Source organism: Ixodes scapularis, unplaced genomic scaffold (genome assembly GCF_016920785.2).
Source record: "Ixodes scapularis isolate PalLabHiFi unplaced genomic scaffold, ASM1692078v2 PGA_scaffold9__187_contigs__length_104089568, whole genome shotgun sequence".
Lineage (NCBI taxonomy): Eukaryota > Metazoa > Arthropoda > Arachnida > Ixodida > Ixodidae > Ixodes > Ixodes scapularis.
The window spans coordinates 83702394-83774154 of record NW_024609884.1 but is presented as its reverse complement, the minus strand read 5'-3'; the positions used below and the strand labels follow the sequence as shown (position 1 = coordinate 83774154).

Sequence of the window (71761 nt, the reverse complement as noted above, 5' to 3'; positions counted from 1 at the left end):
CATGTAAGAGTGAGAATAACACATGCTGAAATGCGCAGTAATTATTTGAAAATACGCACCATAACGAAAGATCAAGTGCCTAGACGTTCCTCCGCACTAGCGCTAACAAAGTTCCGCAAGTAATGATTCCTTACAGAATTATTAGAGCAAGGAACACCATCATCTCTTCGCGGTCCACCGGTTTCCATCAAGAACCCCGCGCTGGGAAATGCGGAACCGCATAGCGATTTGTCTCTGCCACAATGAAGTTGGGAAGGTCCCAATAATAAATAAATAAAAAAAAAACCTTGAACCAGCCGAGAATGTCTTTTTCGTCAGTGGGTTGCCGCAGAATCTCAGGCACTGCACAAAACGGAAACCTCGGAGGCGCGGCTGAAGGGTTTTCAGCGTTTACGCATTGCCACACTCGAACACTAACCCAGCGCATCGTCTAATTCGTCACTGAGGTCATCGTCATGTCCGACTCACTTTCAGAGACAAATTCGATGTCTTCATCGTCACTACTGTTCGAGCTGCCGCAAGAGAGGGCCCGTTTCCGAAGGCCGTCACCGGCATTACTCAAGCGCGCTGCCATCTCTGATCACTGTTGCAAGGCTAGATAAGTACCAAAGGCCAAAACACGCTATATTTGCGCGACCTCACCGATGGACGAACCTGTCCCGTGTTTGGTGTTTGGCAGTGAAAGCAAACCATCATTTTGGCTGGACGAGTGTGACTCGTCATCGGCGATATTGGTACAACCTTCCATGACGAGTACAGCTCGGGTTGAGTGGTTAAAGGGGCACTGACACATCAAAATCATACTTTTTTTTATTATCCGAAACGATTGAAAACGATGTCGGGACATTGCCCTCAAATTTCGAAACTTGGGAATTCAGTATTTCTTTATTAAAAAGCAATTTCCAAATGCCGAATTTGAAGTTCCCGCGTGATCTGCGCCAGTGCAGTGAGTCAAATTTTGCGGTCTCCTCCGACTCGACTTTCTTTGGGACCTCCGCCGTTGCCACAGCAACCCGAGGCGAGGAGGAGGTGAGCAGGCGGGATAGAAACCGGCGCGGGAAATAAAACGGTTTCTTCCCCGTCCAGAGCCGTACTGTCCCCGTCTCGCCGTTAGCGCCGCCAAGTTTTCCGAGAAGGGATACAAATCCAGGAAGCGACATCACACCGAAATCGGATTTTTGGTATTTCAAAAAGAGGGGCCGTAGTGCGTTCGCAATTGGGTTAAAAAACATTTTTTACTATTGCCGTTATTAAATGTTATAGCAATGTCTCCTACAAAGCTTCTTAATTTCCTGATTTTTGACGTCAGCGATCAAAAGAAGCAAGGAGGTGAGCGCGGGAAATATAAACGCCAAAAATAAAAAGGCGCGCGCGCGCTCGAAGAAATTTTTTTTCGCGATGCGGTTTTTTTTTTTTTTTTTTTTTTTTGCGTGTATATGACTACAACTTGCATCGTTTTAGACAATAAAAAATAATACGACCTTTGGGGTGTCAGTGCCCCTTAAGAGAGAATAATTTGTTTTTAACTGTAATCTTCGTTAAGAGCCCATTTTCGACTTGGAAATACTCAGTTAATTTTAAACCTAAAACTAAAAAAAAAAAAAAAAAAAAAAAAAAAAAATTCAAATTGATTTTAGAGTTTTTTTGTTTTTTTTTAAAAGGGGCTATGGATTTTGAGTTCAAAGCGAATTCGAAGCGAGCAGTGGTTTGGGCCAAATATTTTCAAATCAATAAAAAAAAAAAAAAAAAAAAAAAAGACGCAAATTGGGGGTTTTACGTGCCAAACCAACGAACGCGCATCTGGCTTGTCTCAGGGGAGGATTAAGGAATAATTTAAACCATTTGGGGATCTTTTGACGTGCAACCGAAAGCTTGGTTGCACGGTTCCATCTCTGCAATAAGTAGGGTGACCACCTTCCTGCTAGCGAAATGCGGGACACGCGGGGGAGGCGAGGGTGGAGAGGAAATTCATGAAAACGCACACCACGAACCGAGGCTCTGTTAACATATTTAATATCCTGTGCTGTATATGCACCTCCAAATTGTATTGCAGCACTTAGGCTAAAAGAATGTTCACTCCCAGTGATATATTTTGCATACCAAATATGTTAATAATAAATCTGTCGAAGTTTAAAACATAAAATCAACTGCAGCAGAACTCAATTCATCAAATGAGATTAAGAAACAATAAATCTCTTGGGGGTTATTGTTTCCTGTCAACGCTCACTTTTATCGACATGGTCCTACATAAATTTTTAACATTACGTTTTTGTTGCTGTTTTTTTACCGTTGTGAGTTGCAGGTTTTTCCCTTGTGTAACTGTCTTCACAAAAAAAAAAAAAAAAGGTTACAGCAGCTTTTCGCATTCATACAGTGATTTGAAAATAAATACAATATTTTATATTTAAACTTATGGCGAGCAATTTTCTTACAATAATTTGCCACCAAAAGGGGAAGCACAACGGAGCATGGACGTCGGGTCTCGTGCAAGAACGACGGTCGCTTCCCGCAGTTCTTATGGCGAGTTCGTTTCACGGCACTCGTGCCCACGCGTGCCCACTCGCAGCGTGGATCGGGTTCGTTTCGGCCGGCACTCCACGAGTGGTTGCACTCTTCGAGTTCGTTCCAGCGCTGACACCCCACGCGTGCATGCACTCGCTGCACCGAGAAAATCGGGAGTGCGCCAAAATGCAATCCCGTCATGCCTCGCTCCGGCGGGGCCGGCGAGGAGCGGGAGCAGACGACGAGGGTTCGTCTGCTACGATGTGTCGCGGAACCGAACGGAAACAGAAAAAAGTAGATTTTCTGATAGAAATCGCGTCCCGCGGGCAACGAAATCAAACGCGAGCTTGAATTGTGAGCGTCTGTTATTTCACGAAGGAAGCAATTGGCAATCCGTGATTTATTTGCAGGTTTTAAATCGCTCTGTTGCCGTACAAACGCTGAAATATACCACTGTGTAAATAAATGCTCAGAACAAACGCAACCGCGGCCCCCGAGATGTCTATCACCATCCGCGTGCGGGTGAAAAATTTAATATTTGTCGACAGAACTCCCCCAGCAGAAACCTCTGACTGCTTAATAAGCATCAGAGAAAGCTAAAGATGTTGACTTTACCCGAGGATTGGGCAACATCATCATGTTTAACATTTACCTACATCAGCCAACTTGCCCCGTCATATTTTGTTTGAGAAAGCTCTCGTTCTCGACGCCCTCACTAAGGCTGATATCTAATCCACCTGTAATGGCAATCCAAATCGAAAGTCCCAGTGCTGGATATTCAAACAGGCTAGTTCTAAGCCGTACCCTTTGAGTGGTTCACGCATAATACCATGCTCAAACGGATCAAGCTCCTGCTCGGACAGCATCATCAGTTTTCTTCAGTGTAAACGGTTATAAGAATTGAAAGATAGCAACCAGCTGTTTTGTAGACAGCTGGTTGCGGAAATTTACGCCGTCTGTAACTATCTGTACGGCAGCCGAGCTGCTTGAAGTTATCGCAACTATAAACTACAGGTTTCAGCGACCAACGTTTGTAGATAAACGTTGGTAGCGACTACATTCTCACTTTCCCACGCATCACTCCGAACAGAAAGGCGCTAGTTTCGGTTTGAAATCGGTACCTTTTCTACAACATAGATGGCGGCAGCATCAGCCTTCTGCACTCGGTGCATTTGGCGAGTTCGTTTGAGTCCAGTTTTCCATGCAACACTCTGTGAGTGCGATGCATTCTGGGAGAGAACTCGAACGGTGCCAGTGCGAGTGAAACGAACTCGCTATTAGATAGAGAATGCCGTACCATTTGCGATTCACACAATGACCAGCGACCTCCGCGCTTCCCCGTGCCCCATTGTTCGACAGCACCATGAGTTGCAGAGCGAATTTTACGGCACCGTGAAATGCGGGACATTTTTAAGATTTGGGAATTTCTTGCGGGACGCGGAACACGAGCCCTCAATGCGGGACAGTCCCGCGAGTTGCGGGACGGGTGGTCACCCTAGCAATAAGCCTCCGTCAGATGGCGGGCACCTCGGCCAATATTTGAACCCGCCACCTGGGGATCTGCTGACGCTTTGCCTCGGAGCCACCGAGGCGGCTAAATCGAACATCCAAGAGGTTCTCTGAGCCTTACACTACTGCAAAACCCCGCGGAACTAGTGAAAGTTGTTTCCGAGCTTCCACTTGTCCATTTCTAAGCTAAGTTCATTTTAATCTAACTATATTTATCAACTGTGGCCTTAAAAGTCAGAGTGCTTACTTTGGGATGGCAAGTAACGACGGATTTGACATAAAATTAAGGTTATAGAGATGCCTGGGAATACCTAATCGAAGGGAATTGTAAATATTCTTGCTCTACGCAAATATCGTTGCTTCCATCTCGAATTTGAAGGAAAATAATCCGGAATGATTAACGAAGGTTGTCAGGGCATCTCTACTCTTGCATAACAGCCACAGTTTAATTTTTAAAATTTTACTGCAATATAAATATCAACAGTCACAAAGTTTGTTTCTTTATAAATACACCAGGCGCACGCATGTACCATCCCGCTTTGAATGCGTGCTTTTCTCTTATGCACGCTCATGTTCATGTTTTCATGTTTTCCAAGTGTTCATCGCGGCGGGTTCGGAGCACGCTTCTCACCGCGAGCATCGGTGCACTGCGGAGAAGCAACACCTGTGGAAGCGAGCTCCGCGTCTGTTCCTTCTCTGCGGTGCGTCCGTAAGAAGCACGCTCTACGGAGCTAACCAACCGCGATCAACACTTCGAAAAATATGAATGTGTCGCAGTTTATCTTGAAGCGAATAAAAAATAACCTATTATTCCAAACTACTATTAGAAGATTTTAATATTATTCGCACAATACTAGAAGAATCCACAGCACAAGTTATTTGCAAACCTTAAAATTTTGGCTGCGACAAGTACCAGGGGCACTGCAGACGATACTGGCAAGTCCCAATCCACACAGACAGTTTCTGAGGACAAATCTAGATTTTCCTCTCGTATAAGCAGTGTTTTTGCTTTTTATGGGGACTCAAAATACCGCCCGAAAGTCTTAAGAACTTTGAGATGAACCTTCGCAAAATAGACCACGCGGAAACAAGCGCCAACTGCCAAAGCCAGAACGTCTCCCGAAAATCGACTCGACGACCTAACCGAGCTTGGGGATTCGATATGTCACTCCTGCTCTCTTTTCAAAGCAGGCATTTCGTGCCACAATGCGCAGCGTTTGGTAGAACGATGACAAAACCGGTCGTTGACAGTGACAGCTCGAGGCTAGGCTGGGCGTGAATTTCTATTCTTTCCCACACGCTACGAGGTTGTAAGGAGGACAAAGGGGGGAGGGGGACAAATCAATCACACCTCTGGTATGATTGATTTGTGTTTTAAATAATCACGATCTACTGGGGAATGAAAGTATACCTGCATACATGAGGGATTCGTCAGTATTATCTAAATGCTCCAAGCATAAAATGAAAGATTAGAATGCTACTACTCTGTTCATGTTTTGACACAATGTTGGAAGCAACAAAATATCGTAAACGAAAAGACAGCTGCCGACAAGTTGGTGGAAGTTGCTCATGCCGTAAAACTACCCGAGACTAGGCTAAAAATTGGGAAAACTTCAAAGTCAAAGGGAGAAGACAGTCTTTTTTCCTTCAACTTCAAAGTTTTTCCAGTTTTCTTTACCTGTCTTGGGTAGTTTTACGACAGAATATAACGGTGTCGCAACTCTACAGTTTTTTTTTTTCGCTTATTTTAATTCAAGCGGCGGCCAATTTAGTCCAAGTGCAATCCAAGCACCACATAATTTAATCCTTGCGCTACCCAATTTAATCCCGGGGTCAGTCAATTTAATCCACAATATATATATATATATATATATATATATGCACTTATTGTTCTTCGGTGGTCGTGTTTGCTTACACATTTGGTAACTTAAGAATAATTGTTTATACAATTAAACTTTTTGGCGGACAACTGATCATTTGATCCCTACTGTGATTACTTGGAGTTACTAGTCCCTCTATTGACGAGGCTTAGTTGATATGTTGATTACTCTTTTTGTAATATTGAGTTATTGTGGCGCGCTCAAATTTAGATTAGCATGAATGGGCGTTTTGTTTAACCTTTCTTATTACTCGACTTAAAATTGCTGCAGTTCAGGTGATACAAGAACAACTGCAATTTATGATTACTCTCGATTACTTTATTTATTATTATTACTTGACATTATTATTCCTCTTTTGATTACTTCGGGTTACTTTTGACCCATTGGCCGTAAATTCGGATTAAATGTCATTGTAATGACTCATTACTTTTAGCTAATATTCAACGAACTGAATGTTTATGTGATGATTACCGACATTATGATTACTCTTGATTACATTGAGTTACCCTCAATTCAATCGACATTAATTCGGCATAAGTGACATTTGGCAACTCTTGTTTACAATTTGTGTAATTATAGTGCCACTTTATCGGTTCTGAGCTCAATATACATTATTATTAGTCTTGATTACTTCCCATGTAGCACCCAATGTCGTGCGAACATTCCCTGGGTGTTCTGAATGTTGAAGGAGCGTTAAAACACCATTCAGAACGTTCTAGGAACGTTCGTATGCGAACATTACACAAAGTAAGCTGCTCAACATTCTAGGAACGTTCGTTGGCGAACATTCGTATGCCTAATGTTCTCGGAACATTCGCCTTCGAATATTCATATGTGCAACATTCTTTGAACGTTCGCTTGCGAACATTCCTAAAATTTTTGCAGGTGAAGCAAACTTTACGGAGCTCTCACGCAACCTGTGGTTCGAAACACCATCCACTATATGCCACTTTGTGCCAAAAATATGCAAATTAAGTGGAGTTTCTGGAAACTTAGCATAAGGGATCAGTTTTATCTTATATGAATCTACCGAGGAGAAAAACAATGGTTTTCAAAACTTCATAATAAACTTAGCACTCACTGCGTATGTAGAGGTGCAGTTTTGAATAGACCCGATTTTTCGCATGTGGGGTAGAATACTTTGAAAAGGGTATATTCTGCAGTTGAGTGTGGGATGCCATGTGTATCTGTTCTAAGCTCGGAGTGAGTAATCGGTCATTTACGCAGCACATTTTGAATGAAAGAAGTTGACAAGTGACAGGTAGGAGTAAACTCTCGTTAGTACATGCTCGGGCTGGTGAGCTGGGAAAGCGGTAATCTTGTGCCTCTGCTTTCTAAAAATATCTTTCGATTAAAAAATATCCATCGCCCTGTGAGCAGCTTTACCATCATCCATATATGTAGTACGGCTGATTGGTGCTGTTTCCTATTGAAACCGTAATTGCAAAAACCTTAGTACATAAGCCTCAGAAAATGCTCCCTGAATGTAGGCATGTACCCACGCACGTTCCGGGGAGATTGAAAGGATGGATCCCTGCATAAATTTTTAACATTTTAAGAAAGTTGCAGAAGTTCTTTGGATGTTCTGAAACGCGTTCTTAGAACCTTGTTAGGATATTTGAATGTTGATTGAATATCCTGGTAATGTTCTATGTCGTTCTCAGAACGTGGATTATCCACGACTCGTACAAAGATGCCTTCTTTCCTTTCCTATTGACCAGCTCAAAGAGAGAGAGAGAGAAATCAAAACACACTCAAACCTTTACATTAACAGGGAGCAGCATTAATTTTGAAAATATAGTAGAGTGAAGCTTCCAAATGACTACAATAAGCACTCCTGAGATCCTAGACGTTTGCTACAGAGTAGCAAAATTCTTCGAGGGGTGTGGTCTCCATCAATATAAAAAAAAAAACCATATGATGAGGCCAGTTGAGGTGGCTGTTGTGGATCCACTTTGGTCAGGCCCGCACACCTCGGGGTGGGGAAATAAATGAGGCCTTGTTCTATTCTCTCTCTTAAAATAAGTGTGACCAAAGAGGGCCTAGCACCGCCACATAAACCGCCTCGGCAAACGGGTCTTTTATTGTGGGAGCCTGCACACATTAGAATTGACCTGAATGCTTGTCCGATACCCATGCCAAGTTCATAATAATGATTTCAAACGGGAAAACAAAGGTGCAAAAATGACGTACAGGCTGTATAGGAGAACAGCAAACTGCTTTCGCACCTCATGCAAATCGTGGAGAGTTTAGGCCCTGTTAGAAGTTGGGATATGAGTCTTAAAATTACAGAATCTAATTTCATTTAATTCAAAAAAAGTATTGTAAAACAAATAGTGTCATTATTGGCAGAAAGCACAGCTCGTCTTTTGTGGGCTTTGCTGGACGCGTTTTTTGTTTAATTATTTTCAAGATTCTAGTCTTTAAAAGAATATTCTACCAGAAGAAACAAAAGTTAAAAGAGTGGGAAACAGCATTAAGGCTCATTCACACAGTTGCGTCAACTGCGTTGCTCCGTGTTGTGCTGCACATTGCTTCTCCATTGGCTCGTCATAGGTGTCCCCATAGCAACAGCTCAATGCCAGTCTTAAAGGGAAGATGGGGCACTTCTACATTTGAGAAAAAACGCTTGAATTGCGTTCATTTGGCCTTTAGAATAACATATATCAAAATTATATTTCAATGCGACGCGCCGGAGAGCCACAAGAGCAATTTCAAAATAGGGCTGAAGCCCCGCCCCCCTAGCCTTGGGCAGCCAAAAGAGCCGTCGATGACGTCACGGACAGCGACTGTCTTTTGCGTTTTTCTCGCGTTTAACAATACTTACGCAGCAAATGGTTTGGGTATTCGGGTTCACGGGGTAAAAATACACTAGAATTCACTTCTAACTCATTTTTTCCAAGAAGCTCCGTAGCTTCCCTTTAAAGGGATACTACAACAAAATTTCGGCGCTCATTTTTTGGTCTATATGTGTTCAAAAGAGCAGTATCACATGGAACATACCAATATCTTGTTAAAAAAGTCTCGAAAAGGAATTTTAAAACGAATTAAACGATTAGCAAAGAGCACCTGGTGGATGTCGCTAACGCCTCGTTTGTAATGCTCGTCTAGGAACCTTGACAGCTAGTGACGGAGGTTGTCTCGTCTCCGGCCACGACGAGAGAAGGGGGGAAGGAGGAACTCCCCTCTTCCCGAGAATCCCTTTTGTGTGTCGCAGAAGTCACTATTGTCCCTCTAGAAGATTATAGAAGATTAACCCGTCACTCAAAATTCGTACAAAAGCAGCCGCTTCGGTGGCTGGAGCAACTAGGCCATCCTCTCGACGTCAGCCTCGCCGTAGCTTTGCTCGTCTTGAGACGACCTACGTCACGATTGCGTTGGATGTCACGTGCTCTAAGCTGGGCCTTCTCCGAGCACTTGCCAGAGTGGGCCGTTTATAACGAAAAATACAGCCACCAGGCTCAAAATACAAACGTGCGATTGTCATTTACGGATATTGTGGATCATATTCAACCTATTTTTGAACACGACGAGAATATTTCATATTTCGTTGAAGTATCCCTTTAAAGAGGCCCTGCAAAGACTTCTTTACTGGTTTTTAATTTGCACCGAACCTGAGCGCACTGAACGTAGTAACTTAATGAAACTTTTCTTTTCTCGAATTTCGCTTTATTTTAAATGTTATAGGCAAAGTAAAATTACAAAAACAAGCAAAAAATAACCTCCTTCATGACGTTCTTGGTTGCTTGAGTGGCCATGAACTATACTTCGTTTCATCTTAGGTCCGAGCGCGGCCGATGTTATGAGCCGAAGAACCAATGAAACAGCGCAAAAAGCGCAATTGTCATGGCGTGCTCTTTGCGCGTGGTAGGACTAACCGGCGGAGGAGCGCGCACAGAGACGGCGAATACCGGCTGGTCCTATCAACTGCAGAGACCATGTCATGACGTTTTGCCTCTTCCACTGTTTGATTGGCCCTTCGGCTCATAACATCGGCTGCGCTCGGACCTAAATTGAAACGAAGTATAGAGGGGGGGTAATGAGCTCAGCGAGCTTTCACGGCTGCCGCACTCCGTGTCGATGGCACGAGAGGGCGCCACCAAAGCATGTTCTAGATAGGCTGTACGCAGCGGGCAGCCAGAGCGGCTCTCATTGCATTTACTGCTCGATTAAATACTAATTCGGCATGACACTTCATTGGCCACAAACGACAGCAAACACGGGGTAAAGACAGTTCAGAATGGGAGCCACTTTGCACTGCCATACCACGAAACGGTCAAACCGCAAGACAAAGCTGCTCGGCGAAGGCCTTCGGAACGCTCGGAGCAGGTCGGATCCTCCAGTCTATACGACCGCAGCGCAGCCGCATACATCCGGGACCTTTCCGTGTCAGTGCCTGATCCCATTACTCCTTTTTAGTATGTGCCGCTTTTTCCACCGCATGGTGCTGGGTATGTGGACGGGTCATTTCTTGTTTCCGTACTTTATAAACTGCATTTGTTTCATACTGAACAAAAACTACTTTCATAAATAATTGAAACGGTTCGCACCACTTATATTTTGTATTTCGACTAAAAAGAAGCTTTTAGCGGCTCTGACCAGTAGTAAGCTTAGGACCAAAGACTTCACATATCGCGCGCTTTCGGTACCGCGGGTCGCCCCCGTCGGTGGAGGAAGTTTCCGCATCGTCCGGTTAAAATATGATGCACTGATATTTAGTTACTCTCTCCGTGCCCGCTGGCTTGCCCAAACGCCAAGGGACGTGGAAACCGCAAAAAAGGTAGACGCTTAAATATGATTGCAGGGCCCCTTTAACAAAGTGCAAAAGGTTGCAGTCGCACTCGAATGCAACTGTGTGAACGAGCCTTTAATGTTCGACAGAACAGACGGCAGATCAACAAGGTGGCCAGATGCAAGGACCGGCTAAGTAAAGGATGACCTTGACTAACAGCAAAAGCCACGGTGCCAACAAGACAATCGGGGTGTTGGAGCGAGACAGGAGACAATGTACCATCGCCTATACTCCTTCCGTAGAGAGCAGTCATGCGCTTCACTCCGTCGCTCTAATAGACCATTTGCAAAACGAGCAGTGCCCCCCCCCCCGTGGTGCCGGAAAAAATTGAGACTGGTTGTATGGACAGGTTGTAGCAGATGACGGAGGCAATATCAGCCAAGCAACAATGCTGTCCCTGCCCTGCCTGCCCCGCCCGCCCGCCGCCCGCCGCCCCCCCCTCTCCCCCTTTGTGGTAGATGCTGCAGGAGCTGCACGACATTCTCATAATTCATTGCATGCTTCATGCGTGGACCTTTGACATTTTTCGCAAATGGTCCACTGGCTCGTGTGGGTCGTAGCTTTCACACTTTACCAGGTTATGCTGAAACAGAGTTTCCGTATGGGAAGACCAATGTGATGACAACAGGTAGAACTACGGGATGCAGCTAAATGCGTCGCAGTAAGAGACGGGCAAGTGCAGATGTCTGGGTCTTGCATGTATCCCCTCGGCTAGCCTCATCAGCCCGCTGCGCTAGCCCCGCACTTTCAGGCAAGTGGCATCGAACGCCCACAGGTAGAGCCACTAGACAGGACAGCGTTCTTGGACAGTTTTAATGGTGTGAAAGAAGGCCCTAGCACGAGGCTCCCAACGCGCGGCTATAACTTAGATTTGGCTCCAGACGACGGTGGCTGGACATTGATGCACGCCTTCGCCAGAGGGTAAAGGCCCAGGCTCCTCTTGAACTCCGTGATGTTTTCTATCCTGATGGGTCCCTGAAAAAGAAACGACCGGTTACCCAGTGCTGCTTTGTGCAGTCCCGGAATCTCACATTAGTGACGGCATGGCCAGAGTCTGCAGCTTCGTCGCCCTGACAGCCGCACTTGATGTGCACCGAGAGTTTCTTCCGCAGCGGGGCTCCCATTGCAATGTGCTCCTGCATAGTCATAAGCATTAAGAGTGCTCGCTCTTGGATGGGTCGACCTTTTGGCGTGCCCCATATCCGCCTTTCCACAAAGCAAACAGGGAGCCAATCAATGCGTGGAAGAATTCCAGCAAATGGCGACGCCTGCAAGGCATTCAGACTTAAAAACATACCTTACATCGGGAGGCTACACGTGTGAAACATAGTGCGCAGTGCCTCAGCACAGGTTGCATTTCCAAGGCCATGCATTATCTTTGCCTCATCAATTGCTAGGCTTCTTCTGTAGGCCGCAACGACTGTTTTTTTCTTTTTCTCACTTTGCGGAAAAAAAACAAATACACAAGCTTGCTTCTTAAAAAAGTCTAGATTTTAGTAGATAGGGTGGTTACCTTGAAGAAGGCAATCACGTCGTCCTTTGTCAGGCTCTCCAGACACGCTACCTCCAGCCTGTCTGAAAGCAAGCCCCAAGGTCAGTGTGGGTAGGGACTCACTAGAACCACAAAGTAAACTACACTTCACAATAATGGCAATAAAGTGCACGCTACTAACAGCTGCAAGTTAGCTCGCAACTGGGTCAGCTGCACTGCTCTTACGTGAATGTTTTTGCTTCATTTCGTATATCGAATTTTCGCTATATCAAACTATTTTACGATCTTCACGCTGTTCGATATGAGTGGGCTTGATTGTAGACAACAAAAAGGCGGCGCCTATGAGACATTCGAGGAAGAGAGTGTCCATACTCAAAGCGTGGCACATTTAGTGGCTTGGGCCTCACTTTGCAGCTTACCTCTGTCAAAGTTGTACTGTTGCGTAAGGATTTCCATCCAAAACTTGGCAGCCAGTTGGGGCAGCTTCTTGGGTTTCTCGAGACGTCGGGCTGACAGGGCTTGTTTGTTGGACTGGAATTCTTCTGGGCTCATGTCCTGAATGTACTTCTGCAAAAAGCAGTGTCGTACAATAAAATGCCTTATACTAAACTCTACAAAATTGTTGAAAATTTTTTTTTTTTTTTAGAAGTCATTTTGTTCTACGAGTTTAGTGCAAAATATTGAGCATTCAAAACCGAAACGGGCCCACTGTGTAATGGTGCATCTGCATGACATAGATATTGTTCTAGGAAATTATAGTGCAAAATCTGGTAGAGTAACACCCCATTAACTCCAAGGGGAATATTTTGCAACACTGGTTTTCATATCATGAAATACACCTTTGTAGAAGCCATATATTTGTTTACCGCCTATAAAACGGTGCAAGGTACTCATTAGGTGAAGACACACAGTACGGTGAACACTGCGGCACAAAAGACCAGAAAAAGTCCTATTGGCGTGCGTCCGAGTAGCCTATGCTAACGGCGTCCCCGCCAACCAAATGGCACAACTAAAAAAAAGAAAAAGTGTCTTATTTTTAACAGAACGGATAGTTGGGCCATACTTTGTCTCACCTTAGCATGGACTAACTTCGAAGGCTGTGCAAGCGCCAGCAGCTAGCTTCGACTGCCTTGACTCGAGCACTCGCTGGACAAGCACTCATGTAGCCGCCGAGGCTTCATCAAAAGCAACTACCTCGCGCTTTTAGCACGCGCGGCTAACAATAGTCTATGCTAAGGTGAGACAAAGTATAGTTGGTACATATTCATAATATAAACAACGTGACTGACAAGGACGAAGAAAGGCTGGACGACATGAGCGCTGGCTAACAACTGACGGTTTTATTTTCATGAAACCAAGAAGAAACAAACACAAAAATGACCCTCCAATCAAAAGGTAATTGCGACCGCACATGACAACAGCTTTTGGTGCCTTCACAACACTTTGTCTAACCATTGACGCAGTGCACACCCATCACCCCATCTAAAAATTCTGCCTCGCTGTCTAACAGTGCCAAGGATGCTTGACTCACGCAGGTTGGGTCTGCCTTTCTTATATTGAGTGCCTTGACAATCTCCCGTGCCTTTTGGTCGCCATGTCTAAACAACACGACGGCCTTCTCCAGTATCGGGTGGCAGGAGCAGTCCCTGCAATACAATGCCAAGTGGGAGCATGCTGTCCCTGGCAAAGAGCTACGATGCTCACGCAGGCGAACGTTAAGGCACCGCCCCGTCTGCCTGATATAAACCTTTCCACAAGAGAAAGGTATTTGGTAAACTACCCCCTTGTTGCAAGAGACGAAATCAATGCGGTGCCTTACCCCACAACCGCCCTTCTCCGGTTTTTTCCCCACTCTCACGCGCTTTTCACTGCGGAGCAAATCCCACTCAACTTCTTTTGTGCCGAGAACAGCACGTCCACCCTGTATCTCGAGGCGGCCCTTTTGAACCTGTGTGACACGCAATGTACATGGGGGATGACTTTGGAAAAGGCAGACTTCATTCGGACTCTCGAAGTCGTGCTGGAGTCGTTCACGGAGCAGGGCCTGGACCTAAAGTTTTTGTTTGAGACTCCTAAGGAACAGTCAATTCAGTTTTTGGATCTTTGTATGGATGTCAGCAATAGGCACGTTTGTTGGTGGCACCGTCCTAAATCCACTAGGAACCTCCTAGACTTTATATCGGAGAATTCAAAGCTCGTTAAAAAAGGCACTGCAGAGTCCTGCATTCGGTCAACGGTGACTAAGTCCTGCTTTTACAGAGCAGAAGAAAGCCTTCTTGCCCAGGTCGGGAGACTAAAAGACGAGGGACCTACAGAGTTGGTAATCGCCTACGCCGCGGAAAAACTAGTAAAATGCATACGAGGGGAGACCCGGGGGAAAATAACCAATAGGGTCAGGAAAAAAAGTTGCAGTCACCCCCTATGTACATCGCGTGTCGCACGGGTTCAAAAGGGCCGCCTCAAGGTATGGGGTGGACGTGGTGTTCTCGGCACGAAACAAGTTGAGTGGGATTTTCTCCGCAGTGGAAAAGCGCATGAGAGGGGCGAAGAAACTAGAGAAGGGCGGTTATGGCATAAGGCACCACATTGATGTCGTGTCTAGCACCAAGGGGGTAGTTTATCAGCTACCTTTCTCTTGGGAATTGGGAATTGGGAGGACGGCGCTGTTCCTTAACGTTTGCCTGCGTGAGCATCGTAGCTCTTTAGCAGGGACAGTGTGCTCCCACTTGGCATTGCATTGCAGGGACCGCTCCTGCCACCCGATACTGGAGAAGGCCGCCGTGTTGTTTAGACACGCCGACCGAAAGGCACGGGAGATTGTCGAGGCACTCAAGGTAAGAAAGACAGGCCCAACCTGCGCGAGTCAAGCATCCTTGGCGCTGTTAGACAGCGAGGCAGACTTTTTAGATAGGAGTGATGGTTGTGCACTGCGTCAATGATCATACAAAATGTTAAGGAGGTGTCAAAAGCCGTTGTCATGCGCATTCGTGATCGCCTTCTGATTAGAGGGTCATTTTTGTGTTCGTTTCTTCTTGGTTTCATGAAAATAAAACCGTCAGTCAGCACTTGTGTCGTCCAGTCTTTCTTCATCCTTGTCGGTCGCATTGTTTATATTATGAGTGTCTTAATGTCATAGCACACTGGTGCATGTGCTTTCCGCTCAGCACGTCTGCTCTATCCTCGACGAATGCTGGCTTGAACACTGCGCCAGAAATCTCTCCGCTTCAACACACTCATAAAACTGTTTTTGTTGGCGTTGAGGCATAAAACTAGGGTCAATGACAAAGCTGTGTCTAAGCAACACACAGAGTGCAAATGCCAAGTTCTACACGATGCGACACGCCCCAAAAACGCCTTTGAAAACAAGCACGTCTCCCATAGAGAAGCATGGGGAACCAGGCTGGTGACAGGCTATAACTAGCCACTTATCAGAAAGTCATCTGGTGGCGCCGCTTGTAACCAAGGCGAGGAGAGGACTTTATTTGGCAGCTGCAAAGCACGTGGTGTCCATACCTATATATGCAGAGTGTTCTTTCTAAGATGGCAGATAATTAAAAAAAAAAGACACTGGAGATAGAGAACTGATTCCTTCGAGATAATGTTATGCACTGCGGTGGACATCACATAGAGTGAGTAAAGTGATAAATAGAAAATTAACTACTAAATGTGCACATTAACTTTTTAAGTATTCACTTCAGCTGGCACATTATAATATTAACTTTTTGATCATTCACTTCAGCTGGCACATACTAATAAGAAATTTCTTGCCCATTGTCAAAATATGCCATATCACTTGTTAGAATCCAGACAACAAAATCCTGCTCCACACTATTCTCTGGCAAATTCAAGCCATGATCAGAGGAGATACTGAAACAAGATGCAAAAACAGCGGTGGAAGCAGTCTTGGGCAGTAACTAGTTACTAGTAACACATGACCAGTAACTAGTTTCTTTTTTCAGTAACTTGTAACTGTAACAGGGTTACTATTTTTCGAAAGTAACTGTGAAGATGTAACGTCGTTACAGTTACTTCTCAGATTTACGTTCAAAAATATTGCAAACACGACCTCCAAATCGTCTCGCAACTCGTGAGAGAGCCCCAAGTCCTGATACGGGAAGGGAACAGCAAAAACTGCTGCAAAAACTGTCTGGAGCACAAGGGAAAAAAAAAAACCAAAAGAAACTAAATTTTGGGTGACCCTGGTTGGCCAAGCTGCTCCTACCAACAGGGAGGATGGGTATGTTTGCTTTGTGTCGATACCTGCTGTCCTCATACGGGAAGGGCACAGCAAAAACTGCTGCAAAAACTGTCTAGAGGACAAGGGGAAAAAAAAAAAATCAAAAGAAACTAAATTTTGGGTGGATCCTGCTTGGCCAAGCTGGTCCTACCAGCAGGGAGGATGGGGATGTTTGTGTCCATACCTGCTGTGTATGATACATCGCCCACAGCACACGCAGATGTAACAAAGCATGGCATCTCTTATGCGTTTCTCTTTTCTTCGTTCAACGGAGGGAGCTGGAGGGAGTGCGTGCTTTTCGCGGAGGACAGTTTTTGGTGATTGTCGCCCCAAACGCTCGCAAGCTTATGGCACGACCGATTTTCTGAACCTCATCTTCTTGCCGCCAAGCATATGTTTCCTTCCCCTCTAATTTGAATCGTCCAAATCCCAGATGCACTCTTGCAGGGTCTCGACTCTAGGACCATTTGCTCTCCCTTCCCTTTTTTTTAACCCAATTACCGGCCTTGCCTCCCGTAAGCCAGTTGCTGTCACCCATTTGTCTCCTTCTCGGGTCCCGTCGTTTGAGAAAAGATATTTGCTCGAAACGTCCGTGTCGTTCTGCTTGTTTGTGCGTTTTTTTACTTTGCATCATTTGATTTATGAATAACACGTTGTGGGCCTTCCGGGTGGTCTCTTCTAGTTGGGCTGGTGAAATGGAGGAGCGCAAACGTGTACGATCTGGTTAGGAGATGGTGGATAAAAGATTGCAACAGCCGTCTGGAATTCTACACGCAGTGGTCGTTTGTACCTCGATCAGTGCTTAGTTTGCGCCGCTGCTGTGTTCGGCGGCTTTGACGGAGGAATGTTGCCATAACATTGTTCTCCAATGTTTCGAGAGAAGCTCAATGTTTCATGAAATATTGCGTGCACGCAGTAGAAAATGATTCGAGCGACGAGTGGATTGGAGTGGCATAAGAAAACACCTAAAAAGCTGATTGCAAGGTATGACAAATTATTATTGACTTTACATTAACATGATTTTTATTGCTTCCGTCCCATTTTGCCTCGCCAAAGAAATCCACAATTAGAATTGACCAATTGTAAACTCGCCACCATGATTGGATATATACCTGAGATCTAGACGCGTGCTGTTGTATATATTCATGTATACCCTATGGTGGTCACACTTATTTTGATCTTGACCGCACTCATGGATCATTAGCAGGTATCTGCTAGCTTAGCAATTTGAAAAACTAAAGTCGCCAGCAATTTTGCCCAAGAAGAAACTAAATGGCCAAAGAAGAAACTAGTGGATTTACCCCAATACTGTCTTAAATTATGATCTTGCTCAGGGAGCTATTCATGGTAGAAATTGGAATAGGAAGAACCAAACACGTTAATACTGATTATTGGGAAAATCTTAGTTTCTAAACTAATCAGATACACTACCATGAATAACACAATGTCTTATGAAAAATCTATACTAATTTAAAGGCGTATTGAAGAAGGTTCCTTTAAAATGTTTTCTAATATTTTTTGTAAAATAACAACAAATAACAGCATTACTTTAGCAAAATAACTATAACAGGTGAATGAATTTGGAGTTTTTTTGGCGCAGCAGCAACTCAGGCCATAGTGCGCCAAACTATAACAGGTTACTCTTTCAATTTTGTAACTGTAAATGTAGCAGGGTCACTTCTTTTCCCACCGAGTAGTAACTGTAACTGTAATGCTGTTCCATTGTAGGAGTAACGTGCCCCATGACTGGGTGGAAGTCCCTCCCCGGAAGCAACGTCAGCCTCCGCAATGGATGAGGGCAGCGAATTACCGCGAGCCTATAAGGGTCAAGGGATCGTCGGAAAGGCACACCCTACTTTGTTGTCTCCTCGAGCGCTCAGCTTTCCGCTCTCTTTCCAAGTTAGTTGCGGTACAGCGAAAACATGACAGCCTAACTTTGACAGAGGATAGCACAGAGCAGAATCTAGTCTGAACTTTAACAACCCCTATGGCATACTTGGACGACGGGCAACAAATTTCTAATCAAAATGTGACAGCTGAAACAAATATTTCAAAAGGAAATTAGTAGATTTTAGGCAATTAATTTACTAAAGACGAAGGTGATACCTATGCTCCAGGTGGATTTTGTATGCCTGGGACCCATAGTAAATAAAGAAACCTAAAACTGAAACTTCAAATGCATTTTTCTAGGTTCAGATTTTGGTGGGAAACGCTGTACGAGGAAAACTACCATCTGACATTCTGAAAATTAAGACTTTGTTCACGAATGTCCTGGAGTGAAATTTTCTAGGGAGCAAGTTAAGGCACTTATAATCTGAAAAAAAGAAAGAAGAAAGAAAAAAGAAAAAAAAAAACTCATTATAAAAAGCTGAATATTTTAAAATGTTAACATTTTTTTCCCCTAGAATTGCATTTGCTGCAATTGCTTTTTGCCCTTTTTTACCTTAAATTGCACTATGTGTATTCTACCTCACATTAAAACAAAAAGTTTGAGGATTGCAATTTTGTTTTAATACTTTTCTTAGTGAAGTTACTTTCCTCGAGCATAAGTGCAGGATGTTGTAGACTAGACCTGTTGCAATGCGTGCGGCGCCACGACGGCAGGGCATTTTGGGAACCCAAGGTAGAGATCACGCGCTTTCTCGTTACGGGTGCTGGCGGTAGCTGCCGCGAGTCGCGGCAGCTACCGCCAGCACCCGTCCGCCGGATCGTCGTACGTTGTTTGCGGCGTACCGTATCCGTGCTGCCTACCTCCACGTCTTGCAGTGTCAACGAATCCACTTCGTGTAATATGAGGTAGAGACCCTGCTTGTTCTGTAGTTATTTTACACCACAAACATGGCACGGTTCGAAAAAGCGTTGATGTAGCAGGCGACAGTGCAAAAGGGAGGGCTGAGAAAGGGCCAGCCTTGCCAGCCAGCCAAAGCGACACCCCCTCACCCGTTTGCATACACTCGCCTGGCTCGGCTGCTTGAACACCATTGCCTCGGTTAATTGCGCCAGCTCGGCTATGTCATGTGGTAGCGGGAGGAAAGACCATGGGAAGAGTGTACTGAGAACTTCTATAATTCATCGCGTGGCGTGCGCAGGCTTTTTGCAAGAGGTCTATTGGCCTATGGACGAAACTTTGGTTGTCACGGTTCCTAGTAGCATTCAATTCACCCTGCAAATGTGAATCAATTTAAGTGAAGTATTCAAAAGTTCACCCTTCCAGGCCACACCCCATTTTAAGAACGACACTGCTTTTAGGTAAAAGAAAGTACTAAGAGACACATTTCTTAAATTTCATTTTCATACATTAACAGGCACTTCTACATTTTGTCCTGATATATTTTTGTGAAACAAAACCTGCCTATTCTGAAATATTGATTGCAGTGTCTAGTGTTACGTCCGACGGAACCCGAAATAAAAATTAAGTTACGTCCGACGTAACTTTACCCCAAGGTTTCGAGTTACGTCCGACAGAACCCCATATAAAAATTAAGATGACGTCCGGCGGAACTCGAAATAAAAATTTAAGTTACGTCCGACCAAACTCGAAATAAAGAGCAAACCTACGTCCGACAGAACTTGAAAGAAAAGTTAGTTGTCATTTTTGCCGCATTTGTTACACCTGTTCGTTACACCTTGCTGGCTGGGGCTGAGAGCAAAGTTGATATGGCTAAAGGCTGAGGGTCTATTGTCATTCTCACACCCGGGCGGCCCCTCGGCCCCTTGAAACAGCTCTTTCTTTAAGACAATCCGGAAAAAACAAAAAAAAAACACTGCCAAAGTTAGTGCACGTGGCGACTTGAATGGTACGTGAAGATTGTGCCAGTTGTCAAAAAGTCTGCGGAAAGCCTGCTGCTTTAAACAGCATGTTCATTTCACATTACCATTCTATCTCTATTAAGAATTGCTTCGAATGTCTGTGATTCTCAGAAAGCGTCGCAAGAAATCGTCTTCAAGGAGAAAAAAATTGCCTTAAAGAAAGGGGAAACACTAGAAAGAAAAAAAAAATAATGTGACGGGCATCTGTACCTGGAGGTACAGATGGAGTCGCGATTTTAACCAATTAACGAATGCTGCATCAGACGGAACGTAGTAATAATTTACGATATGTTAGTGTTTACATCATGTACCGGCCGTAAAGCGTAACATTCAATAAGGTTGCGTAGGTTGCACAGGACACAGCTTTAACTTTTATTTCCATCGGACGCAACTTTCATTTTCATTTCGGGTTCCGTCCGACGTAACTCCAAACCTTGGGGTAAAGTTACATCGGACATAACTTTAGTTTTTTATTTCGAGTTCCGTCGGACGTAACTTTAATTTTCACATTAGGTTACGTTGGACGTAACTCGAAACCTTTGGGTAAAATTACGTCGGACGTAACTCTAATTTTTATTTTGGGTTCCGTCGGACGTAACTCTAATTTTTATTTTGGGTTCCGTCGGACATAACGCTAGACACAGCGAATATTGATTTGAAAATGAAGCAAAATGGAAAATGAAAGCAAACATTTTCTCCTGTTTTACATATAGCATAGGAACATTTTAAATAATTCCGATATGTCCTAAAAAAGATATTTTCAAAATTGAAAAATTTATATGTCATACAACTTGAAAATTATCCTAGAGCTTTCATCTATACCTTATTGCACTCTGTAGACCCTCTAGTCAGCAGAGATATGTATGTTTATTTTATCTTTGAATCTGCTACAGTCCTGACCATAACCTTTGCAAATTAAACTTCTAGTATTAGCAAAACGAACCAAACTATACTCAACTAAGTGCCCCGTGCAACACTGTTAGCGCAAACATGACATTGGCGCTTTTCTTGCAGTTCACATCCGAAGGGTATTGGAACGCACCAGATTTTACCGCTTATACTAGTGCCCCAAATGAGCACTTTTCTTCGCACTAGTAGTTCTGATGACAGCTTATCAATTCTAAAAAAAGAAAGAAAACATTGACGATCGCTCATTTGTGCTAACGGTGTCACGCAGCGTACATATTTTTGATCAGATTGTAAAGGTGTATATGCTACGCAAATTTAATTTGAATTAGATCGCAAATAAAAAAAATCCCTCGAAGCAGCGTCAGTGAGCGAGGACAGTTCCACAAAGGCTGGGAGTGGCCCACAAGACTAACCTCAATGTAGATGAGGAAAGCTTCGATGCGGCTGTCTAGGAACACGGGTGGCCGATCTGACTGCACTATGATGCGGATGCCCTGGACACCGTTGGACCGCCGAGGCCCACTGGCCACCAGGTAACCTGCAAAAGAGCCGTCCATCCAGCACGCCACCGAGCATGCACCCAAAGCGGCTCACCCAGCTGCTCCTGGGTGCGTAGGACGTTGTAGCACGGCTCCGTGAGGAGCTGGCAGAGCAGCTCGACGAGCACGTTGGCCCGCGTTTCCTGCGGTCCACACTGGAAGTAGGTCTGAATGGACGACGTGTGGTGCACCTGGTTGAACCGCTCGAAGACGTATTCACCACCTGCAGAAGGCACGCTTGAGTCTGCTCGAGCAGACCGACAGCGCCGCAGCACTCACGTTCAAGCAGCTGGTGTTCCCGATGGCTCACCAACTCGCTAGGCAGCAGCGGCTTGGTGTGCATCGAGCTCTGCAGGCTGTTTTCGACGATGCCCACCAGATCCAGAGCTTGCTGCACAGACCAACGGTAAGGAACAGCCCATCTATTCGCTATACCCTGTGCCAGTACGAACACAGGGCACGAGTGCGTGCTCCAAAACACTTTCATTTTATTCTTGCATTGCTGGTTTCTGCAGCATCGCTTGCAAGTGCCATACTTAAGGGGGACATGGGCCTAAAATTAAAATTTTTTTTGAAAACATTCATTTTTCAATTTTGAGGTTTTCATTTTTGGAAACTAATTATACACCCTTACACTAAATTTGATAACCATATGCCAAATAGTTACATTGATATAAAATATTTTCAACACATTGTGAGGCAGTAACAAAGTAAAGGATTTCAATTTTTGAATGCATTTTTCTCAGTTCCACTTTTGGCTGCAAATTTCATACAAAGGAATCTTTTGTTTGTAGGTAAAAATATTCTGATACCACAATCAAGATGTTTCCGAACTGAAATTTACTGGGGAATCGGGCTATCTACTTTATTTTGTTTTAAGTTAAAGTCCTCATTGAGAAAAAGCTATGTTTTCAAGCATTGACATAGGACAGGTATGCATCTCATTATTTGAGGCAATGACACTTCCTGAAATATTTACATTAAAGTTATAAAAACTAGATAGCCCGAAGTCCCACATCCCCCACATTATATTCAAGCAGTCAAAATGGTTCTTAATAGGTTCATTTGCACATCATAGATTTCTTAAGAAAGAGTGACACATCTTCTTGTGCAGGTATGTAAAATTGTCCTAGAGAGCTGAACGTTTGCACAGTACACCTACACCTGATGTTGAATCTCCTCTGCAAATTTCATTCCAATCACTTGAATAGTTCAGAAGTTCAATCTCTAACCAGTGCCTCTCCTTAAAGAATGCTCATACAGTATAGACCACTTACAACGTAACCGCTTATAGTGCAGGACCGGGTATAACGCGGCTTTTTTCAACCACCGGTTCGCCTCCTATTAGCCCCAAGAAGTTCTCGTGGCGCCTCCTTATGGCAAACCGGGGTGACGTCACGGCGGGGAGAGAATTTTTCCCCGACTCGCGCCGCTTGCCCTGTGGAGGCTGTGACGACACTAGCTGTCGGTGCGCTCGTTTCTATTTAATTTTTTTTTGCCTGTTTTTCGTAGGAAGTGTAAATTTTTATATGTGCCTTTATTGAGGTATGACCTGTAGCTACAGGCAAAACTTCAACCAACATTTTAAGCATGGTTGACAGGGCAGGCAACGCATGAATCGGAGTGGTATATGAAAATAAAGAAATATGGCCAGAATTGCAGGAGCATCACTATAGATTTACATCTCGCACAATAAATGCTGCTGATGGCCTGAATGAATTGGCAGGTTAAGTATACTATTTTTTTTTTTGTATCTCTGTTTTTAAACAAGATCGCCGAAGCAGAAAAGCTGCATGCTGCTCGAGCAACATGCTAAATACTGTCTGGGCCATGGGGAGAGAGTCACAAGACAGCCCAAGTGCAGGGGCAAAGTAAAAAAAAAAGAAAAAAAAAAGGAACATTTATTATACACATTGCTCGCATTTGACCTTTGCTGGATTCGGATAGTATTTCAATGGACTACACGGGTGGTATCTGTGGACTTGTTTATATCAACCCTCAAGTAATGTATAACAAACGTAAGCGAAGGTGTCTAGCTCGTTATTAATCCCTTAAGCCCTAAAATTTAGATTTTACTTAAATCGAGTTGTCCTAAAGCTAAAATACCAGAAGCTTTTCTCACGCAGACTGTCGCCCTTCACAGGTTCCACATCTTCTGCTACTAGTGCTGCATCTACCATTGGACAGACAATCAAATGCTTGCTTTTACTCCTGTTTTCCTCTGTTGTCAGAGGGTCCAGCTGTAGGGAGTTTGGAGGCTGAGGAAGCTTTTGGAGACCTGCACCAGTGTCTCTTTTAATTGGAAATGACAATTCAGACTAAACGGTGTATTTTCCGAATGCCCAAGGCTGCAATAAAAATGTCCGGAAAAAGTATGAACATTCCAAATTACAGCACTATTGCTGTGCATATTTTGGGCAGTTCAATACATATTATACAGGCAACTAAGGGCAATTCGGCCGTCTTTACTGCTACCATACGAACTAATTTCCAGTAATTGTGCACCTTCTAAAAAATATGCCTGCATATGTATAAACTATATAATTAATTCACGAAGAAGCAACATTTATGTAAAACAACTCTGTTCCACGAGCACTTCAAAGATAATCAGACACAAGGGCCTTTAAAACATCAGCGAACCAGCGCATGCAGAGTGGCAGCGCAAAGTCGAGGTCGCGAGCTAATTTACCGACCACCCAAAGGCCCACGATATAAATGCCACTTCAAATGCCTTGAAAGCGGGTTGTAATATCGTTCTAAATCATGAACATGCAAGGAACAGAATTCCAGCGTCTGAAACACCTGCACCACTGCGTCACCGATCCCTCGCAAAATTGCCTTGTGTCGTGTAGACGGACGGGAGGTTCATCGGCGGAATTGCCTCTGCCGATAGCTTTCGGGATTTGTAACCCAATTTTAAAGGTAAAAGGGACGAGCAGGCTTATAAAATGTACGGAAGCATGTCAATATCGGCCTAACTCAACGTCCTGTACACCAGGTAAACGAAGTCCAGCTCCTCGAAGAGCTTGCGGCACACAACGCCAAACCAGGAAACCGGTGCTGGGAAGCGAGCCGATGCGAGATCGCGGAGCGGAGTCATCGCCCTGACGTCAAGGTACACCTCACCCAATCAGGGCGCGGCGACCGCAGTGACGCTTGTGTTCGCTCTCGGGACTAATACAACTCCATGTAATTACATACCGCTTAAAATGCAGCCGCGCGAAGGGAAATACCAGTTATAGTGCGGTTTCTGGAACAGCCTGCCGACTGACTGGCGCAGCGAGCATGCTTCCCTGTGCGACACTAGATAACGGCGCTAGCCGCAAGCGGCACTTGCGGGGGCAAGGATGGCAAGGAGGTTGCTCGAAGAAGCGGGGAGAAGCAAAGAGAGAAGCTTCAGTTGCCATAGCGACGGAGGGACGCACGCAAGTGTCGTTCACGACGCAAGGCGTTGGAGCAAACCCAACTTTCCCCCGCTGCGTTCGAAACAACCGCAATGACAGACCAATCACAGGTCGAGGAGAGCTGGTTGCGCGCGTTGCATGCCGGTCGCGGGCCGGCTTCTTCTATCTGCCAACATGGCGTCGGTGGTGATCGTCGACGTAGACGGCGTGGTGGAAGCTCATCGTTCCGCAAAAAAGCGCTATCCTTGACTGTGAATTTTCGTTGTGTGTCGCTATGATAACCCAGCACGTACTAGAAGGGAAGATCCACCTACTCGTGCGGTGATGTCGTGGCGGCACTCTTAAGACAGCAGAAACGCCCGTGCCGTCGTGTTTGTTTACTTCGACTACAGTGGTGCTTTCTAAGCATTTGTGTTCTCGAACATCGCCCTGATTTTTTATTTGGAGCATTTCATGCGTGTGCTCAAGTTCAAGGTATTACTGGTGCGTACCGTATAAAGTACCGGAGAAAAGTGATTAGGGTTAGCAATCCTGAACGCTCGCAACGTTCGTCCGCAACCCCGTTAAAAGGCTGCGCCAGGCAAAAGTCACTCATTTCTTTCAAAATGTGTGACACACTTGAGAGAGAAGTCTGGTGATATAAAGACTTTCCTCAGACTAAGCTTTATTTTTCATCTAACATAAAATAAATTGTTTTACAAAGGTAAGTTGTCTCATGGCATAAATTTTGGCCTGAAAAATTGATGTTTTGGTTATAGCGCGGTACCGCTTATAGTGCGGATTTTCGCGACTCCCGCGACATGCTTTATATGTGGTCTACACTGTATCATACATTGCCCTAAGATTTCTGGATGTGTGGTGCGTAACAATGTAAAAGGCCAGGTAAAACATTCCACAATGGAAGCGAGCATGGGCTCACTGGCATTTAACATAGGAAAGGAGCACGCCGGCGGCGTCGCCTATCGTTCGTAGAGAGCCTAGATTGTAAAGAGGGTCCTACTCAAACTATGGGGAGCGTTTGCAGTTTAATGGCGGATGCCTCCATCGGAGAATGATAGCAAGTGCGCATGCGCTGCGTTATCGCGTGGCTGGGAGGAAAGCAGGCGAAAAGGCGGAGAAGCTCGCGGACAACCAACGCGTTCGTCACCTGAAGAGAAATTCTCTTTTCATTGTTTGCTGCCACCTAGCGGTTGTTGCCGCCTAATTGTTGGGATGCAACTGTGACGAATTGCGTGGGCCTGTGTGCCTGTCATTATTACGACAGGATTTAAGGTTCCTACAAATTCCGCAAATTTTTTCTGTGGCGCAAAACTTGAGTGAACGTAATCTGAGTGCAGCAATATCCCTGTAGATAGGAAATACTGGTTTATCACTATTAGCATCTTTAAACACAGCAGGCTGTTTCATCAATTCTTCCGATCAGTGAAAACAATGAAAAAGAATTACTGCAATTTTAGCAACTTTTGTTTATAAAAACCCCGTCATACTAGAACAAAAACAACTTAGCTTTTTGTTATCGAAAAATCTGTATTGGCTTTTCTCTTTTGCGATCCGATTTTCTTGGAATACAACATTACTTTACCAGTTTTCGTTTCTATCCTTTGCATTCTCGTTTGATTGCAAAAAGATGTGACGTAACTGACGAATGAAGTCGGAGGTAAAAAATACCTAGGCTCAATGCATCGATTTGCTCCGAAGACCACTGCTTTTTGCTTGTGTTCAATCCCATATAAATTTTTCTTGTATGATGAATCTTTGATTTAAATACAGAGCATATGTGCATATTGAAAGCATAAAATGATAAACGGTAATTGTTTTTTTTGGGGGGGATTATCTTTGCAAGAAACGTTTAATTTGAATCATCTGAGTAAAACTTGTCCGATTTAAATCAGAATTTAAGTTATCTTGATTTTTATTCTCCACTCTGGCTGTAGCCCTTGTTCCACTTTTATGACAACCGATTTTGCATGAGTGTTTTCATGTTTAACTATGACGTAACTGGGAGAGAGGAAATACGGCCTTTTTTTATTTTTTGCTCGAATGAGGTTACGAATTAAAACTACTGCTTTTTAAACAAATGGTGAAATGTGGAGATTTGGCAATGCACTGCTGGTATACTACATAAAGGTAATTTCATAATAATAAATATCCAGAAACTACTCAAGCTGCAGCTCTCTACACTGGTTATAATTCCCCCGTTATTTTTTTTAAAATTAGTGTTCTATTGAAATTATTTATATTATTATCTTCGGGCAATGCCTCATGTGTTACAGGATGTTTTTATATTTTAAAAATAAATTCTGCTAGTGAAGAGCAGAACGATTGCATGCGCCTAAGGCATCCCAGCATAGTTCATTTGAGTGAATGTATTTCACTTGAGTAAACATTCAATTCTTAGATTCGTAGGTGAATATTTCTCTGCATCCGTCAAAAGGCCGTTGAGCTTTTCTCCGCATCAGACAGTTTTGCGGTGAGCTTTTTTCCGGTGAGCTTTTCTCCACCGCCCTCTTTCACCTGCTTCAGATTTGTGGCACCTCGACAACACAGACAGGCAAGATTGCGTTGCATTTCCAGCCACTCCTTCTTCGCCACTTCATTCTTTGAAAGCTTGTGTGGAGGGGCACTTGCGGATGTGCCAGTGCTGGGACGGTCCTTGATGCAGCACCAACACCCGACGTCGCTCATCAAAGTCCGCTGCACTTTACCTTCAACTGCACCGCTTTTGAAAGTGTTTTGGAACGTCTAAGCAGAGCAGTGGACCAACAATATATTGAAACTCGCAACCGACACGTCGTCTGCTTACACATGCATGGCTGGCGCCGAGCTGGTGGAGCGTAATTCGAGAGAGTGTGTGATCGATGAGAGGTGGAAGGGGAAAGACGAACAACACTTCCAATTAAAGAACAGCAAAAAAAAAAAAAAAAGCGCCAACCCACTTTTGACGTTTTCAAGGAGCGCGAGAATTGCAAATTTGCCTTTTTCAAACTATATTTTTTTCCGGCAAATACGCTGTTTCCAGGCTCCAAATTTTGAGGGTGATGTCTAAGTATCGTGTCCAACTGCTAAAAATAAATTAAAAAAAAAAAAAAAAAAATTCTTCAAAGGTGTTAGTGCTCCTTTAAAGTCACGCTTAGGCAATGAGTGAAGCCCGAGAAAGGGACCACCAGGGTTCGAGCCCTGCACCTTGCGTTCCGGAGGCGACACCAGAACCTCAACCCCACGGAGGTGGTTCCTCAGCAGCAGTCCTACTGTCCTGCCGGCCCACTGGCAAGCTGCAATGCAGTCCCTACCTGGCGGGTCACGTTGCCATGGATCAGGCACTCGAGGTGCATGCGTGACAGCAGCTTGGGGATCATCTCCTGCACCCGGTCCCTCGTCAGCTCTGCAACAAGAAGGAGCCTTCAGACACCAGCCTAGATCACGCAGACGAGGCGACTCGCCTTCCGTGGCCTCGAGCATCTCGCCGTGGGACCACACTTTCTGTGCCAAGAGCATGTATGTGTAATACACGGCGTGCTGGTGCGGCGGCTCGGCGTTGAAATTCTTCAGGCCCCGAATGTACTGCGCGGAGAGTGAATTACACGAGAATAAATCTTGAGCCTTCTCTAAAACGCCGGTCGTGTTTGTCTCGTTAGTATCCCTCGACTTTTCTCGAGACCGCTGGGGCCAGTCCATGACCAGAATGACTCACTGCTTCTTTGAGAATGTCGAAGCGCTGCTGGTCGACAGTGAAGTTGGTCATCTTGTCCATGATCTTGGAGAGTAGCACGTGCTGCTTGTCGTTGTAGCCTTTGATGCTGAGCTGCAATGGATTTGACACACACCACCACTCTTGTTGCGCGCCACACAGGCAATATAGTGGAAATTACTGAATTTTCTCAAGGACCTAATTTTTCCAAATTTCGCGACCTGGAACATATTTAAAAAAATTTATAGTGCGAATAGATCAGCCCATAGCAACAAACATATAGCACATCACTCTAAATCGCAAAACTTCTCGGAGGATAAAGACGGAAAAGAAGCACAGCAAGTTGTGGGCGTTGACATCGGTGGTACACAGAGGAAAGGAAGAGGAAGAGAGTGACAGAAAAGTAGAAAAAGAAAGTAGACGATAGGTTAGGTATGCTCGTTTCGCCGTGATGCGTTCAAATGTTTGGGCGCTTATCAACTTAGTTTTGACCCAGAATGTGCTTACGGGCTGGGTTTCGTGCCAAAAGCATTATGCTCGAGTGTACAACACAAAGCTGTTACACACGGGTCAAGGCATCTAAAAAGTGTACAAAGCCCATAGCAGGCAATGCATGAGCATTATGGCGCTCCGTGCATTCACGAGGGCGCCCATCAAACCACTCTGGCACTGTTGCCGCGAGGTGGCTATGCAGTTGCCTCGCCTCAGACACAATCACATGGTCGTGTCGCCGCGAAGTCGGTTGGGATCTCGAATTCGGCTCCCGACGTGCCGCTTTCTCTCCTAGCCACTGGATGGCGCTGCAGGCGCCCCAGGGCGAAAGCTCCTCGCCCATCGAACGATATAGTCGGGGGGACCGGGAGGGAAAACTCTCTTAGGACTCCGGACGGCACCGAAAACAGGCAGGTGTGTGCGACCGGATCTAGGGTAATCGCGGGACACGAGGCCTGGGGCCCTCTTTGTGTTTAGCTTCGACTTAAGAGGCGAGTGTGAATATTAGTGTAATGTCGCATGTCTTTGGATGTTAGATTGAGTGTTTTTGAGCGTTGTGTTTTATGTACCAATAAAAGGGGAGTGGAATCCCGCTCCTGTGAAAGAACTCGGCTGGACTTGTGTTGTTGACGGACCACGTGGGAAATGGCAAATCGGCGGGCGGTACGCAATTTCCTACATCATACAAAGTTAATAGAACCATACTTAGCCATAATCAATCATACGTAGTCATAATTAGCAAGATTAACCGAGCAGCGGAGGCGGAATCTAACTTCCCACCGTACAATCCACAACCCGACAGCTTTGCTCAGCAACAGGAAGCAGCGAATGGGAGCACAAGCAGCTGGACTAAGTATAACTCAAGGAAGCTTGCGACGATAGGCTACTGTCAGCATGCGCTGCTGGCTTGCAACATGGTGTAAGATACTTTTTAGGTGAGGATACGAAGCAGGGCGAACGCTGCGACGCGATCAACCATATAAAGTCCTATTGGCGCACGCCCCGAATAGCCTATTTCGACAGCATCTCTGCCAGTCAGACGGCGCAACTGAAGAAAAGAGACAAATAAAAAAAAGTGTCTCATTGCCATGGCAGCCTGGCACATGCGCATGCCCCTCGGACCGTCTGCTCAGATCCAAATGGATGCTGGCTTGAACACAGTGCCTGGGATCTCTGCACTTCAATGCATTTATAAAACTGTTCTCACTGCCGTTGAGGCACGAAACTAGAGTCAATGATGAAGCTGTGTCTACGCCATGTGTTCTACACAAAGTGGCACACCCAAAAAACAATTTTAAAAACAAGCCTGTCTCCCGTGGAGAAGCATGGGAAACCGGGCCTGCAGAGTCATCTGGTGGCACCGCTTGCAACCAAGGCGAGGAGAAGACTTTATATGGACACTGCGATGTGCGTGGTGTCCACACCTACATATATCTTACACCATGCTTCCAAATGACGAGGCATAGCTCCTCTCCCCAAGTGATCTCACGACGTCAGGCTTCAAGAATAAACTAAAACTTGTTCCAATCATTTTCATAACCCCGGGAAGTACATGAGCGTGTCAAGCTCGCAACGCATCTTAAAACACCCCAAGCATTACGTAACCAAGTATAACAAATCACACACATAATGCATGCACCCCAGACTGTGCTCTTCGGGTCTATCAAAATGATAAGAGACAAGTTTAATTTTTTTTTATTATTAAAATTATTTGCAAAATAATGCAATGATTGAAATGCTCTCTCAAATTATAATAACCTATTACTTTCATACGAGGGATTAAGGCAAGCTCAGGGCTTCGGGTCACAGTCAAACCCCAGTTCCTGAGCAAGGCGCCTTTATTTATTTATTTATTCTGCTTAATGTGCCCACAAACAGCTCGAGGCCTTATTAGCCTTAAAAATCTTTGCCAAGATTTTTCTTGATGCAGGACGGCGGTATTTTATTTTTCAAAATAAAACTAAGAAAGACAAAGTAGCGACCTTGCAAGTAGTAATTTCCTGCTTCTTTGCGTTTTTCAAAACCGCGCCAGCAATTTGGGCCCACCAGGACCACTGACGTCTGCCTCTATGCTCCAGCGTCCTGAGTGTTCCGAGGCAGCCAAAATGCATGAGAAGATGGCGGACCCTTCCCGACAGATTCATTATATCAACTCTACATAGTAAACTCGGAGCAATATCAGCCATAATTTCAAAGCGAACGCACCACAATGCCGTAGATTGTGTTGTCTAGAGTGTAGTTGAGTCCCGCCTGCATGGCTGCATAGGCGTACTCGTTCAGGGCGTCAGTGAACAAGCGCACAAACATGTGCGTCATGTTGGTATAATGAGGGTCCTGATAGGCAACTGGGCTGCAAAGGAAACAACAACACAAACATTACGACGTGGAGCTGCACTGGACAAAAGTGATCAAGCAGAGCAGGCAGGTTATATTGAAGCACAGACTGGGAACACTCATGGGCATAACATCTGCAGTGCCGTGGCTCTCCTAAGCAAATAAAGATTTTTTATTATTATTATCACAAAGGTCAAGAGGATTACTGAACTGAAACTGTTTTGGAAAACTATCCAACGTCCAAATTTGCCACGCCGCATGATCACATGGCCACCCACACTCATGATGTCACTTTTGGGGTTAAATTTCTTCTGCATAGCCTCCCCTATAACAATTTTATGTTAATAGTATGAACTATGTTAATTTATAATGGAGTTATAAGACCTGCAAGATCAGTTTAAAATTCCGTCAAAACTTTCCAAATTAGTTCAATACTAATCTAATTTCAGCCATTATTAATAATGTATTTGTGTATTTTAACTCCCCAAGTATACTTTTTCGTTTATTTTGCAAATCTTTATTTGATATGTAATGCAATACTTTTCCCAGGTGTATTTCGATAGAGAATTTTAGCTCTCATTTTCGATAATTTCTGTAATTCCGAACGCCTTTCCCCGTTTGCTTGTCCCTGCCTGTCTCTGTCCTTGCCTGCCACCTTTGCGCATCGCCATCACACGTGGTTCCACTTGTGGAAATGGCTTTTGACCTTAAGGGCATTAAACCACTATGTGCAACAGTCTATTTCTGGTCATAACTCAATCTATGGGCTCTTGAAGAACCAAACACTACATGCATATGCGTGAAATATTTCTCCATTAAAATCGGCGTCAAAAATTGATTACCTCGGATCAATCGGAGAGACCGGATGGTGCCATCGGATGAGGAGAAAGGCTATTCCTCTGCCTCTCCTCATCCGATGGCTCCATACGGTGTCAGCGATAGTTCTAAGGTAATCAATCCTTGATACTAATTTTAATAGAGAAATTGGCCACGCACGAATGTAATGTTTGGTTCTTTAGAATGCTTAGAAATAGACTACTGCAGAAAGTGGTTTAGTGCCCCTTTAAACGAACCAAAATGCGCCGCACGACGTGCAGTGTGCGGCAGCCCACTTGCCTCTTGAACTCAAAGTGGAGCACTGCCTTGGGCAGGTTGTACTCCTGGTCCTGCACAAACCACACCCGGGTCGACTCCGTGTTCTTGATGATGGTCGGCAGCGGCTGGCTCTGCAAGCAGATAACCTTAAGGCTTCCCCTCTCGTACCCGCGATGAGAAAGAGTCGCCAGGTCCAACTTCCACAGAAAGATTGAGTCCACATAAAATTTCACTTCTTACAGTAAAGATGCTGGTGGAATAATAACCCCAATCTAACACCCTTCCTGATACATTCCATTTCAGGTAGTCTGGACAATACTGAAGAAAATAAAGGAGTGCTATTGACCTTCCCGGCTGAAAAGTGGAGCGGCGAGGAGCGTGATCACATGACCCCCAGTGCAATCGTGATTGGCCGAACGCGCTGAGCCTCAACCGCGACTATTATCAGCGAAAGGGTGAGGGTGTCACTGCTGTACTCTCCCTTTCCCGGCGCCAAAGTCGCCCCCGCCACAAAAGCGTGCATGCTCCATTCATTTTCGGCAACATGATGCTGTAACAAAAGTAAAATCTAAAATTTTAATAAGAAACATCAAACAGTTAGCTTGTTTTGACTACCTCCAAAAAAACAGCACCACCAGTCCAAACGAGTTACTTCAGACTTTTAGGCTCTGTGTTATTGAGAGCAACATCATTTTAACTCAATTTTAGGGCTGGTTTCAAGTCTAGGGAATCACGAAAGGTTGAACCACTTTTTCTGGACTAACCATACATGTTTAAAATTTGAAATTTTGTGTAGTGCAGAATATCTAAAGGTGCATACTATACAAGGATTTGCTTTTTCTAGATTGTTCATTCTGACAAAACTTGGCAGATTTTGTGAATGACACAGTATGTTACAGATGATCTATGTAGAATACCAGCTTCTTTGGGAGACAACAAAGCAGGCATTTCCCGAGGTGTACTGTGTATGAGGCTTCTTACGTGTGGACTATGCACAAGGTGCGGACTATGCGTCGGGTGCTAACTACCTAAAGAAAAACTTTTTTCTTCAAATGAAATTTGTCCCTGCACCAGGTGCAGATTTAGTCCGGAAAATACAGTAACAAAAAAAAAAAGGCGACACAGGCAGATTTCCTTGCAAAACCACATTGTCCATTGCGGGAATCGAACCAACTAACTCTCGCTTATTAGTCCGATGCTCTACCCTTGCCCTACCGGAGCGACTTAGAAAGTCATCATTTTAGTAGCTATATACATACTCAAGTGACCGCAAAACATGGCGCCTAGGAAGACGATAGGTTACAAAGGTCTCAATATAATCACCCGCAAGCGTAATAAGAATGAGAGAAAAAAACTTCCAGCCTTTCCACTCTGGTGAAGAAGGAAGACCAGTGAAGCTGTACTATGAAGGACGACCTCAAGGACGACGCCTAAAGGACGACGTCTAGGACGACCTCAAGGACGACTTCTAGGACGACACCTAGGAAGACCTCAGGGATGAAGTCTGAGCAACATCAAAGACAACCTCAAGGTCAACCTCAAGGACAACTTCTAGGACGACCTCAAGGACAACGTCTATGACGACCTCAAGGACGACTTCTAGGACGACCTCAAGGACGACTTCTAGGACGACGCCTAGGAAGACCTCAGGGATGAAGTCTAGGACGACATCAAAGACAACCTCAAGGACGGCCTCGAGGACAACATCTATGACGACCTCAAGGACGACAAGGATAACTTCTAGGACGGCCTCAAGGACAACCAACCTCTCGGATAACCTCAAAGACGACCTCAAGGACGACTTCTAGGACAAACTCAAGGACAACGTCTAGGACGACGCCTAGAGAAATTCAGCCTTTCCACTCTGGTGAAAATTAGAGTGGAAAGGCTGGAGAGGTTGTCACCATCTATGAGCGAGGCCGGCAAGCCGGTTGTCTGGTTCCCGCCGTCGCTCATAGATGGCGGTAGCCGTCCAGAGTTTTCCGTCGACATTTCTTTGCGGGGGACACGATCCTCGGGAAGCTAGCCCTTAACAGCTCCGCTGTAAAAGTTATAACTTACTTTGATACTTTGCATAAAGCCGACGATGCAAAATCTGTCGTGCGTTCATGTTCTATTTTATAACAGATTGCCAAAAAGCCAAACTGTCAAAGCAGACGCAACAGAACCAAACAGGTTGACACAATCACATGACATACTCTGCGTCCGTCGGCTTTATGCAAACTATCAAAGTAAGTTTTTTGCTTTTCTTATGTACTTGGTAGGACATGTATGTCACAACAAACTATATCTGAAGAAAAATTATTTCTTAGTGCATAATTGACGTCATGAGACACAATTTGAGGTAGGAGCAATTCCAAAACGTGCTTCTGTTTTAAGACGTCTCTAGAGAGAGTTGGTTTTGCAACGTATGTTGCAAAAAATTCTCTCTTCCACGCATCATACCCACCTCGGGCTCGCGGGCACAGGCGTCGAAGTTGTTTGGAATGAACTCGTTGCGAGGAGGCAAGCGCAGGTTCTCATGGGTGCCAGCTTCCCTCCATTTCTGCCGGAGAGAAACAGTGAGTGAGCGGACGGGCAAGGGGAGGGGCACGCCGCACCGGCTACGCTACCTGCAGCACCGTCTCCGCAATGGGCTCCAGCTTGTACATGGTACCGTACCACTTCTCCACCGAGTCCGTCTGACCCGCAAAGCGCTTGGCCACAAGGGCAATCCTGCAAACAACAGCGCACCCACCCGCTCTCACCGACTGCCGTTCTTCACGTACCGGTTTGTTGCACATTCGGCGCAGCAGATACAATGGAGGGCTAAAGGCCCGTTCACACATTTGCATTCACTTATAAACGAGATCTTGCAATCCCCTACGACAAGAAAACACACCGGCATGCTGGTGCCACCTATGAGCTGGCCTTGGAACTGCATTTCACCAGAGCCAACGTTTTGCGGTGTTTGCGAGATAAAATGTATGTATAGGGTGTCCTAGAAGGAGAAAGTCTATTGATTTTAAAAACTTGCGGAAGTCAAGGTTGGGTGCGTTTGCAGATGACCGAGTTATACTCTGTTTCACAATAAGTTGGTATGTGAATTAGCCTTTATAGTTCACATAAAGACGTAAATGGCGAAAAAAATACAAACAGCTGGAAGTTTCGAGCATATATGGAATAATTGAAATTTTTGCGATACCATAGAAATATGTACGTAAATAAGATATAATGATTAAAAAAATTAATCTTGCAAAATGTGGAAATGAACATGCAAGGAGCCAATTCACAAACAGTATGTAAACAAAAACTTCATAAATATTTTTGTTTCCTAATACAATATAAAGCGAATGTCATTGAAATTTCATATCACTACTTACCAGTGATGTAGTGCATTTTTTAAATATTAGGTATTATTGTGTATAGTTTATGTCGGGTGTGTTAATTATTAAGTTAATTATTTGATGTTTTGAACTCTGGATTTCGTAATTAGTTTGAATGCTTCAGGTAACACGATGCAACAGGTACAACGATGTTGTTTCTAGTTTGCCGGCAGTGACATAGAACTTTCTTTTATGTATAAATAAATTGAAGAAATTCAAAATATAAGATACCTGATTTGCATTCAAGATACTATATCTGATAAAAAGTGGTTGGGAGCACAGTTCTCTTATGGTCCCGCTATAATTGTCAAGTAGTCATAGGACTTTTCTTTGTAGAGTTAGTATGTGTCTATAATTAGATACTATCAATGCACCTGAAATAAAAATTCCATAACACTTTTGAGAAAAATAGGGAGTAATAGAGTGTTTCAATAAGCCACCTGGGAACAAGGCTTGCTACTTTATAAATACTGCCCCCAACTCGGGATAATTTCCCCTTATATATATTGACATGTGTATTCCATTTCAACTTTCGATTAAACCATATGCCTAATAACTTTTGCTCTGTTACCTGTTCTAATATTTTGTTTTCAAATATAATATAGAGATTTTTCGTAAATGTTTTGTTGCTGGTTTAAAAATTGCATATTGTATTTTCCAATCTATAAGTCACACTCCTGTATGAATGGCCATTTTCACAAAATACTGGCCATAAAAAATAATTTGTATGGTCGGCATGGCAAAACTGTATTCATGTACCTGTCTGTATATGTGTATTATGATCATGATATATGCTGAAGCGGGAGCCAGTTTCAATGTTCTCGTCAACAAATTGAACGAGAAAGATTAGTCCTGCAGCAAATTTGTGCAGTTATGGTTCCTACGTAAAGAAAACAAACAATGCATATAAATCGCACCATTGTATAAGACACATCAATGAAAATTTGAGGGGAAAAAATGCAACCTATACACTGGAAAATATGGTACTTTGTTTTACATCTGTTTAATTGTAGTCTGTTAAACTGCGGTCATTTAGAAAGCTTAACAAGATAAGTGTTTGCTTTATCCTGCAGACATTCCAGTGTTGCTCCACTAAAAAAGATATTGGTGTTGTCCACAAATATTATTAACTCTGGGGAACCTGGAACGCTCGCAATATAAATTAGAAAAAGTAATGGGCCTAAAATAGAACTTTGTGGGATGCCATGCTGTGTTTCCAACTTATTTGACACTGTAGTTTGTGATAGGTTAGGAATTCAGGGGAAATTCCACTCACCCCTTTCCACTTCAGCAGAGCGAATGCCAGAAAGGAGGCCACCTCCTTTCCAGCGTTCGCTTTGCTAAAGTGGAAAGGGGTGGGTGTAATTTCCCCTGAACTCTTAACCAGTCATGAACTATGGGTGGCCAATCGTAATGTATTGCAAACAATTCAACTGATGAGAGTGCAACACTGAGAATGCCGTAATGCTCTAGTTTTTTTTATAAAAATATTGTGTTGAACGGCATTGAATGCTCTCCTGATGTCTAAAAACAGGCCTAGTGTAATTACTTTATCTTCGATATTTGCAACCAATTTGTCTTTATTTTCTTGTAAAGCTTGCTCCATTGATTTTTCTTTTTAGAACCCGTATAGCGCAGAATTGATATACCTTTGTGCTTCATAAACAAAACTTTCCACGCAGTTCTTTCATGCTCTCAAATATTGTAGAACAAACTGTCAAGTCAGAAATTGGCCTGTAATTTCCAAGATTTGTATGACTAGTGCCCTTAAAAATGAGGGTCTTTAGCTAACTTCAAGCTGTTAGGAAAAATACCACTTGATAACATATTATTTGCTACACTTGATAGTATAGGGCTAATAATTCCAGCTGCATGTTTAATAGCAAAGGCGTTGTGTCATTGTCCTCCACTGCGACAATTTTTTTTTTCTTCATTTTATCAATTAGTGTTCCTATTTTGTATACTGAGGCAGGGAACAACATTATGGAACTGATTATATTTGGCATAGTTATTGCATCACACTTTGAGCTTTCTTCTGATAGCACACATGTGCCACCATTTATAAAATGCCGGTTCATTACATTGACTGTTTATTGCAGACGTACAGTGATGTCACAGCACCTTTGTGCAAAGAACAGACAACTTGCTTGACGTACAGTAGCTTCGATTCATTTACCTGCATCGATGCAGGAAATGCAGGTAAATTAATTGAAGCTACTGCAGCAGTGCACCTGAGGCACGTGCCGGGACCCAATGTGCACATGCCAGAGGTCATGGAGAATGGACGCGGCCACCGGTTCTTACCTGGTGCGGATGCCACGAACGTCACGTGACACATTAAATTCATTATTAGTATGGTTCTGCGGCACTCAACAACAATCTCCAATCCCATAAACTCCCGGTAAGCACTTTGTCAATGTTACAACAAAGGTAGCAGACCACTAAACTCCCCTTGAGGCCTCAGGGGATGGAATGAAAACGTAGTAGTGTCTGTTGTTAGCTTATTTTCCAACAAACATTACTGACCCCCCCCCCCAAAAAAAAAAAAAAAATTTGCATTAAAATTGACACTCATCTTTCTTCAGAGACATCCACACCGCTATCATTGCCATTCCAGCATTGTCCGGACATTGCACAAAGCTACTAAGGAGCAGCGGGAACCACGTCCCCCAGTCTACGTTCCTGGCAAAGGCACATGTCCCAAACATAAATCACACAAAAGCATGTGGTCGCAATAAACTAACAAATTACCCCGATAAAAGTACAAAGCGAGCACGGTGACTCGAGCGTCACTCACCGGACGTTGTCTGGTCGCAGGTAGCCCAGTAGGTCTTCGATCAGGTCGGGCCGGTAGTCCTCGAGCAGGTAGGGTCCCGCCAACACGTCCTCCATCGGGAAGAGCTGCACGAAGAGAGTCGGAGAGCTCCAGGCAGCCTCAGACAGCCCTCTGCGGATGGTTAGAAGTCCGAGCGCAGCCGACGCTACGACCCAACGGAGCTGAGCAAGCAGCACCAAAAGTGCATCATCACGGCGCTCGCCATCTTTGTGAATTTCCTGTCACCGGTGATGCTGCGCTTTTTTCTTTGCGTGATTGGCTTAGCCGCTGATAGCAAGAGCATAAAGATGCTGACGAGTGCCGTCAGGATGCGTTTGGCGCTGCTTGATCCATTGAATCGCACTGTCAGCTGTGCTCAGACTAGGTGTGAAACGGAACATAGCTCGCACCACGAGCCACTCACGTGCACCAGGCTGGCCAAGTCACGAGCATAGCCCTGGGGAGTGTCCTTGCCCTTGAAGCGAAAGGCCATGCGCGACTGGTCCTGCAGCTCCTTAAAGACCCACTCCTGGGGGCCTTCCTTGCGAAGCATGTTCAAGTACTGGAATACCAGGGTCACAATGTCCTCCGAGTGGTCTGAAACAGGTTGGCATTTTCAGCGACAGTTCAATGCTTCCAACACCCCACTGCTCGGAGCAGATTTGAGCTCCAGCCAGTCATGTACGAGATATTTACCGTATTTACTCGCACAATGAACGCACTCACGTAATGAACGCACCCCCGAAGTCTGCTCTCGAAATTTAGACTTTTTTTTTTTCACTCGCGTAATAAACGCACCCCCAACTCGGATGTCAAAATTTTGACCCCCTCCCCCCACGCGCGCGAAATGAACGCACTTTTCTATCCTGGTGCAGCGAGGTCGCGAATGCATGGGCAGCGTAGGCGAACAAAACGGCTTGCAAAAGGCGTTAAAAAATTCGCAAAGATACAACGGAAGCAAGAAAAAAAACATGGATAGGAGCTTTTTTTATTTTTGCACAGCGCAGTCTGGACTTTGGGTTCGCGCGCTGCCGCGCCAAGGAGGTAAGAGAAGCGGAGAAGCTTGCGAAAGACGGCAAAAAGAAAAAAAAAAGAAAAGAAAACCCGCGGAACTAAGAAAAAACAAAAACAAAAATAAGCTTTCTTTTTTTTTTTTGCACAGCGCAGTTTGGTTACGGGGGGTCGCGCGCCGCGCGCAAGTGCTCCAAGGAGGTCAAAAAGAGCAGCGGAGAAGCCCTACAACTTGCAAAAGACGGCAAAAAAAAAAAACTTACGGAATTGAGAAAAAAACAAAAGGAAAAGATAAGCTTTTTTTTCTTTTTTTTGCACAGCGCAGCTTGCTTACGGGGGGGGGGGGGGGGGGGGTCGTGCGTCGCGCGCCACGCGCAAGGAGATAAGAAAGGTAAGCGGAGAGCCCTCGCCTAAGCAAACAAAAGAGCTTGCGAAAGGCGGCGAAAAAAAAACAAGAAACAAGAAAACAAAGAGGAGTTTTTTTTTTTTCTTTTTTTTCTTTTTTTGCACGGCTTAATTTGGTTACGGGGTCGGGCGCCGCGCGCAAAGAGATAAGAAGTTGCTTCGATTTTTCAGGATAAAAGGTCCGTTCATTATGCGAGTAAATACGAGTAAATATGGACGCAAAAATTTTACTTCGCGTAATGAACGCCCCCCCCCCCCCCCCCCCCCCCCCCAACTTTACATCGATTTTTGGAAAAAAAAAAAAGTGCCTTCATTCTGCGAGTAAATACGGTAGCTAGAATCACCGAAGAATCAACAGCACCAAAATTTATCATTTCCCGCGCATCAATGTATCACATTAGAACCGTAGGATATACATCAAACTCTTTACAAGCAGTTTCTACATACGATGTCACTTGCTATACCACTTAGAAACAGTGACTAATGCCTGGTTCAGATAGGTGCATTGGTTACATTCAGAGCGACTGACACAGCCGCCACAAAAAATGTTTGCCGTACACAATGTGGCAAGCAATTCAAGCAGCAGCCTCGTGAGGCAATCAAGAGTGATTTGATACTTGTCCCGGTGTGCTGTTGTTTTGTTGTTATCAACGCAAAAGTCTGAACCAGCCAGTTATTCGCTGCGGCACCAAGGTGCAATCGTGAGTAACTGCTATGATCTTGGAGAATGACGCTAATAAACAGCAATACACTGACCACCTTGGACTCAGTCTGGGATCATAAGCATGTGAAATACCATGGTCCACGTACCAATATGAGTCACACTTCTGGTTTCAAAATGCTATATTTCCCTTACTTGTTCACGAGCTTCCTTCCAAAACTGAGTGTTTTGTAGAAATGTTAATTTATTTTCTAGTTGTCACGGTAAAGTCGCTAGACATTCACGAGACATTTTCGGCCTCAAATCTTCTTTTTATTATCTTCTACATTGCCACTCAATTGCGTAAACTGAGCTCGGCGTCTGCTGCCTCTGGCCTCGCAAAAATATTCTAAACAACAGCTTATTCGCACGCTTAATGTTTTCCGATTTTGGCAGTGACATTTTTCACTACGAGTATTTTACGGGAACAAAATTTCATAACTGGGGAACAAACTAGAGTTAACGGACCCCATCTACGGTAATAGCTTTGCACAATCAAGTTTTTCCGATCGATTTCCATCTATAAAATCTGTAAAAATAAACCCACCATATTATACGGCTTTTTTATAGTCTACCACAGTGGTTCTCAAATGAAGGTCTGTGAAGGCATCCCAGGGGTTCGCAAAGCCATTTCTCATCAGGCAAGCCCGGCAATAAAAGTTGTCTTTTTTCAGATTGAGAAGAAACATTCCAATATTCTGCTGAGTTTTCTCGTGTGTATGTCAACGAAGTCTACTTCACATAGCCCTTAGTTGTATCCATTTATTAAATCATTATCATAATTAACCTATACCTTTCCCTTCCCCTCACCACAAATGGGGTCCTCTATCATCTCTGCCAATCCACATGGGGTTCGCGAAACATCAATGGTTGAGAACCACTGGTCTACCATATTGAGCGAAATAACAGTTGAGCTGCTTCTGAACAAGGTCTTTTTTCTGGAAGAGCATGTATAGGTAGCAAGTTACCACAATCTTCAAAAGGGAAGTGGTGAACGACGGAACAGAGACAGGACTCTCCCACAGACCCCAGAATTCAACGCAAGTCCCAGTTTGGGGGACAAACATCTCCCGAGTCCTGTCACTCTGCCGGTTTCTTCGCTCGATATGTAGCAATCATTGGCTACGCACTGGCGGGCCTGGATCCCAAATACCGCCAACGACATAGGAGGAAATGGGGTAAGAATACGGGGAGGGGGGGCTGGTGAACGTCGAGCACTCACCTAGGCCTTCCTCGGTCAGATCCACGTTCACTATGGTGAAGCTGAAGCCCCGAGCTCCGTCCTTCTCTCCGCCCATGAGGGAGTTCACCCAGCCTGCGGGAAAAAACTGTACCGTGCACCGAATGGGGGCCGCCCGGGCACCGCCTACCTCGTGCCTTCAGTTCCGAGAGCAGGCTGCCGGGCCCCTCGTGGCCAATCAGGTGGGCCAGGTAGTCTCCGGGCTGTGGTGGGAAACGGGGGCTCAACAACTCCCAGCCTTGCTAGCCCGGCACCACTCCGCGAGAAAAGTGTGCCACAAGCAGTGCCAGGCAGCGTGGCTATGACGTGCCTCACAATAGCGACAATTTGCGGAACAATCTGTCAAAAAAACACTTTGAAGCCGCAGCTCATGCTGGTGCCTCGGGGGCTATTCCAGATTACCTCATGGAGAGGAAAGCGCAACAATGGAGTCAACATTATTTGCCACAGTCCAGCCTGGGGTGTCCGTCTTAGGGCGATGACATCGGATCATTTTGCGTGTGAAAAGAGCTTCTCTCGGCTCGAGCTCTTGGCATTCACCTCTGTTACGGCGGCATTTTGTTTCCCCCCATTTCTTTGTATTTTCCCCGCAAGCGCACCTCGTCAACATCGGGCGCCACAAAGGGTGGCATCACGCTAAAGAGTAGACCACTGAAGCACCCTACTCCCACCCAGTAACTTTCTTCGGAACTGTATGAGATTGCCTAAAATGCAGCAATCATCCCCATACGCTATGCGTCTCTTTTTTCCCCCAAAAGTTTTCGGCGAGTTTCTTGGTCATAGTAAAACTGAGCTGAAACTACCAAGCTGGAGTTTCTGGTCAATCTAGACACAAAGTGGCCCCAATACTTGCGAACAAAAAAACACTGGTAAAAAAAAAAAACTAAAAAACTTTTACCAGCAAAAACAGTCGTGAGATTTTCTAAGGGTCTTCAACTATACCGACAAGCTCTTTCCAAATAAATAAATGATAAATCTGAGCAAACAAAATCAAGGCGGCAAAAGTAAGAACTCACCAGCAAACACACAAACTCAGTCCCACCAAAAAACCCTGCTTGAAATTTAGTTTGCACGACTTTTGATCTTCATTCCAAAAGAACCAAGGAAAAAATGGGCAGTGACTTTTGCCTTCAAGGTCTTCTAATGCATGGAATGCTGTGAAACACCCTGGGAGCAACATCACCCAGGGTTATCTAGGGGTTGTTGCTAGGAGAGGGAGGGGAGGAGAGGGGCGAGGAAATTGCTGTGTCAGGTGACTAATATCTTCACAAGCGGGGAAACTGGATTGGTGTAGGTAACAAGACATGAATCTTCCCGCTAAATTTAGCGGGTAACCGAATCGGTGCATAGGTCACGTGCCATCAATTACCCCAAGGTGTACAGGTCGCCTGACATTAGCAGAAAATGCACGGACGGATGGACGGACAAAATTTTGGGATTGGGGGGGTGGTGCATAAAAAAAACATTTCATGGTTTAAAATATGAAAGACGCTTGCAATTCTCTGTAATGCCGAATTAGAGCACAGCTCTTGAGGAGGAGGAGGGTAGGGTGCAGAGGGAAGAGTACGTCCCTCCTCCCTTTCCCCTCCTCCTGTTCTGCTCCCTTCCCATTTAGTGGGATTTTGCTAAATTTCTCTCGTCACCAACACCGTTGTCGACGGCGACGATGACAGCGACGCCACTAAAGTTGGGAACGGGCACTTAAGAGCGGCACTCTAAAACTGCATGTGCTAAAAATGCCTCAGCACTCTGATTTCTGTGTTGTAAGTTACAATAATATTGCCATTACTGTTTTCAATTAAACACGCGATTCTTGCAAGGGCACAGGGATAAGGTGGGTCATTCAGTCCCTACTATATTTGGCATGTCTTATTTAACAAACCTTGAAGAAGAAAACGCAAGGACTTAATTTCTGGGGCACAGTGGAACGCCCTTAATCTTCAATTACGCTGTGCTTCGTACAGCTCACCTAAAAATCCTCAAAATCGTACAGTTGGAAACCTCCCTTTCATGTTGTAGGTTTGTAGTGAAAGCCACATGGGTAACATGTGCTTCGTAACACAATTTTGTGAGAGCCACAGAAAGACACAGGGAGACTCTTCTGCATGCGGGAACCACGGACTGACTGAAACCTTCCCATCTGCTCGCCAGATGGCACCACACCTTTTTTTTAGAACACCATTGCATGAATTATCGACATCACCAAAAGGAAGGAAGGAGCGGCTCGTTGCCTCTAATTAACTTCTATTGATGAGAGAGTTCCAAAAGTTGTCTTCAATAGCAGTGTGCCTTACCAGGAGTTATATTCCCCAATAGACCCTTTTCGCAATTCAGCCTGGCAATTTTTATCACTGTTATCATCTCAGTGTAAGGCATCTGTACCAAACTAATGGCGGCTTTCTTGAGGCTGATGAAGGAAGAAGTTGAAGATACTAGAGAGCGGAGGATATACGAGGCCTGTACGTTAAAATGTAAGAACACAAAGCACAAATTAGATACAATGGCTGCAGAAGCGTTTATTTCGGAGTGTGGGCCAAGCAATCTCTTGGCACAAGTTTGGCTCTAAAGCCTTTTGATGGTGGAAATTTAATCAAGGGGCTTACAGGTCACCACTTTGTACTGAACAGTTCTTGTGTTCACACCATCAAAACTAAAGCAACTCGAGAAAAAACCATGAGGTGATTGAAGAACCAATTCTCATCCGCTATCAGTTAGTTGAAAAAGAAACTGCTTCTTGAGCCGCCAAATGGTACTGAATTTTGAAAAAGGTCTATTGTAGAACTCTTGGCACCTAGTATTTCAGTTACCCATCTCAAACTTTCTACTGCCAAAACCTATAGTTAGGAGAACTGCCTGATTGGTGCCGCCCACACTCGCTCTGGTACTTCTCTGAGAATTAGCTGCACAAAAAGGGCTTACACTTGATCTGTAGTGCTTGCGCATGTCCGGGGTCGGGAAGGTCATGTACATGTAGCGGTTGTCCTTGACGGGAACTATGTGGCCCAGAACCTGCCAGGGGAGAGAGAACCACATGAAAGCGCCTGGCTTCACTCCAACCCCAAGTTCTAGGCGTGGTAAACACGACAAGAATGTTCACAGAGACTCTCCCCATTATCTTAGAAGTGAAGTCACGTAAATGAGCGCCATGAGACCCCATCATCGATTCCCCTAAATCTTTGTTACCTCCAAGGCTGACACGTGTTCTCGCTCCCTCCCCTCTTTCCTTCACCACTTTCCCTCCCAGAGGTTTGACCTCTTTTCCTCCTAACGTGTGAAACCTCGTCCCCCTCTCTGGGTCTCTTCCTTCCCTCCTCTGCCGCTCTTGTAATATAGGAGAGGCGGAAACGGGGGGGATATTCACCGAGGCAAAAACAATGCCAACCATCAGCGATTACATAACTGTTTTCTGAGAGGCCGCCTGAGCAGTGCACCATTTGGCCACAGCCCCTACATAAATGTGTGCAAACGACATACTGGAGAGAACATCTGTTACTTAGTTTCTCGTACCACGCTAATAATAATCCATCACAGAGTGCTTCTAGTTTTGTTAGGTTTATTTGGGCACAAGGTCTAGGGTGACGGGGCAAAAGGTAGACTTGATATGCCCGACATGGCCCTATCACTTGTTTGCACTGCTCAGCAAGCACAACAAAACAACACCAAAAAAGAGGAAGAAAAACAAAAAACAAAAAATACAAGAAAAAAACAACCCGTAACAAAGAAACCAAACACCACACTTTGCACAATGCATACAGAAAAGCTTGTACAGGATTAAAAAATTAGGAGGTAATATGATGCCATACAATAAACAAAGCACGGAGATAGATCTTTCAAACTCAAGCACACAATGTAAACCATATTTTAAAGAATTTATTCTTTAGGACACGACACAAGGTGCCGGTTTATGCTGTTTTTAAAACTGCTTCGAGCCACAGTCCTAAATCATTTCTATCATGGCTCGATGTCTGGTCACTGATTTATACACTGGCCAGACACTATAACTTGTGGCGTTGGTTCCTGTGACATGAAAGTTTGTTGCAGGTTCCTGCATGTTCTACTGCATTGTGGAACGCACATGTATCGCACCGTAAAATGTGGATTCACAGCAGGTGCCCAGGTATTTATCACAAATTTTGAATAAGTTTGCTATTGCATCCCCATAGATCGCCAACCTGGCATCTTTTACCCTTTATCCCTTTGCCATGGGTGGGTATTCATTTCGGATTTTACACTAGGCCCAAAGATGCATCCTTCAAATGTCAAATATGAAAAAACAAGCAAACTCTCTTATGTACACAGCTTGTTAGGACATTGCTGTCTATATTATCTTGCATAATAGCCATAGTTCCCTCTATTATATTTTACTGCAATTTAGATATATGCTGTATGTGTATGAATCTTTAAAAGGTCTGTAAGCCTCTGCGCTGCTATATTGCGCCAACACCGAGACCGGAAAGAGTTCCTCGGCTGCTATTGAAAGAAGGTGGGGGTTTCTCAAGATCGAAAAGGTTGACAATCCCTGACCTAAAGAAGCTTTTCAATACAAAAACACTCCATACAGGACCTGTGCTAGAATATATGCCTCTCAGGATTAAGATCCAGCATCAAACATAGACAGATTAGAGAAGGTGCAGACACAGCGAATTATGCTTCATTTACAGCCAGCGTAAAAGAGACGAGTACTTTACGCTCTTCTACAAAAAGGCTCCAATCGAGTTCTTATCGACTTGGCATCGTACAGCAACGCTAAAATATTTGTACACATTACTGAAGGGAAATACTGATCTAGACATCTTAAACTATTCAATTCCCAGACTGGTTTGATGCATGCGAAGCTTACACTATGGGCCACCTTGTATTCCAACAGTGCCTAAATTTTTCTTTCGCGTAACTTCTCGTGCATCTATTTGTATAAAAAAACATCAAATTTAAAGAAAAGATGTTCTATGACGCCTTTAAAAAACACTTTCCTTTTCCTCTCTCCGTAGCAGCAAAAAGGAACTGCAGATGGTCCGGCAGCAGAGATGGACGTACACTCCCGCAAAGAGAGAGCTCGAGGCCGTCGACAGAATGGCAATGCAGACTGAAATTCTCCTACCCGGGAAAATGTTTGCAGGTGCGTTCGGTGCAGTCGTCGCGACACCCACCTTGAGTTGGTCGGGGCCGTAGGGGTGCTGGGCCCACTCCGGCCGACTCACTCCACGGTTGGGAACGGCCGAAAACAGGGGCACCACCATCTCGGTCAGCTCGTCCAGCGATTCTGCAAAGGCAGACACTCTGTGGGGGCCCACCGCTTGGCTTCGGTACAGTGCCTGCAACCCATCTCCGACCGGTGGGCTCCCTCCATTTCTGCCCGATGACGTCATAAAAGTGTCACGCTGTCGCTGGCCACTGTTCTGCTGCAGGTCGCTCTCCGGCTCGACAGTCCGCGGAAGCTTCGGCAGCCGGGAATTGCAATACCGCGACGACAGCGTCCCCCGCATTCTCACGCTTTTCTCCAGAATTTGTAAGCCCAACCGCCGGGATTGTGACATCCGACAGCGTGACACTCAGGCTTTTGCGACGTCATTTGTTGGCACTTTGGGACCCTTTGGACGCATGGGCGGCATAGGATGCCAAACACACCAGTGGGAGACGCAGGGACCGTAGCGTCGGCGCTTACCTTTGCCCAAGGCTACCAGGGCCATGATGTTGGAGGAGTACCACTGCCTGTGGAACTGAAGCAGTTGCTCCCGCACATTAAGGCCCCTCGCCTTGGGAAGGCTGTCCAATGTAGCCTTGTTCCCTGGAGCAACACGAGTCTTTAGCAAAACTCACCGTAGTCCACCTGATTCAGACGGGCAAAGCTCCTTATCACTTTTTCTCATAAAGCGTTCCCAAAGAACATTCTTTTTTTACTGCCTGCATAGGCCCCATGTGTCATGAAGTGCACTTCCCCCTCTCCCAAAAGGTATGCAATGTTTATTCCACAATTCGCAATTTAGACGGAGCCGTGGATGCAGCGTACAGCCATCCTACTCTACGCATTTTTGCCTGGCACCGTTCGCCGAAGAGCATACTCCGAGTATATTACACATGCTGCACATGCTGCACATGCTGGCATCTGCAGCAGTAACTGTTCTAAAACAAGAATTTAAAACAATAAGCACTTTCCATGTGCGTTCGTCGATGCCTTTTTTTTGGGTATTTACCTCTACTCTTTTACACTGATAAAGCAAACACATGCGGAGTGTGCACCTACGTTCCCAGAATTCTCCTTGCTAAATTAAAATTAACTGTTGGGCTAGTTAGGTAAACATCTTAAATGCAAAAAACGCAAAGGACAAGGACAGAACAAAGATACGAACAGGACAAGTGCTTACTATCAACTGATCGTTTAATGCATGATAAGAGAAAGACGAAAATGAGAGGAGAAATACTAAATCAAAGTGCTAAATGCATTCACACAAAAAATAAAAAAAAAATATTTGAAAATTTAAAAAATATAAAAAATCAACAAAATTAAATTGAAAAAGGAGAGCGATAAAAAAGAAAAGCAGCCGGATGAAGAAAAAAGTTTGAGGTACCCTATCTCTTTCTCGGACAGTGATATTGATGGTGTGCTAATGCATGTGTCTCCTTTTTCTATTATGGTTTTTGCCTCAAAAATTTCTCTGGCTCTTTTACTTCGAAAGCGATTGAGGACTTTTGTTTGATTCAATAGAAAAGCGCATTCACTGTCTCTGACATGTATGACTAGGTGTCCTGATGGTGACGAATGTAGGGAAAGGTCATGCTCTCGTAGTCATACATTAACGCAGCGCTCAGATTGACCAACATACACTCTCCCACATGTGCACGGAATTTCGTATACGATATTGACGTTGCAGTTGACATATCTATGTGCATGCTGGACTGAGAATTTTTTGTTTTGTCGTTCGTTTTGGGAGTTTATTTTCGGGCACAGTTTTTTTTAAGTTTATCAGGGCTGATGTTACAACCTGTATGTCATATTTAGACACTATTCATTTCAAGTTGTGCGAGACTTTGTGTTGGTAGGGTATCACTGCCGGTCGGGGCGCCTTATCTCTTCTTCTTCTTTAATTATGAGTGGTCGAGCTCTCTGCTACATCGGACAATAAGGAACTGGTATATCCTGATTCCTGATTTGGGGTACAAGTTTTTTAACTTGTACCCCAAAACTCTGCTTGGCTGTGTGCTCGCATGATTTTTGCAAGGCTGGTATGAAGCAGCTTTTTACAATTCCTCTCTTGATTATTTTAGAATGTGCCGAATCAATGTCCTGTTTGTATCTTTGTTCTGTCCTTGTCCTTTGTGCTTTTGTAATTAAGATTCTCCTTGCTACTCGGGTAACTTGGCGCAAGGTTTCTTTTGAACAAAGTAGCCCTAGAAATGACTAGTACAAGTGTGTTATGCTACACCCCTTAGATACAGCTGCAAATGAGCATGGCACATTGATTCTGCACCTTGGAACATATACACATACTCGTCGCAGCACAATGGCGTGGATTTTCAAGTCTGCCTCTTAAACATGTTGTTTACAAGAAGAGGTATTTGCATTCAAAATGCCACGAAGACTGCAGTAAAGCAGATACTGTTGGATGTGTGCAAAAGATGTTTGTGATGTGCCCGTTTTTTTTGCTTTGATCATTGAGATATCTTTCTGCCATGTGGCTCTTTCGTCTGAATGACAGCACAATGCCAATGTTGTCCACCAGAGTCACAGCTTTGGTTTCGGTTAGTGACGTTGAAGGTATGACTGCACAATGATTTTTCCGACAAAACAGGTTCCCTTTAATGTAAGAGAGCACTCCGTATTTACGCTGCAATGTCAGCTATTACCGACAAAAATTTGGCAATAAGGTATTTGGCCATTATCAGCTCAGTCAGAGTACGACCTGCAAGCCGGTTGCACTCTGACACCTCTGTAGGATGTCCACAAAATTACTCAAATATTAATTGAGAGACGGATTAATAAGAATGCTTACATAGACCTTAAAAACCAAATCCCACATGGCCACTTTCCCGTGGGACATGGGGATAGCCAATCGTCGCGATTAACAGAGAGCCCAGCGACTTACGGGACAAAGATAACATCCTCATGCGAAAATCCTACATGCAGAAATCCCAATTGAATTGTTTTCTCAACCTCAATATTCATGTTTCTTACATAAAACACAATGCTTGGCTGTACATGGCTTGGCAGGAAAGTAGGAGCACAGGTCTTATTCACAAACAGCGCTTCGATTACTCGAGAAATACGGTAATAAGGATGGCTGGAATGGGGCCACAGCTAGTCTGAAGAGCTGACATGCGCCTCATGCTTTCCTCCTCCCCCCAATCCTTTTCACCGAGGACCTTCTCTCCTAGCCTCATTACACCTTACCCTCACAGTCTGGGAAAGGAGCACACCCAGAGGACTGTGTACCTTGCAGAAGACCAGGGTAGCGCATCAGCCCTAAATGCAAAGCAAATAAAAAAAGAGCCCACCGGTTCCAAATTTGCAGTAGTCATGCTTTGGGTCGGCTGTCGACATCTCCAGCTGCTTAAGGCGCCACATGTCATTCTGGAGGTTCTTGTCGTGCTCCGAGTGGATGGCGTTCACCTCACGGTCCGACACGTCCTCGTTAAACAGCGGGCACACGAAGAAGGCTGAGAACCTGAAGCAAAAAAAAAAGGCGCGCTCGACAGAGCCCCAGGCCACTCACCAAGGGGCAACACTCGTGCACAGCGATCGTTGCAAGACCAATACATTTCAAAGAAACCTGCTGTGCGTTGCAGTGCACAATGCAGTCAACAAAAAGGTGGCCCTTAGCAGATTTTAGATGTACATATAGCATCAAGCACCAGACGTTACCCTCTAAACTGGTCCTAGTGATAAGCGCATCCCACCCCATTGGCAATAGCGATGGCAGACTCTGAGCCGCGTCAGGGAGGGGGGAATACATTTTGAAGCAACGATCGAAGAACCGAGGATTAGTTTAGGACGGACGAGGATCATTAACGTGCAACCGATACATTGTGACACGCGTTCATCGGGTCGCAGGCACCCCTGTAGGGAAATGAGAGATCCATAAGTCAGCACACCACCTCAGAGTCACAAAGTGGCTGTGAAAAAGCTGGGTAAACGAAATGCAACCATGCTTTCAGATTAACTCCGCCACACTGTGTACTTTATGCACCCTACTCTCAACACCATGGTACAAGCATTTGCAATTTTACAAGAGGAGCATTCGAAACCGAATTTTATCAGCTCAGGGCCAAATTAGGTATCAAAATGGTCTTGGATGATCCACATCACCCTCAGACTCCACTATACATTTTCAATCATGCAGTGTTACCACCAATATTCTCAAAAACCCTATTCACAAGTAAGAAATGCCAGCACCTTTCTACTACCGCATACTTGTAATCTAGCTACACATTATGGAGTGGCCAATACAGTGCGACCACTATCTTGCAGTCCCATGGCACAGCTTTGGTTCTGTAACAGTGCCATGCCAGAAACAAAGAAACATTAATACTTCTGCTCTTCAAAAAAAAAAACCAGTCTCAGGGTAAACGACGAAATGGTTGACTTCCACCAGCTAGCCTGTACTTTGACTCTTTTCTCATTAATGGTCCTTTTTAATATTGGTTCCTATTTATTGGTATTAATCTAGTCTCTTATATTTCTGGCTAGTTTCACATTCATGCTCTCTATTGGCTCATTCCATGCAAAACGACCCAGACGGTAATACTAACCATCGCTGATTTCTTCTAAAAAAATTGTGGTCAGATGCTAGATTTTAAATGAACTTTTGCCAAAATATTTTCTAGAATAAAAAATCTTCATCCCGTGAGCACTGTAAAATTTAAGCAGTGAAGCCGAACTAGGTTTAAGATAAAAATATCTAAAAAATGTGTGATTAAAATGGGAAAGCACAATTACTTTTAAATACTCTTGAGATAGTTATTTTGTGTGATGATAGAGTTCATATTATGTAACAGTTTTTCATGTTGGTTTTTCTGGAGTAAACCAATGCAAAATAAGACATGTTCAGCATTTAAAACAGAAAGCACTGTTAACCTTGAAGGTATTCTAAAAACTTACCTGGGCTGGGCTGTTGCTATATTCAATTTTTAAAATTATTCGAAAACATTGAAGCAAACAGATTTCCCAAAAGCAAATCTCAAAGTTGCCCAAAACTTACTTTTGATAAAGGCTCGGACCCAAATTATGCATTGAGGCCCTCCTTATAAGAAAATATGCAGGACGACTCATTAGGTACATCAGCTTGTTACCTTGTAACTAAGCAAATTTTATCGGAATAAATTTAGTTTTAAGCGAGAATAAAATTTTTAAGTTCAGCACCAGCGTAATTGGTTTTTGTGGTAGCATTCTGTGGCTTTACGGCACAGCATGCGTAGGCCACTGGTAATTCGAGACATCCCACATGCCTTCAAGCCCCAAGCACATTGAGTTTGGGTCATATACCGCATATTGCATGTACCTTAAACTGCATTGTTGTGGAATAAGTAGTAGTAAAACAAGGCCTGTGGCATATCAAGAATTACCAGTGGTGTGAGCATGTTGTGCAGTGAAGGCGCATGACGGTGCCATGAAAGCAGATTATGCCGGTGCTACACTTAAAAATTCTTCTCTTGCTTGAAAAAAAATTTACTCCGACAAAACTTCCTTAGTTACAATTACAAGCTGATGTGCCTAATGATCCATCCCACATATTTTTATCAGGAGGTACTTAATTTGGGTCTAAATCTTCAGAAAAAGTGAGTTTTGGGCAACTTTGAGATTTAGTTTTGAAAACCCTGTTTGCTTTATCATTCTCAAATAATTTTAAGCATAAAATATAGCAACAGTCCAGCCCAGATTTTTTTTAATATCTTCAAGGTCAACAGTGCTTTCTGTTTTAAATGCTGAATCTATCTCGTTTTGTTCTCTTTATACCAGAAAAACTAAAACAACTATTATATAATATAAACTCTGAAAGAACAACCTCAGTAGAGTACTTAAAAGTAACTGAGCTTCCCCATTTTAATCACTAATATTTTTAATGTATCTAACTATATCTAACTTATACCTAGTTCGGAAATTTTAGAAAGTGCTAACCTGATCAAGAATTTTTTTGTACAAAACTATTTTTGGCAAATTTTGTTTAGAATCTAGCAAACAATCACAATTTTATATTTTTTCAAATAAATTGGCAATAGCCTGTACCATTTTCTGGGATGTTTGGCATGGAACTACCCTATTGTTCATTACTTCCCACATGACATGGGCTAAATAATGACTAGCATTAAAAAAAACAGAAGTATAACAACAAACCTTGTGGTTTATATGGCAAAAGTGTCATACATGAGTATTTGATAAGAAAATACACTGAGCATGAAAAAATCACATTCAAAGCTTAATTTTATGTAAAGCTCGTAACAGAATTATATCAACACTGATAAGTCCTTATTTAAACAGATGCTTCTTGATAAATGCATACAAAACAATTAATGATTCAGCGGTTGTTTTATCTATTCGGTCACATTGTCTACTTCTCAGTAGGTTACGATGATTAAGGCTTTAGTGGCACAAAAGCGACAAAGCTCATATTGCACCAAGTAATGAGGTTATTAGCAGGCATTTTGGCTTTAGACGCCAATTTTCCCACACTCTATTTCGTGAAGAAATATCTGTCAAAAATACTAAAAAAAAAAGGTTGGCAATAAGGCCCCCAGAAAGCTATAAATACCATTTTTGGGAATTTTCGGACTTGTGTCAAGTGTTAGCTCAACACAACAGCTCAAAAAATCTCCAAAAATGGCCCCGAAACGACGCCGAGTGCTGCCCCAGTCCTCCAATTGGAAGCGACAAAGGAGTAAGGCCCCAGGTCGAGACAAAAAAAAATCAACTAAAAAAACAGCGGAGCAACCGACCAGCCCACCCGGGTGGATTGCCCAGGGACTTACCTGTCCAAGGCCTGCTGCAGATTCTCCGGGGCCACATCAAAATAGTAGCAAGTGTGGTCGTTCGCAGTGAAGGCATTGGCACTGCCTGCATGCTGGCACAGGTACTGGAAAACAAATCACCAATCAGTTTGGCCGCCAAACAGATGCCTGGCTTTCGTGAAGAACACACTGAACCATAACCGGGGCAGAGGGGAACAACACACAAACGAGCAGGAGAGCTCGTTTCGGGCCAATCGTTTCCCCCATACCAATCTACCCCAGGTTCGGGCAAATCGTACCCCATACGAATCTACCCCAAGTTCGGTTCAACAGCCGTGACCGGTTTGTTTGTGCACTTGCCTTGTGGTACTCGTTCTCGGTTGGATACTGTAAGGGATAAAAGATAAGTTGCTGTCAGAACTCGTGGGGCACCTCGCATGCTGTGGCTGACCTTTTCAGTGCCCAGGAAGAGCATGTGTTCGCAAAAATGAGCCAACCCAGGCAGCTCCCACGGATCAGACATGTAGCCTGCAAGAAGCAAGCGATGGACGCCTCAAGCTCCGACAAGGTTTCCAAGCAACGCGCCTGCCGGCGACATCGCTCATTGCCAACGTTACTAGACCAACTCAGTCATGGAACTGCCCATAGACACCACTTCCACGAGCAGTACGCCCCTTCTCCCCACAAGGTACGCCTCCTGTTGTTCGACGTGCGCTACCGTTTTGGGGACGGCTGCTATGGTAACTACAGTGTACTCAACGAAATACACAGGTTTTGAAGCACAGCGCCTAAATAGCACTTCACCATAGTCTGTGGAATACACAGTTTTGAAACGCTGCCTTTAGATGGCACTTGAAACGATGGGTGGCAGACTTGAGGGGAAGAGTTCCACAACCGAGTTGATCCAATAATGTTGCTCAATGCCGAGCCTGCACCGAGACCACTGACCAACTTGAACGTTGAGCGCGGCAGCTGCCTTGTCGGTCGTTGGGTCGCTGATGAGGAGTACTTTCATGCCATTGGTGAGCTCCAGGCCTCGGTACTCGTTCTTGTCCGACTCGGACTTAACAATGTTGTCATACGTACGGGACACAAACTGCGACTCGATGGTGGGCATCCTGCAGATCTTGGTGGAAAGCCCCCGAGCGTACGGAACTCTGAAAGACAGCCAGAGAAGTCGGTGGCGTCGTTATGCGGCACGCGGGCTCACTGACACGCCTCAGGATGCACTGCCAGCTGTGGTGTGGTGGGTCCATTTTGACGGCAATGGTAAAAGAATTTTAGCATAACGGAAACCCTTACGGCAATCTCCTTCGGGAATTACAGGAAACATGTCAAGCTGTTGGCTTTTATGCAACGTTCTCCGAAGAAATATTGAACTACCCAAAAGCGTCTCTTTGTGCTTTGATAGCAGGGTTTGCGCGAGGAACCTTCAATCGAAGTTCAGGTTAATAACTGGGACTTAAGCCATTTTCGCGAAAAGATCGAGCATCCCCATAGCGACTAATCGACCCTTTAAATGGAATCGATCGAGCTCCTATTTGAATGATGTCACTCCCCTTTCCAATACGTGGCCAAGTGTGCACCACCTGCGCTTTCTAAATGTCCAGTGGCCCAGCCATAGCCGATCGTTCAACAGTCAGGCATCTCGTTTTTCTATTTCAGCTCATCCAACGTAAAACACAAAACCGCTAATACCTTTGATCGTGTACTCTACCGTGTGTGTACTTTCGCACAGTAGAAATGGCCTGTCTATTTAACCAACTTCGAGCAGAACAACCGAGGAACATTACCGGCAGAAACAGTGACTGAATGGCTGGATAGCGCTGGATTGGCTACTGTTGTCTACGGACAAAACGGGCAAAAACTGCACATGACCCACATGACCACCAAACCTCAAAACCTGTGCTCAAAACCAACAAAACCGACGAAACAGCAGCAATGGCAGCAAAAGTAGCTGGCGATCTTACGTGAAAAGCCTGAAAACAATGAAACGTTGCGAAAATGCGGTCGCGTACTTGCAGAGGACATTAGAGAGTTTTAGAATAGCGCACGCTAAAGCTTTGCGCACGCAAAGAATAGCGTCGTCGCCACTTCGCATGCGCCGACCGCTAACCACGTTTTGCGCTTTGCGAGCGCTATTTTAACGTACGCTGTTTTTTTTTTTTTTTTTTTTTTTAATTGCGTGCATACGCAAGAAAGCGCAGTCTTTGCGCCATAGAAGTTGGCTAAAGCCAAGACGAGCAGAGATAAAAAATGGCGGCTCCCAGGTCCTCGGGAGTACACCAAACCTCCGCTACCTCCGCGTTGCTCAATCGTTCGGCAAGAAGCAGCTGCTTGGATCGCAGTTTCCACACTTGACTGACTTGGAAAACGATAATTTAAACCATGGGATGACAGTTGGTAATTCGCAGGTGGGTGCTGGTTCCTGTCCGACAGTTTACGAGTACACAAGGATGACATCAATCAGTTGTATTGTTTACCGATATCTATTAGATCAAGGTTATTGATTGCTTACATTTTTCGTCCTAAATCACACACGCCTTTTAACTATTTGTCAAATTATAACCTAAACGAGTTTACGCCGGCGAGTCATCTTCATGGCTGCTCGTCCCGAGAAAACACAGAATAATGACAAACACGCGCAAGTTTTCGAATCCCGGACAAAAGCTCACCGGACAAAAGCTCACCGGGCAGAAGCTCACCGGACAAAAGCTCACCCATTTTTTCACAGACCCGGACAAAAGCTCACCCATATTTTCACAGACCCGGGCAAAAGCTCACCACGAGAAAATTTCATGTTGGTCTTAACACGAGTGCGGACAACTTAGGTGCATGCGTGCGACACAAAAAGGCAACGATAAATTAAATCTGACAGGCGCATGGTTTGTTGATTTTAGTAGAAACAAGTTATTTATCGATTGGTTAGAAGCGAATGCAGTCCCCCACTAGCTCCAGCAATCTTGGTAGATCTCGATGTACATGCAAGCCCTCGCAAATATTTCTAAGACGATTCTGCAGCTGCAGAGTAATTTTTCGCACCCGCTTTACGGTGGGCTCACCTCTCCGGGTTTTTGTTAATGCCGTGGCAACGAGCGCGTGATTTTGCTGTAGGCATTCAATCAGCCTCAAGAAGCTTGGATGGGCGTGGCCGACGAGCTTCTGGAACCCGGTACTCTATCTTTCGCAGGTGTTGCTCATCCGGTCTTTATCTTGAAGAGTGGTGTCGTACATATTCCACCGTACCGGGGGAAACTCCGGTCGCCGTCGGCGCAGAGTCAGGCGAAGGGAAGAATTCGCTCTGGGTGCCGCCGCAGATGGAACAGAAGCATAACGGAAGCGGCCGTTGAAATACGTGCAATCAAAATAGTCCAGCAGGTAGCCGATGTCACCGGTAGACTTTTCCCTGGTGGTTAGTTCTTGTGGAACAAGCTGTGGCGGAAGGAACCCGAACCTATCTAAAATCCCGCACAATTTTTTTTTTTTAATTGGTCATTTTTTTTGTATTTCTCCAGAAGGCCCAACTCCCGCTCTTTCAAAGTATTTTTTAAAAAATTCGCAACTCAATGGTGGATGAGGTACAAGTTCTCCTAAAAATGGTCCAATGTCCATTGCGTCCGCACTCTATTTCAGCGCGTGTTTTGCCCGGGTAGGAAAAAAAAAAAAAAAAAGAAATCGAGGTGAGCTTTTGCCCGGGTCTGTCAAAAAAAGGGGTGAGCTTTTGTCCGGGTCTGTCAAAAAACGGGTGAGCTTTTGTCCGGTGAGCTTCTGTCCGGTGAGCTTTTGTCCGGTGAGCTTTTGTCCGGTTACCTACCCAAGTTTTCAACCGTAGCTCAGGAATTTATTGAACAGAGCTACTGGTACAGTCGCCGTTCCCCTCGCTCAACCAGGAAGATCATTTGGTGAGCCAGTTTGATCTCATGGAAACAAAAATAACAGGCAAGCTAGAAGTAGGAATGGTGAACTTTCACCAACATGGAAACTGGAGACTAAGAAACAGAGCGGACGACACATGTGCTGCATGTGCTGTGCTGTGCATGTGCTGTTTGTAACGTTTTCGTATCAATTGTACTATGTAAAGCGAAAATAAACAGTTGCCTGCTTGAAGTAACTCTTGTGTGAATAAATTACCTGTGATTGTTGTTGAGTGGTACACACGTCACAATAAAGCGAAGGCGCAACGCAAGCGGACGCGAGAAGCCAGTAAACAAAATGCCATGGGGGCCGCCATCTTGAAAAGCAAAACAATAAAAACGAAACATAAAATGTGGTTAGTTACCCCATCCGTGGTGAGAGGGCGTATTTACGAGTTTAAATAATTGAGAAACTTTCGCTCTTTTTGAATTATTTAGTTATCAATATAATTTATATTGTGTGAATAATATATAATGAGTTTAGTTCTACAATGTACTTTTATTCACACAAGGCCCCTTGATCACGTGGTTTGCGATTACCACAGGCTTATTCCAGTGAGCAAACTGTGAATGATAAACTGTGCCCCCCCCCCCCTTCACCCGCGCTCGTTACACTGCCCAGTATTCTACAGGGTGATTCAAGGAGACGCCAGGCTCTTTAAATCTACCGCAAAATTCGGTTTCTTAACCTATCGCGCTACGACTTTGTGCAGCGTTACCCACAGATGGTGCATTTTTTTTTGTAAAATTTGCAAAGAGCGAACTTACCTGAGGACAAAGTAAAAAAAGAAAAAGGCTTAGCTCCTATGGAAACGCAGCGACGCCACCGGTCTTCAAACAACACGGCGCCGTTTCGCACGGGAGACAAGAGATGGCGCAACGAACGCCGCAAACGAACGAGCATACGGCGCCCAGAGCCGGCGTCTTTAGCAGACCATCTTTTCGACTCAAATTCGGCGCGCGTTCCGCAGGCGGCGACAGTCGCAGAAACAAAAACAGGCGCGGTAACAACTAGGAACTGCAGCCCCTTGTCTGCTAAAGACCCCGGCTCTCGGCGTCGTATGCTCGTTTGTTGGCGGCAGTTGGCGTCGCGACCACTTGCACCATCTCTTGTCTCCCGTGCGAAACGGTGCAGTGTTGTTTGAAGACCGGTGGCGTCGCTGCGTTTTCATTGGGAGCTAAGCCTTTTTCTTTCTTTTCTTTTTCCTCAGGTAAGTTTGCCGTTTGCAAATTTCACAAAAAAAAATGCACCATCTGTGGGCAACGCTGCACAAAGTCGTAGCACGATAGGTTAAGAAACTGAATTTTGCGGTCGATTTAAAGAGCCTGGCGTCTCCTTGAATCACCCTGTAGTACACCATACCATAACTGCGGCGTCGTGAGTGCGACGTCGGTGGCATCCTCGCGTCTGCGATTTTCAATACGGGACGACATTGCACCCTGTTTGGAAAAGCCAGTAAGGTGGGCAACGATCACCACCAGCTTGATGCTCGCGACGCGCGAAAATTTTTCGGCGAAGGTACGGTGTACGAAGATCAGTACAAGAAACTTCTCTTGCCGAGGCACCCTTGCGTAGCGTGAGTTAACGGAAGCACTAAAATGTAGCGCTAGCGTGACACTCCCGCGCTGCGCTTACGCCGCTTCGCGGCGGCAGTATGCGGTGGCTCATTACAAACATGTTAGCCCACTTGGTCCACCCCAGAGCCATATATAGGGAGAGTTTGGTCAGTCTATGATCTCGCCGCCGTAACGCTCTCCTCCCGAGTGAGCCAATCAGCACGCGGCGCAGAGCGAGAGGCATGAGCGCATGCGCGTGAACTCCCCGCTGCTCCCAGCTGAGTGGGGAGAGCCGCCATTTTCGTTCATTCTCCCAGCGGAATGCGTGGGATTGGCATCTAAATCTCGATTATTTCCTCTTATATCGCTGGCTCTGGCAAGAAAATGGCATACTGTTATTCCTCGGTGGGTTAAAAAGCTAATAAATGAAGATTTTTCGGCGTATGGCCACAAAATTTTATTCAGGCGAAAAAGAAGTCTGCCTGTAGCAGACGACGCGTAGCCTCAGCAATGCTCTTCTCCGACAGCGTTGCGAAAAAATGGCGGTCGTCTCTTCTCTGCTCCCTCCTTTCTCTCTCGCTCCTTCGGTGCTCTCCTCCCTTTCATTTACTTTTCTCCTCTCCGGCGCCTTCGTCGCCACACCCACTGGCCAAACTCTCCCAATATACGGCTCTGGCCCACCCATAAACGCTGCTTCGCGGCGACCGACTATTCGCTAAAGTGTCTTTGATGAAAAGTCCGCGTTCGCTAAAACGTCGTTCAACCCACTGAGTGCCACCCATACAACCCTGTGGCACTACTACTATCAGCCACTGTAACCATGTTATGCAGGTGTAATCCCATTTAAAAAGTGTTAAAAAAAACATTGAAAAAATACAACATAAAAGTACTTGTTGGGCTAGTTGATCACCCGCCGCCGGGAGGCACCGACTTGATCGAATGATGTTTTAGCGAACGCCCACGTTTCACCGAATGACACTTTAGCGAATAGTCAGACGCCGCGAAGCGGCGTTTTTGGGTGGGCCAAATGGGTTCACATTCTTATAATGAGCCGCCGCAGACTGTCGCCGCGAAGCGGCGTAAGCGCAGCGCGGCGGATGGGTTAACGCATGCCTCCGTTATTCACCAAAACGTCGATTCGCTCAAATGTCGCTGTTCGCTAAAACGTCATTCGCTCATGTGATATGAACCCACCCGCCGCCGCAGATTGTCGCCGTGAAGCGGGGCGGTGGGTGGGTTGACGCGCCCCAGTGGGGAGGCACTCACTTGATCGAATGACATTTTAGCGAACGCGTTTCACCGAAGGACACTTTAGCGAATAGTCGGACGCCGCAAAGCGGCGTTTTCGGGTGGGCCAACTGGGTTCACATTTTCGTAATGAGCCGCCGCAGACTGTCGCCGGCGAAGCGGCGTAAGCGCGGCGCGGCGGATGGGTTAACGTGCGCCCCCGTTATTCGCTAAAACGTCGATTCGCTCATACGTCGCTGTTTGCGAAAACGTCATTTGCTCGTGATATGGACCCGTCCGTCCGATGTCCGGCGTCGGGTGCTCGTACTCACGAGCCCGTGCTCGTGTAGGGCTAAAAAAACGACCGCATGTCCACGTGGTGAATGATGATGATTGGGGCAAAGCTCTGGTGGTGCTTGTCTGCGTAGACGGTGAGCTGCAGCATGCCGAGCTTTTCTTTCGTTTTCATCCATGTCAGCTCAGTGTCTACGCAGACAAGCACCACCAGAGCTTCGCCCCAATCAACATCATTCACCACGTGGAGATGCGTTTTTTTGTTTTAAACAGTGTTCCCTTTTTAATAAACGGCGTTTCTCTAAGTGAGGCTCCGCTTTCTCTAAATCGAGCTTCAATAAAACGTGCCCTTTCTTTAAAACGTGTTTCGATGAAATGGCGTTCGATTCACCGTGTTAACCCCCCTAACTGCGAGACGCTTTGAGGCGACCTGCAGAGCACCCAGATTAAACATCTCGCGGGCAATTAATTGGTTCCAGGATGGAAATTTGTCCAACAGGGGGATGGCGTACCGGTGCGTGTAGACTGAGGAGGACAAAGTCTGTTGGGAGATGTTGACAGAAGTCTGTGCATGCATGCAGTAAAGACTAATGCAAAGACTAAGTTAGGCCTATGGTGCAAGATACTTTTCAGGTAAGGACACAGCACGGCGAACGCTGCGATACACTCGACCAGCTAAAGTTCTATTGGCGCGGACCCGAGTAGGCTATGCCGACAGCGTCTCTGCTGGCCGGATGGCACAACTTAGAAAAACAAAAGAAACAAAAACGAAGAAAGTGTCTCATTGCCATTGTATTAGGGGTCATGCCCTTACGTTCCAAAGCGTCTGCTCCTCGACAGACACTGGCTTGAACTCTGCCCCAGAGATCTCTCCACTCAACACGTTCATAAAACTGTTCTTGCTGCCATCGAGGCACAAAAAAAAAGGTCACCGACGAAGCTGTGTCGAAGCGACACACTTAGCACAAATGACAAGTTCTACATGATGTGGCACGCCCAGAAAACGACTTTAAAGACAAGCATGTCTTCCATAGAGAAGCATGGGAAACCGGGCCCATGACAAGCTACCACTAGTTGCTTGTCGAAGAGTCATCTGGTGGAGCCACTTGCAACCAGAGCGAAGACTTCATCAGTCAGCTGCGACGCGTGCGGTGTCCAGTGCCGTAGCCGAGGGGAGGTTTATGGGGCTTCAAGCATCCTCCGAAATCCAGCCGACCCAATAATATACACATGCATTTTGACCCCCCCCTCCGCACCCCAAGTCATGGGCATCCCAGCCACCTCAGCACCTCCCCCCCCCAAAAAACAAAATTAGATTCCAGGCTACATCGATATATCGGTGTGGACACTGGCAGTGTCCACACCGATATATATCTTAAACCGTAGCTAAGCCTGGCCTGGGTGCCCACTTAAAAACATCATCGGTATGGTACACCATCTTGATTACTGTACAGTGCTAATCACACTTGTCTATAACGCGCAAGCGTGCGGCTTTCTCCGGGGAGCGCTAGACTGGTGCCATTCAGGTAACTAAGCTAGTCACGTGGCGCAACATGGAACGGCCCGCTCGAGGGGTGTCGTCCTGCCCACTCTATCAGCTGGCAATGAACGCGGAAGGCTGCTTTTTACAAACATCATTGCTCGAACAATGAACAGAGTAAAGCATGAAGGCGTATCAACGATGTCGCCATCAAAAAACAAAAATATATCATAAAGCACTTTATTTTTATCGCTTATCAAGCTGATAGAGTGGACAGGACACCCCTCGAGCGGGCCGTTCTATGTTGCACCACGTGACTAGCTTAGTTTCCGCGAATGCCACCAGTCTAGCGCTCCTCGGAGAAAGCCGCTCGCTCGCGCGTTATAGACAAGTTTGATTAGGACTGTACATAAACACAGTTTGCTAAAATAGGGAGCTTGCAACACCTAAAGGGGGCACGCCGATCCAACTGATGTGCACGCTAAATGACTCTGTTGGGAGCCACAGTGCAGTGCCACTGTCTTGTAGCGCGCTTCGCGTTGTCACTCACTTCACAGCCAATCAGATTGCGGTGTTACTCAAAATGAACGCCAAAGAACGAATGACGCAGAGCATGAACATAATGAGCCATGCCCTGCCATTCTTACTTTGTTGTTGATAACGGCAGGGCTTATTATATTCATGCGCTGTCCTTCTTCGGCATTCATAATTAGTAACGCTGCAATCTGATTGACTGCGAAGTGATAACGGGAAGCGTGCTACACGACAGTGGCGGCTCCCAACAGACTCATTTGGCGTGCTCACAAGTTAGATCGGAGCAGCCCCTTTAGGTGTCACACGTTGCCTATAAATACCATCATTAGGTCTTTGAACTAAAGTCATGGCCTGAACTTTGTTCGATCCAAACACATTCGCTAGGAGGTACAAAACATTTAAATCTGACAGCCATCACCCATCAGATGCATAGCTTGAAATTATGCAAGTGTACTTTCTCAATGCAACCTTTTCTCTGCACCCTCTCCTTCCCACAAAATGTCATTATATGAAACAGTGTCATGGAAATTGATATTAGTTGGCAAGAAAATAAATAAAGCAGCCAGCCTTTAATTTGAAAGAAAAAAAAAGCTTGCATGGATTAGCTAAAGCGTGTCATTGATAGATTGAATTATTTTCAACATACAAAATTTAAAAAAAAGTACTTGAAACGTTTAATGCTTTCTTTGTAAAGTACTCCAAAAAATCACAAAACATGAACAAGTAAATCCTAAATTTTTTTTTTGTTTTTCTTCCATAGTCGACAAGTTGTAAAACCTGCTAGTGTATCGTAAACTACCAAGGCACCCACCCTAAATTTTATGATATTCATGTAAAATGGGAGGGATGGTCCAAGAGAAAAAATGCAGAAGGGGCTCATGATGATGATGTGGGCCTCACCACCTTGCACCAGAGCGCTCGGAGAAACTACTGGCGAGGAGCATCACAGTAGCCATTACTTCTGTGCTACACCGTTAAGGCCGGCATTACTTCTGTAGTGCTTGAACACTGTCAAAACTACTTGCACGTTTGGTGTGTTCTTTGCAGAAGTGTCTGTGCAATCATATGCAAAAGGAAGTCCCATGCTCTCGTAGCAGGTTGTAACATGTGGAAGCTACGCTAGCATTGGCATTGTAGCACAAAATTGTTGACATCGAGCATAGAAGTCTGGGGTGAGCGCCCGATATGTCCTTTGCTTAGTTTTCAAACTTTTCAAAAGGAGCGGGTGGGGGCTTACTAAGGCGAAAGCCTTACATGTCTCATCATTCAGTCGAAAACATGTCTGCGACATGAAAGGCACCAAAACGTTTACATAACCACTCGGGCGAATTGGAGGCAATAAAATTAAGAAGGATGACAAAGCAAATTAAGAGGAATTTAATTTAATTGAATTTAAAGTAAATCATGTGTTTGCCTTCAATGTATCGGCGCTTGGGCTTTCACCTTCAAGTCATCTTAGAGACAACATAAGAGACCCTGTGAAGTTTTGCGAGATGGAAACATGTTTATATTTTACGGTAGTGGAATCTATACATTGCATGAACTTTGGTGGGAACATTTGGCAAACCACCTCCACTTTCTGTGCACCTTCCTGTTCTTGAACTTGTACTCAAAAGGGAACTCCTCCCCTAGAAACCACAATACCTGGGATCAGACACGTGCCGCGACGGGACGTGCCACCTCGGTTTCGACAGCAAGTAACGACCGCCAGCGAGACATGTGGGTGCTGCGCTGTACAGCGTACATGTTCCAGTAGTGTAGTTGGTGTAGGACATAGTGAAAACCTATTTGAAGTACTTCCAAACACAGCATCTTTGCAATGATTCTTGACCCACTGTACAGCATCAGTGTGCATTACAAGGACGGCGGGTTACACTCGTTGTCGTCGTCCTTACTTCCACAGTCTTGGACAAAATCCACAGAAGCTAGTTTTCAAACTGCTAAAGAACTAGAAAGGTTCATCATCCAACCAAATTTTGGGTGGTTTAAGAGCCAAGCCAACGAAGGGCACCTGGCGCAGCAAAAAACTGTCGAAACCACACACGGAGCTTGATGAAGCTGGTAAGACCAAAAAAAGGGGAGCTTCTGGAAACCTCCAGTTTCTTTCCAACTAGCCAAGGACCGAGCATTAGTTTAGGTCACCTGGGGAACCTTTTGCACCCAAGCCATGCAAAACACCCAATCAAGTTGTGGTCATCTCGACCAGGAATCCAACCCGCCAATTGGGGATTTCCTCACCCTCCCCTTCCAGCCTTCTGGAAATGCAGGGCGATGAGATTAGTGATGCAGGTTTGGTGGCAGAAAGCCACTAAACCTGCATCACTACCAAATCCTTTGTGTCACTATGTCACACCCCAAAGAGGGATGCAGAGAAGCTAGCCGATTTCTCTGGGGACAATCTGCTTGAGCAATGTTGCCAGACCATTCTGACAAGTGAGCCAGTTCTAAAAGTGAAGCCAAATACTTTCGGCTAATAAAGCAATAAGCCACAAGAAAAGTTCATCAGCAAAATAAAGCAAAGATTTCAAATAAAGAGGACTTTACTGTTCGTTTGCAAGAGCAATGCCCCAGTGTACCGGGGGTCAGTCGCAACCATGCCGGGGATAAAACAATTATCCACACACTCTCGGAACATGTAGACAAAAAACATGCTGGGTCGCAGCAATATTACTAGAAGCAGTGCAGCATTACTGCGCATGAAAGACTTAATGTCAAAACTTCCTAGTGTCATTGTCGTCAAATCTGCCAGTGTGCAAAGATCTGTCCCCTCGGGAGAAGGGACAAGTCTGTGCAGCACAAGAGTTGTACAATGCATATGTGCAGCGGCAGCAATGGCATCAAATAATTTGAACAACGAGACTGGTTTGCAATTTACGCAGCAGTGGAACCCGAAATCCAAAATGCCGAAGCTAGAATGGAAGTTCGGCAAGCCACGAGTTGCAGCGTCGATGCAAATGGCCCTAAAATCCACACAAACTTTCCACAAGCTTACCACCGCAGCAGGGGCAGCTGCAGAAAGTCAGCTTCGGCCTGCCAAGGAGCACCGGTAGTGTGGATAAAGTGCACCTCTGTCAAAACCGCTTTATTGTTGTAAGCCGGTCAGCTAGGTACACTATCCGAGGGTTGTGCACTCTGCAGAAAGAATAAATATCGCGCGCCCGCAAGGCATAGTCTGGGCCACCCCAAGACCCGCCCATCCGAGCGACCCACAGCCGGCCCTGTCCGGCCACCCAAGCACTCCACGTCATCCGGGACTCAGTGCGGCGGCTCGCCCAGCCTGTTCCGCTCGTCCAACACTCGCACCACTTTTCTGCGCGACGGCGATAGCCGGCCCTCCCTCGAGCCCGCCCTGTGCTGCTCGTTCGTGGCGTTGCGCGATGCCCTGGACGGCTGCTGCGCTCGACAGGCCGTCTCCTGGGCCGGCCCGGTGGACGGAGCCGGCGTGGCGGCCGAGGCCGGCGGGGCGGCCAAGGCCGGCCCGGCGGCAGGGGTCGGTGTGGTGCTTGAGGAGAGCTCCGCACTGGAGCTCGGACCGTTGCCCACCGACCAGCCCAGAGCCAGCGCTTGGGCCGGCACTCCCCACCAGGCATTGTCGTGCGGCGTCCAAAGGTGCTGCTGCTTCTGGTCCACTTGCTCGGACAACGTCGTGAGCAGCAGCTCCTGAGCAAACAGGCTCCGGTCGGCACGCTCCAACTCCAGGGCCTGCTGATCTGCATCCTGCAAGCACAACTCCACGCACCTGCAAGCCAGAATGCGAGCGTGACGTTGTGCAATGTTACTCACTTTCCGACTGGGGATGCCCATTCGACCGTGCCTGCTGAAATAGAGGTCAATCCTTTGAGGGGAAGAGAGGGTGCAATTTACTTTCTACAAACCTGGGCAAAGTTCCAACCATTGTGCTTTACAGAATGACACTAGCAAATGGAAATGAGGATAAAATATTCGGGCTTAAAAGTGCAAAGCTAAGTAAACCATAAAACGAAAAAGAAGCCAAAATTAAGCAATAATTTAGCCGCCAACAGCCGGGAAATTGGGGACATTCAAACTTTAATTGAACCCAGCGAGTTTAGTCGAGAAGGGCTGCCGCATCTGTGGGGCCAACACTTGGAGTGTTTCTCAGTTTTGAGCACAAAATCGGACGAGCAAGTTTGTATACATATATCTGTGCCCCGTTGGTTTCAGTCCCATAAGTCTACTTCAACAGACAGATTCGAGTCCTCACCCAAAAGTGAAAATAACAACTTTCCAATGGCAATCGTGTAAAGTTTCTTCCCCTCTTCCAACGTTCAACTCAGTCCCCCCCCCTCCACAAAAAAAAACTGATCAGGCAGTGTAGATGCCCCCCTTGTTGTTATTGGGCAAGGACTCTTTTATATGACTGAGAGAAAGTTTGGGTACAAGACAACTTGTCCTGTTTCACGTTGGCAAGCGTCGCATCATATCAAAACCTCAAAACAAGAACCTCAAACTATGGTGCCTGAAACGCATCTCAGACTGGTGTTTGGTGTCCCCTTCCACCCATGCACCCAAAGTGGTCCCCGAATGTCAACAAATGACGTCACCAAAGCCGGAGTGTCACGCTCTTAAATGTCACAATTGTTATGGTTGGTCATATACAAGTTCCGGCAAAAAGCTTGAGCAAGCACGAGTGTCACTGTGGTCACAGCGTCCCAACTCCCGACTGCCAAAGCTTCCGCAAACCGTCAAGCTGGAGGGCGACTTGCAGCAGAACAGGTGTCTGCCACATACACTAGGATTGCAGACGGCGACAGTGTGACACTTCTACGACATCATTCAGTGGAAATGGAGGGACCACTCTTTTGGGACACGGAAAACACACCAGTCGGAGACACATTCCAGGCACTACACTCAAACTATTGTCAATGAGAGAAAGCAGAGAGGCTTCTCCAAAAGCCCTGGCCGGCACTGCGGTCACCTCGAGAGCAAGAAGTGAACGGCGGGTGGCTCCAGCGTCGGCGGGCAGTGCGCGTGCAGGGAGGGGCCCGTGGTGGTTGGAGCCGCCTGAGTGCTGGGTGCTAGGTGGGCCTGACGCCGAGGAAGTCGCTCCAGCTGCTGCCTCGCCGCCTGCGCCTGCTGCCGCTCCAGCTGCAACTGCATCTGAAGCTGCTGGATCTGAGACGTCGTGCTCGGCTGCGCCAGAGTCGCTGTGCGCCGCACCCCCGAAGACAGCTGCGACAGCAGCTCTGCACCAAACGCGGAATTGGTCGCCGTTACCGCTTGTGCGAAGTCGCCGAGTTGGAAAGAGTGACACCAAGGTCCCAGCCGCTACGAATCCACACATTTTTTGCCCACATCTGCACTATTTCGTTAACTGGATGTTGCAGATACTCAGCAGTTCTACTCTTTACAACTCTCTGCCACTGGAGGGATCCTAATGGCAGCTGTTGCACCGCTACTCAACCAAACACCCGGTTGGATTGGGAGCATCAACTGCGCCAACAGACTGGGTCCAAAAGAATGATTGCCAGTAGCGGCTTGGTGCAGCAGCGATGCCATTACCGTGCTGGCCTTTTCTTCCACATGTTCAGCACCTCGAAAGCATTTTCATAACCATAGGAACAAACGCGCACCCTCCCGTCCAACTGTGGGCCAACTGGTCGAGTGGACCGTTCCGGCCCAAAGAGGTCTCACCTGCAATCGGGTCCATGGAGTCCCGGTTGCTAGGCGACAGGGCCGACAGCCCTCCCGTCGACGAAAACTGCATCTGCGAACGTCTGGCCCGGGCACTGCTCATGCCGCGACCTGCAGGGTGCGGGATCCGCCGCACATGCCTCGACCCCGACGGTTCATCCTGATTGGACCTCGCGTCAAGGCACAGAACCACTGGATTAACTGCACCGTTTTTCTACCACCGGTATGACCCAAGTTCCACAACACAATTAGCGCTTTGCATTTCTTACAGGCATCCATCAACAACCACTGTTATGAGAGTGTGCAAGTCACCTGTCAAGGGCAAGCCGTGGGAAAACAATGTGGAGTTTCGGTAGCTCGGTTCAAGTGTTGCACCATCGTGTTCGTCCTCAGGTCTGTGCAGAGCGAGCACCTCGTGCAACTAAACATCATACGTCCAGGGATGGAACTGGGCAAAGCAGCTTTAGGGTAATCTTGGGAGCAGAAAAACATACAGTTTGGAGGAGGCTGGGAGGAGCAAAAACGAGGTCTTGGAGCAACTTGGGAGCAGCATAAGAGTTTTAAGAATGTTAAAATAAAGGCTAAATGTCACCTGGTTTTTAAAACTAAAGAAAATATGGCATGCAGGTGACTCCATGTGAACTTAAAGGCCGACGACCAGACTCGAGATTCTGCAAGGCAGAAGATCCTCCTCACCATGGGGGAGGAGGGAACAGGCAACGGTGGACAGGGTAGAAGGAGGGAGAGGAGGAAGGGTGGCAAAAGTGGAAAGCGCGAACTGGACGCCGGTCTTTAAAGGTGGATTGAATAAACATTTTAGTTGCAAATATTTTTCACAAAATTACGTGCACATTACACAAACCATATGAAGCAAAACTGCACATGACAGTGTGACACGTGATAAAACCGACTAGCACAGAGGTAAATATAAAAGGTAGAAATAGCTTTCATTGCTCAGCCTCAACTATAGTCGGTTACAAGTCAAGAAGGTAGGAGAAGCTCCTCCCACAAGTGTGATGCGCCCGTTTCAAATCTCTCCGCAGTCGAAAGAAGAGTTCACTGGAAACGCTCCTTGTTCCGCTTCAATAGATTCCCACTTGTCTCCGATCCCACTTTTTAAGAAAGCTACCTTTGTATTCATCGTAGAGGGAACCGAGCCCCTGAAAGAAGCCTTTGTATCCATCGGGGGGGAAGCTAATCCCCGAAAGTCGCATTTGTTTCCGTCGGTGGGACAGAACTCTAATCGCCCTCTCGTGGCTTCCACAGTGCTAAGTCAGATTCGAAAAATAAAGCAAATATGTACAGAAAGGCAAGACCCTCCTCGCGCGTTGGCCGCAACGTCACGGAAACGGTGGGACGCTATTGGATGCGGAGGTGGCGGAGGGATATGTGATTCCCTTTGAGGGGCATTTGCCGCTACCTTTTTGACCTGTAACTGACTATAGCAAGGTATACCGAAAAATAAAAATGCAGGTACAAAAATGTTTTTTTTTATTTTTCAGTGACTAGAAGATAATGAATGCCCTTGTACATATTAATCTATCCAGACTTGGTCAATTAATCACGGATTTCGCATTAGCTTTCGCTAACAGCACTTGTCACGACTCAATCTTCTCCACTTTTTTTTTTTTTTTTCAGACCAGACTTAATTAATGACTGCGCATGCTCAAGCATAGTCCGCTTGATGATGATGATGCACTGTTCAAGTTGTCTCTCTTCTTCCTGAAGACGAGCTTGCTTCATACTCGCATAACTGTTCTTCCTCTTATGCCTCCAGTCATCTTGCTTTTCGACCTCTTGCTTTTTTGTGTTTCACAGATTGCAGCAAGTCTGCTGTTAAAGGTACTTATGTGACATCGCTGTAAAATTCCTTCAAAGCCCAATCACGATCTGGCAGCTCGTATCTTGCTCCATCATGCGGCTCGCTCGCTCTTGTTCCTAAGTTCTCTGCGCGGGGCCGCGGCACACGTTTGCTCCACAACCAAGATCTTCAGATAAAGTGACTCCAAGACTTCAGAAAAGCATGGTGAGCAGGCAGCACCGGCAGCTAACGTTGGCGGCACCAACCTTTAGATACAGATTTTTGGATTCGGATCCACTGGCGTCCCATTTGGGCCGGAAGTTCCGGTGTCAATGTTGCCAGCATAAACTGTGAGACGGCTAAGTTTAATGAGGCTTGTTTATCAGTTCAGTTTAGGAACACCTTGGCGCAATTTCGTTCTTTACTTTTGTATCAGTGTGGTGCATAAAAAGTATAAGCGCACAGTGGCGCAATTGGCGCAGCAGTTCCATCCCTGTATGTCACAAAACGAGAATGATCATCTGAAATGTCCAAGTGGTAGACTGAGGATCAATTGAGAACACATGGGGAGCTTTGCGAAACCTAGGGCATCTCTGCCTGAAGCAAAAAAGGGGGGGGGGGGGCAGTGGATTGAAGAGGCAACCATAGTAACCAAAGTAAGGGCAATTTTTCGGAACAAAGCCCAGGCACGTAGTCCTGACACAGATCCCACTTTTAAGTCCAAACCTTACAGAGTGCCTCAGAAACACTTCTGGCCCCTGCAATGATCTTGCAATTTGCAAACGGCACCATCAAAGGCCATTTTCCAATATGCGTGCAGCACCATTCAAGGCACAAGGATACAGCTCTGTGAAAAGCTTTGATTGCACAAGCACTCTCATAGGGAGAATATTTTTGAGGACCTACGCAAATGTCCGTGCCTTCCCCATTGCTGCACAGATCTCTTGAACTGGACTAGAGACCCCTAGATCACGTGCGAAATGCACAATAATGCAAAGGATACAAGTTCCCTGTTACTCCTGTGCTCTAAGCTGAGGTGGGCAGCAAAGTCTTCTGTCACATGGTTGGGTTCCCCACCGGGAAGGGCGGCGCACACTGGACACACCTGCACAACAGGACCACCAGTGAAGCTCGAGAACGCTACAC

At 45.5% G+C, this 71761-nt stretch overlaps 2 protein-coding genes across 8 annotated transcripts in view; both read right to left on the bottom strand.

Moving 5' to 3' along the window:
• Nucleotides 1–11477: 11477 nt before the first annotated feature.
• LOC115329951 (insulin-degrading enzyme) lies at nt 11478–56290 on the bottom strand. Of its 3 annotated transcripts, none has more exons than XM_042287494.1 (27): nt 56127–56290; nt 55105–55313; nt 54608–54684; nt 54517–54543; nt 54178–54281; nt 50710–50879; nt 47882–48004; nt 47367–47479; nt 45139–45228; nt 42350–42422; nt 42202–42294; nt 39288–39460; nt 38846–38949; nt 35296–35398; nt 35133–35228; nt 32705–32814; nt 31460–31604; nt 28766–28876; nt 28515–28635; nt 28365–28456; nt 21950–22061; nt 21726–21893; nt 21545–21669; nt 12595–12742; nt 12197–12258; nt 11715–11819; nt 11478–11658 (listed from the first exon to the last, which is right to left on the bottom strand). In XM_042287494.1, the coding sequence occupies exons 1-27, from the start codon at nt 56255–56257 to the stop codon at nt 11542–11544; spliced, it is 3102 nt and encodes a 1033-aa protein (XP_042143428.1). In that variant the 5' UTR covers nt 56258–56290; the 3' UTR covers nt 11478–11541. The 3 variants fall into 3 exon arrangements, with proteins under 3 accessions (XP_042143428.1, XP_029847496.1, XP_029847495.1); XM_029991636.4 differs by lacking the exon at nt 56127–56290 and adding an exon at nt 55950–55993; XM_029991635.4 differs by lacking the exon at nt 56127–56290 and adding an exon at nt 55855–55983.
• Nucleotides 56291–65684: 9394 nt separating this feature from the next.
• Nucleotides 65685–71761, bottom strand: part of LOC8039598 (E3 ubiquitin-protein ligase KCMF1) — an 18583-nt gene continuing 12506 nt past the window's right edge. For all 5 annotated transcript variants that reach the window (XM_029991634.3, XM_029991633.4, XM_029991632.4 and 2 more), the window contains exons 4-7: nt 71619–71720; nt 68815–68974; nt 68099–68366; nt 65685–66901 (exon numbers count right to left, since the gene is read on the bottom strand). In XM_029991634.3, the coding sequence (XP_029847494.2) occupies nt 66418–66901; nt 68099–68366; nt 68815–68974; nt 71619–71720 (1014 nt within the window). In that variant the 3' untranslated portion in view covers nt 65685–66417. The remainder of the gene's footprint in view (nt 66902–68098; nt 68367–68814; nt 68975–71618; nt 71721–71761) is intronic.

Bases quoted from the DNA above. Each gene is read 5' to 3' on its own strand.
- LOC115329951 (XM_042287494.1), bottom strand. From the start codon at position 56,257: ATGCGAAGTGGCGACGACGCTATTCTTTGCGTGCGCAAAGCTTTAGCG. The intron at 50,880-54,177 runs GTAAGTCCCTGG...TTTTTGCTTCAG, and splicing joins CTGCAGCAGGCCTTGGACAG to GTTCTCAGCCTTCTTCGTGT. The intron at 45,229-47,366 runs GTGGGTGTCGCG...CTCCCCTGGCAG, and splicing joins ACGGCCCCGACCAACTCAAG to GTTCTGGGCCACATAGTTCC.